This window comes from Terrapene carolina, unplaced genomic scaffold (genome assembly GCF_002925995.2).
Source record: "Terrapene carolina triunguis isolate 2854851 unplaced genomic scaffold, T_m_triunguis-2.0 Scaffold212, whole genome shotgun sequence".
NCBI lineage: Eukaryota > Metazoa > Chordata > Testudines > Emydidae > Terrapene > Terrapene triunguis.
The window spans coordinates 4,365,561-4,437,649 of record NW_020664563.1 but is presented as its reverse complement, the minus strand read 5'-3'; the positions used below and the strand labels follow the sequence as shown (position 1 = coordinate 4,437,649).

Sequence of the window (72,089 nt, the reverse complement as noted above, 5' to 3'; positions counted from 1 at the left end):
GAGTGGTGCACAAAGACAGATGGCCTGAAGGGGGCGCTGTTGCGGGGCTTTTCATTTACCTCACGCCTGGACCCAAGGGGGTGCTCTCAAGGGTGCGGACTCACCACTGCAGAGTCCAAATGCGAAGATGACTTACATTTACATCTATTAAGAACTGGATTTCATGAGAGCATCAAGAACAATGAAAGTGACCTGTATGCAGTTTAGGAAGATACATCATTTATATCAGCCCCATGTGAGATGTCTAGTTCCTCTGTTGAGCTACTCTGCTGTCCGATGCTTGAATGCTACAGTTAGTCACTGAATGTAGTCTGCATTCAAGCTGATAGGGAATTTTTTGACTAACCATGCCAATATGTCAAAATCCCGACTGTTCACATAACAGGTTTGGTTGCAACGAATCTCCCAACTCTAAACAGTTTTGGGGGGAACAAGTTTAGAATTTCTTCAGGATTTGCTTTGGGATTTTCAAAATGAAAAATTCCAATACAAAATCATAGACTCGTAGGAATAGAAGGGACCTTGAGGGGTCATCTAGTCCAGTCCCCTTCACTCATGGTAAACAAAATTACTTTGTTTTAAAAATGTAAGTGAATTAGACTGAAAAGCAAAATTGAAAGTTTCAAAATTATTGAACCAGCTGCCCCACCACACTTCCCCAGACCTGAAGAAAAGCTCTGTGTGGCTTGAAAGCTTTTCTCTTTCACAAACAGAAGTTGATCCAATAAAAGATATTCCCTCCCACACCTTGTCTCCCTAATATCCTGGGACCAACACAGCTATAACAACACTGCATACGTCTCTTTCCTGAAGTCAGTGGATTGGTGGAACTGAGAACACAATCTACCCCTCAAGGTTTTGACATCAATCCTGTATTCCTGCAGCAAGGGTGATATTTGCACAATCACCCAGCCATGGTTTGTCCTTTGGAGGAAAGTACTAGGGACAATGGTGAATACTCTTATGTTGACAGATGTTAATGGCTGTCATTGGGGGTGGTCTTAGACCTCAAGACAATCACAGACCCCATTACAGCCAATGGGTGTCAAACATTCTCTTCCAGGCTCAAGAGAAGGAACAATCTGTTTCATTCACAAAGAGAGATGCTGCATGCAAGTGAAGTTGAACAAGTAGAACTTTATTAAACCCTGTGGACTGCTCTGTCCCTGTGGCTGAGTTGTTTCCAGCCTGACTCCCCTATTCCCCATTTCCTTGGTGTTCCCTCAATAACAGTCCCAGGGAACATGGACCCTCTGGCTTCAATTCTGTTGATCATGATATGCAATCAAGCCCTTTCATGAAATAAAAACAGCTGCAGATAATGGTGATGACCACCCAGGGCAATAGGCTGCCTGGCAGGCCAGAGCTAACCCAGGTAGACTAACAGGGGTTACCCTGGCCTGCAAGTGCAGGGGCTTGGATGTAGTCTGCATTCAAGCTGATAGGGAATTTTTTGACTAACCATGCCAATATGTCAAAATCCCGACTGTTCACAGTCCTTGAGCACAGGGCTCCCTCGAGTGGCAGACCTGGGGATTTCTGAGCACTCCACTGAGTTCTGGGACACAGGACTTTGTGGACAGGCTTTGTAAACAAACAAGATTACACCAAGAACAGATCTAACTCCTATCACTGATTTCCCCTCCTGAGAGAAACAATCCTGCAAGGCCCTGGATACTGGCTAACTGTTTGGGCCAAAGCAGCAACAGTATTATTGGGAATACAGTTTCAGAAGAGGCCAGAACCATGGCCAAATGTAACCTGTATGACTCCAGAGGCCGCAGTGCAGCAACTCCAGACTAACACCAATGCACATGTGAAAACAAAACAATATTCTGTCCCATGACCCAGTTGCCATCAACAGAAATTCTTGACTTACCGTCAGCATTCCTCTGTCAAACAATCATTTGAATGATACTTTGGAGAACAAACATGATGCGGACAGATCAACACAAGATGTGATTTCGATAATAGAACTTGCCTTGATTTTAATAATAAAAATTAAAAGATTTGCTGGGTGCCAACAAGAATTCTTTACAAACCAATCATTTCTGGAAAGGCATCAGATCTGACTTTCAGTCTTCATAGAAAGCAGGACTATTTAGTTAAAACGGACCCTATTATGTGACAACTCGTCAAATTAGAGACAAATTTTCAAGTGCAGCCCTGCTTGAAAAGTGACTCATCATGGGGTTCTGCGCTATTGCTTCTCAGGTATTACCATAGCAAGGTTCCCAGTTTTCAGCTAAAATGGTGGTGTGGTTTTCCTTAGTGCCTGCCTGGCCTCTGAGAGCCAAGCCGGGTTCTTTCTTCTCAGGCATCATCACCAGGGTAAAGATCCTGCAGTCCTCACTAGGCATCTGTGCAACCTAATGGTCTTCTCATTATGTCCCCAGTGGCACGGGTGAAGCCACATTGCTTTGAAGGGGCTAGGGTGAGGATTGTAACTGGGTGATCGTGGGATTGTAACAGATGTAACTGTTTGGAATGTATTAAAATTCTGTGGATGACGTGCAAGAAAGAATAGAACCCAGCTCACTTACTTAGCTCTGCTGGCTCTTCCAGGCTAAACGGTGTAAATGTACTGTAGGCACTAAAGTGAGCTGATGTAACTCCTGTGAACAAAGAATCTACTGAGTCTGAAGGTGCCATTTTTCCATAGTCACTCGTCAAAGCAGAGCCATACTTGAAGCAGGGCCTTCTCTGGGGGGTGCTTTGTAATTCAGATCTGCATTTTGTACCCGAAATGCCAGAAGGGGCTGCAGGGATCCCACAGCAGCTGTCCCAAGCAAACATGACAAACCCACATTTTGACAGGAAGAATCCCATCCCCACGGTATGAAAATGGGCAATGGGAGGAGGGGAGACAGGACCCAGCAATGGATCTGGTGACAGAAACCAGGGCCAGCCCTTTGCTGGACTCCATGCCCCTTTCTGCACACCTGACCCCTCAATGCAGGCAACCTAAATTCTGGCCTCTCCTAACTTTTGCATGCATGACCATGCAGCCTTAATAATGATCTTTTCATGTAGTTGCAATATATATAAGTACACTGCATCATATTAATATGGCATATAAACGTCCGACCCCAGTGGCTGTAATTAAGATCTACACAATACGTTTGTTGCTAAAGAAAAGGTCATGAGAAGATTGCAAGTGGGAACTGGATAGAAAGGGGAGAGCAAAATGAAGTGTCAGGATGATGTCTCCTTGCTACAAGAACAGCGTTCAGAGACCCATTCCTGCATCGGGAAGCCTATTTTGTTAGGTTGTCTGGTTTGAATACTCAAGAGAGGGATATCGTGGCATCTCTTTGTACCTATTCCATTGATGAATTGCTCCAATATAAACACACAATAAAGACTTGCATTCACCAGAATCTCTTCATTGCAGAGAGTCCCAGAGTGCTCTAGATCGTCTATAGCTACAGGACTCACTCCGCCCCTGAAATACAGCCATGGCTGCCTTACGAGGGAGACAGGCCAACATTGCACACTGCATAACAGTGCTGAGAGAGGATTTATGGACAGTGGCAGATCCCTATGCTCCTGAGAAGTCTTTAATCTCCACACACAGGGAATGTGGGATTTGAAGGTTCTCTCTGAATGACATACAGTCAATTTATCCAGCCCCCTTCACCATTGTGTCTCAGCACCTCACACACCTTCAGTAAATTCTCTCTAACCATGTGCCTGAGAGGGAAGGAAGGAATATTCCCATTTTCCAGATTAGGAACAGAAGCACAGAGACTAAAGGTAGCTTGTTCAGAAAGCCTCAGCACTGGCCTAATTCTGCATCTGTTTAAGTCAACAGGCCAGTACGGAGCGCCTTAGAAAATCTGCTGCTGACCAGCCTGAGGCCACATGGGAAGTGGGCGGCACCTGAGCCCAGCTCTCAGCACAGGACCTTAGCCACAAGACCCCTTGACTCATCCCATCTCTGAAGGATAAAGGACTAAGGTCACACGGCCACGTTGGAAGATTCTGGGTTCAAGGCCTAGCTCTGCCACAGACTTCCAGTCTGACTCCAGGCAAATTGCTCAGGGTGAGGTTTGCCAAAGCGCTCAGCATTGGCCTGTTGATTCTGTACCAATGGTCCTGTATGCCACAGACCTCATGCTTAGCCAGTCAGCCATGTCCCTTGATGCTGTGATGCTACAGCATCTAATGCTTAACCTCACTTCTCACTGCCCCACCTACCTAGTCTCCCTCCACCGCCTAATGGGAAAGGAAGCGAGTCTGGTCCTCTGGATCAAATCCCTTCTACATGCCTGGAGGCAGCTTTCATGTCACCTCTGTATCTTCCCTCTAGAATGAACATACCCAGACATGCCCTTCAGAAAGAAAACCCCCAGAAGCTTTTGCACTTTTTCCCTTCCTGCTCTCATTTTGAAAGAGTGTCTATAATCTTTCATCCTCTGCCAGCAACAGGAAGCCCGATTGCCTCTGCAGTCTGGCCAAAGCACACCACAAACTGGCAGAGCAGCTCATTTTTTTAGCAACAGGCACCCTTGATGCAATCTCTCTCCTGACAAGTCAGATCTTTCAAGTAGGCACAGGGAGCTGCAGCCCAGAGCCAAATTTTCCAACTGCCGGGAGTTTTCTGACCAACGCTTCTGGTTCAGTGCTTTATAAAGCTAGGGGTCATCTGCAAAGTTCAGAGCCCAGCTCCCTAAAGTTCTGTTCTCTGCATTTAACTAAACCCACTTCCATTTGTCAGCTGGTGGAAAACAAGTGTATGAGAAAATGTTGCTGCTTCTACCAAGTGAAGCCCCAGCCCAACAAAGCACCTCGGCTGAGATTTTCAAGTAACCTGAGGGAATTTTGCTGCCCCAGGCCCACTGATTTTTCAACAGGCCTCTTTGCGACACCCATTCTTAAGTACTTGCTGAACTTTTCTGGGAGACGACTCATATGCGTAGTCAATGGGACTGTTCATGTGCTGAAAGTTAAGCACGTGCTTAATTGCTTTGCTGAAGCAAGGCCTGAGTCAGTGAGCATATGTATGCATGTGTAACACTGACAGACCCTGGTCATTGATGGGTGGGATTGAACCTGGGACTACTAGAGCTTACTGCATGAGCCTCTCTCTTCCCCCCCAAAGAACACCACACCCAGGAGGTGTGCGGATTACACATGTATGCACCAGTGTGTGTATGCAAAAAGTGGTAAATAAAACACAACAGGACTCGGTGGAAAAGCAATGTTTGTTGTAGTGCTACAGTGTTTTAAGGGAGGGGCAACTGTAATAAGTTACTCTAAAGGAAATGCACTGGTGAATCAATATCTGCCGGCCCAGTAGGAGAAGTGGAGTTCAAGCTGTAATTCCCCTGGAGCGTGGAAACTCATGCTTTAAAACATTCTACATTTTTGGCTTGAGGATCTGGCCTGCGAGAGATGGAGCGCATGGATGATGGACACCACTTTCACACAGGTTTAGAGCTGTGGTTCTTGTAAAGTTTCAAATCAACTCTGTGGGCTAGAACCTCAGCTGCTGCAAAGCCACATTGTTTACACCAGCTGAGGATTTGGCCCTACAGAAACAAAAGCTTCGCTTGCAGAATGTTTGGAAGAAGTTAAAAGAATAAAGAGGGGGAGGAAAACCAGTAGACCAGAAAGAAGTTGGAACATGAACCCATTGTCTTAGAATAAGTCAAGTTTACTACACAAGGGAAAGGCAAGGACCAGACTGTTTTGAAATGAGACGGCGTAACAAGATTGTGGTAGCTAGCAGTTGCACATTGGGTCCCAGTGGATGGAGAAGGTGGCCACTTCTTTCCGTTTAAGATCATAAAGAAAGGAAAACATCTGCTTTGTTTTGCATACTCTCTCTGATGTGTTGCCAAGGCTCAGTGTCATCTATTACCAACTTCTGTTATGCATAGAAATGAGCTCATGCTGCAAAATATGGATTCAGCTATAACATATCAGGGCACGAAGTGATCAACCCTTAGGACCTAACCTCAGCAACAACATGGGCTACCACAAGCACATCAGTGCTGTCCTTTCCTGGCTACACTGGCTTCCCAAAGAACATTGAATCAAGCCCTGGGTCCTTATCTTCCAGGTGCTCAATGGCCTGGGCTCAGGGTATCTAAAAGATGGCCTAAAGCTCCCGGACAAGGACCCTGGTTGACAGCTCTGCTGTTCAGGTACTTTCTACAATAAGGGTAAAGCTTGTCTGTGCAGGAGACAGAGCTTTCTCAGGGGGTGGACTGTGAATGTGGAACAAACTCTCCCAGGGACTAAGGACCAGCACAAACCTTCCTCTCCAAGGGTAAGGTACATGTCTTCAACCTGGCTTCACCCATCTAGAGATAGTGCAGAATATAAGGAAAACCATACCATGGAATCCTACCAAACCATTACATTGCACACATAATTCACCCCGGGGAAGAGGAAGAGAGAAAGAAGAAACCATGTGTGACAGCTCTTAGTCATGGTATTTAGTGCACCACTGGAAGGTGGCGAGTGTGGTACAAGGCTCTGATGGGAATAGAAACCACATTTTTTATACCTTAAAATTCAGCTGTGCTGGATCCAAGGGTTTGGTTCTCCCCATTACAGCCATAGATGGTAGATGCAAAATTCATGTCTAGGTCTGGGTTCAGATTTCAAACACTTCCAAAGGTTGGGGCGGGAGAGTAGAGCCAAAGTTGTCAGTTGAACATATCCGGTAAAACATCTCTTTCACCACCAGAAACAATACCGATCCGTAGGGCTCTGTGTTTGTCACAGAGGTTGCGGAAGTCACGGATTCTGTAACTTCCTATGACCTCAGTGACTTCTGCAGCGGCCAGTGTGGCTGACCCCAAGGCCACCCGAGCAGCTGTCTCCAGAGCCAGCTGCTCAGGCGGCCCTGGGGACAGCCACAGTGGCCACTGATGGAGCAGCCCCGGCCCCAGGGAAAAGCTGCACTGACTGATGCTCTGGCGGCCCCTGGCAGCTGGCCCTGGGGACTGCCCGAGCAGCAGCCGATGCGGCTGACCCTGGGGACCACCTGAGCAGTGGTCCTGGGGGCAGTGGGAGCAGCCGCAGCTCAGTGGCTCCCGGCAGCAATCCCGGGGTGGCCGGAGCAGCCTCTAGCCCCCTGGGGCTTCTCCCCCCAGCCTCTGGTGTCGTGGGCTCCTCCCCTCCGCACCCCCACAGTAGCACTCCTCCCCCTAAGTTTAAATCAGGGGACTTTATGGTATAAGTCATGGACAGGTCACGGGCTGTGATATTTTTTATTGCTTGTGACCTGTCCATGGCTTTTACTAAAAATACCCTGATTCAGTCGTAGCCTTACCGATACGTTAGTACTAGCGCTGGCTCAAGAGAGTGCTCATTACAGTTCTGAGCGGACTCCTGAGTATGTGTATCTGTTGGATGGGATCAGAAGTGCTCAGCAATCCCTAGCCCTGTTCATTTGGAGCCAGGTGATCTAAGGGCTCTGCCCACTGTCTCCATCAAGTTCCAAGTGTCTATAAAGTAAAGACTAGCAACACCTGTGAAGTCCTACAGGGCCCCAAGATTCGCACTTCATACATCCCCTTTCAATGGAGGATCTCAAAGCATTTCCCAGACATTAATCCTCTGTGATGGAATGCACCGCTGTATTCCCACCCTACGCGCTATTATAATGAGCTTTGTACAAAATATGCCTTGGGAGATATCATTTGAAAACTAATAATTCGCCGGTCAATGATGTCATGGTGAAATGTGCGTAGCAATATTGTGTATAAAGTTACGAAATCCCCCCTGGATCCAGAGGGGCCTTGCATGTTGTGACTCCGCCCCCCGCTAAGCCCCAGAAATAGACGAGCAGGTTTAGAGCCTCGTGTTTCCAAAGGGGATCGGACTCCGCCTCCCGTCTGGCTCAACGGAGAGACTCTGCCCGCAGCAGTTGGATTGAGCCCCTGGCGCTAGGGTGACAAAGGGAATGTAGGCGCTGCAGTGGAATTCACAGCCCTGAGTTAGACACCCACCTAGGCTCCCCAGGCATTGCGTGGGGACAGTTAAGCACCTGAGACGGCGACGCTCAGAAGCCAACAAGCAAAGGGAGCCGCCTAAGCTAGCCAGGATTGAAATACAGAGGAAGGGGTGGGGCTTAGGGCCCTGATCCACACTGCTACTTCAGTGCCTGACTCCCACTGAGCTGGGCCCTGGGCAGCTCGCTCCCCATGGGATTCTCAGCCGGGAGCCTCTTCTGCAGTTAGGTGCTGAATCCAGGGCAGCCCTTCCCTGCAAGCACACACCACTGAGAGAGAGAGCCCATCACCCCTTGTAGCCAGTGAGCAGGGCACCCGCCTGCCATGTGGGCCAAGCCCCTCAGCCAATGACTGAGCATTTCTCATCAAATGAAACAGGAGAGAGCCCACCCCAGAATACCCAGCAGCCTAGTGGTCAGGGCACTTCGCTGGAGTGGACAAGACCTAGGTACAAATTCCTGCTCCAAATCAGGCAAAGTGGGGACTCAAACCAGGATCTCCTGTGTCCCATGTGAATGCACAAACCCCTTGGTATCTGGTGTTCTAGAGGGGATGAACCCAGGGCAGCCAGCCCTAAAAGTTCCCAACCTGCTTGCCCTCAGTTGTCTTTTGCATGGATAAGGTGCATTCCTGCTGGATTAGGCCCTGTATCTAGCCTTTAGTGACTGCATCACCCACCCCCATAGACACAGGTGGATCTCCATGTTTCCCAAGGGGTCCTAGCACCAGAGGCAGCATATCTTCCCCTCTCCCCTCCCCCCAGCCCCAGAATCCCACAGTTGGGTTTGGGACCCTGTTTCAAAAGCGGTCTCTGGATTTTGTGACCCCCCATCCCCACCCCACCCCCCAAAAGACAAGAGCATGCTTTGGGGGGCAGCCTTTCAAGAGGGCTCCCCACATTTCACAACCCCACCTCCCACTGAGCCCGGGTTTGTTTGATCAAGGCCACATGTAAACCTTAATCCAGCTCTGAGAAGAGCCGCAGGCAGCAATTCAGCCTGCCTCATGCACACAGCTTGCAAGAAGGGGAAACTTCAGATTATTCCCACACCCCACACTAACAACACATTGTGGTTAGGCCTTGCATTTGCGGTAGAGTTCATTTGCCTGCACAGCACATCAGCGGCTTTGATGTCACATGTGACGTTGGGATGTAACTTGCGTTTTCTGCTCTGTCTGACCCACAGTTGTCGAGTGCTGTGCACTCTGACCGTTCCCCGGAGCAAGGCTGGACCTGTCTGCTGGGCTCAACTGACTGGGGATCAGGTGGCTTTGGAGGGGTTCTGTTAGATTTATCCTCGGTGCTGGATTGACAGCCCTGGGGACTGACCCTTGCACATCCAGAGCACAAGAGCAGCATGGGCTGCAATGGTCAGACCCACATGGACCCCCAGCAATCTCCTCACCCCTGATGCATGAAGGGACAGTGCCTCGGCAGTGTAGAAAGCATTGCCTAGTAGACAGGGTACTGGCTGGGGATTCAAGAAACCTGGGTTCATTTCTTGGCTTAGGCACAGATGCCCTGTGTGATGCTGGAGAAGCTGCTTAAGCTGCCCTTTGCCTCCATTTCCCCATCTGTAAAGTGGGGCTAACATTTCCCTACCACAAGCCTGTGAGGATGAAAAGCCATTCATGAGACTGGGGCACTCAGAGAACACCATGATAAGGGCCATATAAGTAACTGGATAGATAGAGACATCAAACCAATAGTTTAGTGGTCCCTTATCTCCCAAATCATCCATGTGCTGCTCTGAGTGACACCTCTTTCCAGCTGACTCTACCTCCAAAGAGATCCTGCTGTGGGCAAAACAGAGAGCTACTTTTGCTGGTGAGATTGGGCTTGTGGATAATGCACCGGACTGGGACTCAGGAGATGTGGGGGTCAATCCCTGGCTCTGCTACAGATTTCCGGTGACCTTGGGCAAGTCATTTGATCTACCCTGTGCCTCAGTTCCCCATCTGTAAGTGGGAATAATACTACTGCTGTTGTCTTCTATTTATAGCAGATACTCTTTGGGTTGGAGCGGTGTCTCCCTAGGTGGGTGCTGAGAGCCTACCACAATGGGGCCGCACTAGGGAAGAAGCAGGAATGATGCTTCCTATAAGTGGAGAGTGTGGCAAGGCTAAGCTTTTGCTTCCCAAAGTGGCAGTGGGTGGAATGCAGCAGAGAATGTGGATGGGGAATGAGAGCAGAGAAAGGACCTGCTGTCCTTCAGTTCAGTTAGAAAGCAGCATATGAGTGGCAAGGGGTGGCTCCTCTGGTCCTTTTTGGGCTGGAAGATGGCAGATGCAAGGAGAGGTGTCAGAAGTGGGCATGTGAAGGAAGTAAAATCAGTGGGATGGGGGGGGGAGTGCTCCATATGGACTGCGGTGGAGAAGATGTACAGGTAGGGACAGAGACCAAGAAATTGGGAGGAATGCTGAAAAAAATCCTGCTTGAGGATTTCTACTAATGGACACCATGGTGCTTAAATGCTTATAGAATCATAGAACTGGAAGGGACCTCGAACAGTCATCTAGTCCAGTCCCCTGCACTCAAGGCAGGGCTAAGTATTATCTAGACCATCCCTGACAGGTGTTTGTCCTACCTGCTCTTAAAAATCTCCAATGATGGAGATTCCACAACCTCCCTAGGCAATTTATTCCAGTGCTTAACCACCCTGAACGTTAGGAAGTTTTTCCTAATGTCCAACCTAAACTGGCCTTGCTGCAATTTAAGCCCATTGCTTTTTGTCTATCCTCAGAGGTTAAGAAGAACAAATTTTCTCCCTTCTCCTTGTAACAACCTTTTATGTTCTTGAAAACTATTGTCTTGTCCCCTCTCACTCTTCTCTTCTCCAGACTAAACAAACCCAATTTTTTCAATCTTGCCTCTTAGGTCATGTTTTCTAGACCTTTAATCATTTTTGTTGCTCTTCTCTGGACTTTCGCCAATTTGTCCACATCTTTCCTGAAATGTGGCGCCCAGAACTGGACACAATATTCCAGTTGAGGCCTAATCAGTGCGGAGTAGAGCGGAAGAATTACTTCTCATGTCTTGCTTACAATACTCCTGCTACTACATCCCAGAATGATGTTTGCTTTTTTTGCAACAGTGTTACCCTGTTGACTCATATTTAACTTGTGATAACCCCCAGATCTCTTTCTGCAGTACTCCTTCCTAGGCAGTCATTTCCCATTTTGTATGTGTGCAACTGACTGTTCCTTCCTAAATGGAGTACTTTGCATTTGTCCTTATTGAATTTTATCTTATTTACTTCAGACCATTTCTCCAGTTTGTCCAGATCATTTTGAATTTTAATCCTATCTTCCAAAGCACTTGCAACGCCTCCCAGCTTGGTATCGTCTGCAAACTTTATAAGTGTACTCTCTATGCTATTATCTAAATCATTGATGAAGATATTGAACAAAACCGGACCCAGAACCGATCCCTGTGGGACCCCACTCATTATGCCCTTCCAGCGTGACTGTGAGCCACTGATAACTACTCTCTGGGAACGATTTTCCAACCAGTTATGCACCTACCTTATAGTAGCTCCATCTAGGTTGTATTTCCCTAATTTGTTTATGAGCAGGTCATGCAAGACAGTATCAAAAGCCTTATGTCCAGCAGCTCAGGTCTGCATGATGATACGGGTCAAGTCACACAATCTAGTTGTGCCTCAGTTTCCCCCGCTGCAAAATGGGGATAAAACCACGTTGTTCTGTGCTCTGAAAAGGTCAGTTATCAACTGAGATTCTATTAACATGATTAATCACATTACTGAGCTTCTCACCCCACCACTTTCATTATTTCTCTTTGAGCCAGGAGGGCGTCCCTGGTGGAGAGCGAACAGCTCAGGTGTGACCGAGCAATCTCATTTTGAGCTCACTGCCCCTGCAATGCTGGTCTTCCCAAAATAGAACTGCAGTATTTTGTTTCTCTGAAAACCTCATTTCTTCAACCACAGTTTCCTGGAAGAGCACCTCAAATTTCCCAGGCTGAGTGTATGAAAATGCAGTACATTTGACATGACTGCATTCTTCCTGTGCCATTGTTACATGTATTTTATCAGGCAATGAGTGAGTTCAGAGAATTTTATGCTGCTTGACAAAGTTGAGTTGGTCTTACAGCCACGATTCAAACTGTTCACAGATTTTTAAAGCCAGAAGTCATCATTAGATCATCTAGTCTGACCTCCTGGCTAGCACAGGCTAGAGAGTTTTATCCAGTTACCTCTTTATCGAGCCCCATCACTTCTGTTTGACTAACACAGACCTTCATGAAAGGCATGCAGTCTTGATCTGAAGACATAAAGAGATGGAGAAGCCACCACTTCCCTTGGGCGTTTGTGGTAATGGTTAATCATCTTCATTGTTAAAAATGTTACTCCTGCTGGAATTCTGCACCACTGCACAATGCCAAATTTGTGCAGAATTAATGTTCCCCAGCACCAGAACTGGGGGAGCTAGGGGGCCATGGCCCTCCCACTTTTTAACAAGAGAAACATATGCACTGTGGGGAAAATGATCACAGAGGCAACGTGTGGGCAGGGGCATGCAGAGTCATGTGCCCCTCCCCCCCAGATTTCTGCCAGGGTTCACACCAGAACCTTGCCAGCAGCAGCCTTTCGGTGCTGTGTGGGTGGGAAGGGATGGGAGCTGCTTCTAGCTGCAGGGGGGAGGAGGGTGTGTCTTTGCAGAGCTCATCCTTTCCTCCCCCTCCCACAGCTGGAAGCAGCTCCCATCCCTTCTTGCCCACACATCGCTGAAAGGCAGCTAATGCCTCCAAGCTGCTGCTGGCCACTGTCATAACCTAACCACCTCCTGTCCCCTGGCTGCAGCGCAGGAAGGAAGGGGTTAAACCTTAAGGTGGCATTGTGCACCAGGCCAGGAACCTGACTGCTGGGACATCAGCAACCTTGGAGCCTGGCCAGAGGTGGCTTGGCAGGGGAGGGTGCCCCCTGCAGGAGGAGCAGCACCACATGTGGCTGCTGTCTTGTGCACAAAGCCTAGGGGACGGAGCAGCCCTGCGATCCCTGGGGCCAGGACCCAGGCCGAGCAGGGGGGCGGGGGGGGGGGGGCGTGCAAAGAGAGCGCTAAACCCCTGCCTGGGGGCTACTGCAGAGCTTGTGAGTTTGGGCAGGAACAGGCTGGAAATCACACCCTCTTCCACCTCACCCCAGCGATGTTTAGAACTAAAGTTGTCTCATTGTTTTGTTTCTTCATACTATAATTATACCTTAAATAGTATAATGTGGCTACATTTTGTATTTGGGTTATTTAGGTTACAGTTGTACTCTGCGGGATATGTAAGTGGTATTTTCATTCCTCTGCCACTTTGGCCTTGCCCCCCCCCATGCCTCCCACAGTTCTACAAAGGCTCCAGTGCCCTTGTTCCCCGCAGAATTTTATTTTTTCCACACAGAATTTGCAATTTCCATCAAAGTGCTTCCTTTTCCTGGTTTTGCACATTTCAAATGTATTAGATATGTATCCACGTATCACCTTTGCGTGCACATGAGCGCTCCTGCTGTGCAGTGCAACATAAAAACTTCACTTGCATTTTGGGGGGAGGGATAGCTCAGTGGTTTGAGCATTGGCCTGCTAAACCCAAGGTTGTGAGTTCAATCCTTGAGGGGGCCATTTAGGGATCTGGGGCAAAAATCTGCCTGGGGATCGGTCCTGCTTTGAGCAGGGGGTTGGACTAGATGAGGTCCCATCCAACCCTGATATTCTATGATTCTATAGTAACACTTCACGGTTAACTCCACTCTGTGCATGTCTCACCCTAGTGGTGCTGCCCTCCCTCCTATATTCCCTGCCAGCCTGAACCCACTGACACTCCTCAGCACTCCCACCCATGCCTGGTATGGGGGTGTGCATACCATCTCTGGAGACAAGGGGGTGTTGGCTGGCAAACCAGGTACATGACCCAACCCAGACACACACACTCTACCCTGGGCATCTCTTCCCCATGCTAACCACCCGCTATCCTACAAACTACTGCTGACGCACCAACCCGCCTCCTCCTGCTAGAGTGGTATGACCCAAAAACCTTAGAATACACATAGAAGCTTGACTTTGGACAAGGCATGACAGACAGACACAAAACAGCCCTTAAGGACACTAGCACCCTCTTAGGCCAGGTCGTTACAATACTTTTGTATAATGTCTGTTTAAATAAAATATTTATTTCAGAAGATAACAACAAAGATACATCAAGTTCTGTATTAATATGCCTAGTAAGGAATCTATTTGTCAAAAAACATTTCCTGACTCTTTTTTGGTGTCTGTATTGTTACAGACATACTTGCCAACATGTATTTTGAAATAAATTACCAAAATAATTGAAACTGGCTCGGGTGGAGGGTGGTGGAAACCTGGAGTCCTTAAAAGGGAACCTAGGAACTGCCATGCTGGCTCAGATCTAAGGGCCAGTTAGTCCTGTGTCCTGGCACCACTAGCGGCCAGTGCCAGATGCTTCAAAAGTTGTGAGGAATCCTGATGGAGGAAGCTACTGTGAAAAATTGTTGGGTCAAAACCCCTTATGTCCAAAAAAAAAAAAAAAAAAAAAAGTTGTGATGTGTTATTTCTAACCCTATATTTATGGGATCAGTCACCCATCTGCCCACAGGGGTAACATGGACCCTTTCTCCATCCTCTAGGTGGCCTGTAGTCGGCTCCTGTGGCCTGTCTGGTTAGTTGACTTGCTCCACTAGCTACCATAGTTGCTGGATTACTCCTCCTTCCTTTGCAGGTACCAGCTGTCCGCCTGGTAACAGGGGATCTGTGTTCTCTGCAGTCGCTTTGCCCACAGTGACTTTCCTTTGCAAAGCTACAGAGTGGAAGCTTGGCATGAACTGCTGGCCTAGCATCATATCTCAGCTCGCTCCATCAGTGCCAAAGAGCCACTCTACGGCATAAGCATAAAGTGTCCTGCTATGGCTTCCCTCTCTTCTGTCTGGTTGGAGATGCCCAGGGAAGCCAGCTCCACTGGGACACTGGCTACTGAGGAGCCTGACTTTGGCCTGGTCTACACTAGGATTTTTCAGACCTGTCGTCCCTGACCGATGGAAGCTGTAACACAGACAAGACTCAAACAGGGTGTTCTTTACCACTCTGCTGCCCCAACCTGCAAGGACTGTCTTGATATTTGCATCTTGTACTGCACTGAGCATGCTATCGGCTAACAAACAGGCAATACTATAGTAACAAGATTTTAGATAGAGTGATTCCAGGAGATGACTGGACAACGTCTTAATCACTCTACTGAAATCTCCATTTACAATAGAAGTGAGATAAATGCATAGGCTGGAAGGAACCCTTATGGTCATCTAGTCTGACCTCCTGCATAACATGACACGTCCTAATGAAATATTTTGCTGCCCACAGCTCATTTCACTATTCTACTGTTATTAGGATGTGGTTAGAATGATCAAACTGCTCCTAAGGTCTCATGCCATCATTGGTGACCTTTAATCAATAGCTTCTGCACTGCATATAGTGAATTGTATACAGATATCACTGCACTGTCTGTGCCCTTTATCCCTTTGTTGTGAGTTGTTTAGACACAAATATTGAGAAGGTTGTCGTATACAGATTCAGATCTTATGGGCCACATCCCCAGCTAGTGTAAATCAAGGTAATTGCCGTGCCTGCAGTGGAGCTGCCAGGGACCTGTCAGCAACAAAGACTTTTATTACAAGTAATTGTGGCACACAGAGAATGTTCTTGGCATCCACAGGCTCAGTTTGTAGTGCAGATTTTAGTCAGAGTTAGGACATATGAGCTGAAATGCCTCCAGAGCCCAATCTTCATTTAGAACCCCCAGAAATTCACGTTTGTTCCAAGATTTTCACTTCCACCATTTACAAAAAGGGGCAGGATGTGAAGTTCAAAGCCAGGGTCAGATTCCAGAGACTCCACTCCACAAAGCGTGAAGGAATTTAGATCCCCAGAGAGAGGCTCCAACTGGGTTTGGATTCTGAAAGCATTACTCTGAAAGCTTGGGGCTGGGGAGTGGTTGAGTCCAGGGTTCTGGTATCATAAGGCTGGGACCAAGCAGCAAAACTGAGATCCAAATCTGGGTCCAGATTCAGAAGAACCAGAGAAGCCAACCATGAAGATTTGATCCAGGTTTGGATCCCAAACACACGTTAAAGTTGGGAGCAGTGTGGGATCTGATCCAAGGGTTGGGTCCAGGCCCATTTCTAACATAAAAGGCAACAAAAGAGTAGCTCAATTCTCTCAGTACATCCTCTTTCCACCCCACAACTCTGTGCCCCTCCCAACCCCAGCTTAGCCAAGACTCGACAATCCCAAGGATCCTTCTGTGCCCACATCTACCAGGTGGCAGAACAGAGAGCTACCCATCGGGCCATCATTCAGACACAAGTGTTGCCAGCTTTAGTACTAAAGCACCAGTCCTAGCACATTCTACTCTGCTAGGCCATGCCTGCATTACCCATGAATTCCCACCACAGCTACCACCAGTTCAAACTGCACCAAAGGGAGCAGTCGTATTCACAAGCTTCTGGTGGCTTGTGGCATTTTTATCCCCAGGTCAACAGTCTGGACCCCACTCTGCCTCTTCCCATTCTCAAGCAACTTCCCTCCCTGCTGTGCATCAGCTCCCTACAGTGTAGAATTTCCACTGCTAGCTCACAGGCCATTAGTCATTTCAGTGCAGGCGGCTGGAGGGAATATGCAAGGTAGTGGAAAACAGAACTGGGGACTGGTGCTGCTGAGGGGTTTGTTGTGTTTTGGGGCTTTTTTTTTTCCTACCGTGGGCGTCCTGAAGATTAAAACACTGAAAAGGTCAAGAAAGCTGGCACTGTCCAAGCTGGGAAGTGTTAATAGAGGCTTCTTTACTCCTACCTACAGACACCCAGATTTCTCTGGGCTAGAGAGAGCAGCTGCACCATGAGGCCTTGAGGTTTTCTGATGCAGTGCTGTTTTTTCCATAGCCTAACAGAAGGATTTTGCATCTGTTCACTGCACTATATTCTAGGTGGCACATTATATTACTAGTGATGCCGATAGTTAAGGTTACCTGACTATTTCCACTAGAAGACCCTGGTATTGGTTGCTTATAACTTTGCTAAACTTGAACCGCTCTGGCTAAAATGTTCCATGTTTGGATGTCTGCCTCAAGGCTGAATTTTTTTTATTTTTTTTTTGGTGGAGGGGGACAGTTTCAGCTGAAATGGGTCAGCTTAAAAAAATTTCTTAGAACAGTTTTGTTGAGAAGTTCTAACTGCTCTCGTTGGCAGCAGCAAGGAGAGGGGACAGTTTCCTCGGCTTTCCTTCTGAAAACCTAGACACCACCAGCACCCACCCAGAAACCTGGGAAACTATATATAGCACCCTTGCTAGGCAATGCATCCCCACTCACAGTACAGGTTTAAAACAAAGAGAACTTTATAGGGGGTGGAATAGACTTGAGAAATAACGGCAGCAGATAACGATATTAGGTAAGGCTCCTATCTCCCAGGTCATCTTGGCAATCTTCCTTTTGGAGCCAACACTTTCTCACCACTTCCCTCCCCTGCACTCAGCTTGTTGTCCCGGTTCAAGAATTCTGGCAGGCCAGCCTTCAGCCCTTAAGGGAAGTGCTGATAAAGAGAGGAATCAACGGCATACAGGACTCTTAGCAAAGCCTGTGTCATCACAGAGGTACTCCCAGCAGAAAATGGGAGCCAGTCTCTTTCCTTGCTCATGCTTTGTCTACATCCCTTATCCAACAGTGCCAGACCTTGCTCTAGGTCAGGGCGACCCCTCACCCCGGGGGGCATTTGGTGCTGTTCTCTCGCCCTTTCATTTCCCAGCAGGGACATTTCATTGCCCCTAAACTCAAACTGTATTTTAACCAAAATACCTCAGAGTGTCAGATGACAGAATAGGCCAGGCCTCGGTTCAGTTCAGGGCCGGCCCACAACATTTTGGCACCTGAGGCTGGGAGCTCAAATGACGCCCCCATGTCCCCTCGCTTGGGCCAAAACTTTGAAAGGTCTCAATTCTGCCTTCTTTCTGTTCTACTTCTCTCATGGTACTGCTCTGCTACCTACCCCAATAAAGGAGAACTAACAACTTAAAATGCCTTGTTCAAAAATTTTAAGTAACACTTAACTTTCAAACGCCTGAACAGCAAATGTAACTTTTCTTGTCTGCATAGTAAACACTGGCATTTTTATCTGTTTGAATAATCAAAGCGGTGTTTTCCGTGCCTCCTTGGTTGCAAAGATTTGAACTGCTTCCTGCTGAAGGTCCACAGTCTGGACCAGCTCATGCTCTATTGAGATGGTTGCAAGGCCGACCAGCCTCTCCTGTGTCATTGTGGAGCGTAGATGTGTTTTTATTAACTTCAGCTTGGAGAAGCTGCGTTCTCCACTGGCAACGGTCACAGGAAGCATTAGAAGTATGCGCAGAGCAACAAAAGCATTTGGAAAGAGGGTGATCATCTTATTTGTGCACATATATTCCAGAATAGCCTTTGGAGTTGATCCTGCTGAAATGTATCTTGAAAGGGCTTTTAGTTCATCACCTAAACCACTTGCATCGATATCGCGCATGTCATCATGTGTCAGCACTGTCTCTATTGCCCTGAATTGCTGAGGTAGATCTTCTTCAGGTATAGTGAGGAGTTTTGGAATATCATACAACCTTGAGCTGCATGAAACGTTCTTCAGCTGATGGTATTGCACAATCTAGCACCTGGTTAAAGAATTCAACTTTGAATTGTTGTTTGGGGTCTCTTATGGGATTATCCCGTGCCTCGTAATCAAAATGTCTTCTTCTTCAGTGACTCTTGTATTCTTGAATGGGTGGGAAAATAGCTTCAGTGTGAAGTTCCTCTCCCAACTTCTGTGCACTTTTCAGAGCGTTTTGAAATCCCCCATCTGACCGGTAAGACTGTAGGTATGACTTTGCTTTGTCCAGTTGTTCCATTGCTCCAGATATAGCAAGGTCAACATCTTGGAGTCTCTTGCTTACAACATTTATTTCAAACAGTATGTCATGCCACAACACTAAGCCACACAGAAATTTGAAGTTATGTATGTTTCTGGTGATTCCATTTCCCTCTGCCACTGTTCTCCCACGAACAGTTCCTGTCATAGCATTATCCTCCATAATGGCAACTATGGCATCATCTATCTTCCCAATTTGGTGTTTGATAGGCCTTATCACCTCCACTCGACTTTCCCATCATGTGGCACTCAGTTGTTTCAGTGTTAGAGAGGATGTTCCCAGATGTTGCTTCAAAATTTGCCATCGATGAGTTGATGCAGAGAAAAATACATAGATGCTTTGAATTACAAAAAATTCAGCAGCCTCACTAGAAGCTGATGCTGCATCACTGACCACCAAGTTCAATGAATGAGAACTGCATGGGACAAAAAAAGCTCGAGGGTTTAACTCTCGGATCTGTGTCTGCACTCCTCTGTTCTTTCCTCTCATGTTGGCACCATTATCGTAGCCCTGACATCTCATGTCAACTATCGCAATTCCCGTATCTTCCAGCTTTTTAAGAAGCACATTTGTCATACCAGCTCCTGTAGTATCATCAATGTCAATAAATTCTAGAAAATGCTCTCTGACAGTCACCATTGCAGGGACATTTTCACTAGGTTCTGTTGTTGTTACAAAATGCATCATTAAAGTCATTTGTTCTGTATGGCTGATGTGAGGTGTGCAGTCCAGAATAACAGAGTAATATCTTGCTGACTTCAGATCTGCCACAATCTTCTGTTTGACTTTTGTTGCCAGTAACTATATGATCTCATTTTGAATTGTCTTTCCAAGGTAGTGATGTGTGTACATTTCTTGGGTGGTGACTCTTCTTAGATGCTCCTGGAGTACAGCATCAAACTCAGCCATCAGCTCCACAATTTTAAGGAAGTTTCCATTGTTTGGTACATACAGCTGATCTTAAGTGCCACGCAGTGCTAGGTTTTGGGTAGCAAGCATTCTCACAATGGAAATGAGCCTTTTCAGACCATTTTGCCAGTAAAGAGACTCGATGCAATCTTCTCTTGATGCTGATCATCTATGGTGGCCTTTAACCTTAGTCTCATCTGAAGCTCTTTCCACCTATGGAATGCTCTCTGGTGATTTGCTGCCTTCTCATGGCATGCCAGATTTCTAGCCAGATTTTTCCAGTCCTTTGTTCCTGTAGAACCCAAGATGGTGGAACATTAGACTGGAAGAGTTTGCAACAAAAACAGTATGCAGCATTCTGGGTTTTTGAGTACATAAGCCATGGCCTCTCCACTTTGTCACCATTGGGAATTTCACGCCGGTAATGTGTTGGATGGAAACTTCTATTTTCATTGTCTTTGGGGAACATGACATTTTTCACTTGCTGTCGCCCATGCAGTACAAGGAAGTCCCTCAGGCTACTGCTCAAGTAGGTCCACAGTCCTGGATCATCTAGACTTAAGGAACTAAACTCAGCAGCAGCTGTTTCGTGCTCCTCCACCACACTCTTCTCTGGGCTACACTTTTCTTCAGGAATTTGCTTGGTTACATCCATTTGAGATGGAGATATGGATGCTGCAGTAGCTGCCAGGTCACCTGCACTCTGACTAACTGGAAGATCAGGCATCTCCTCACCACTCACATCCTCACTGGGCCCGGAAGGCTCACCGTGAACATTTGTGTCTATGTATTTCAGGAGAGCTCCTTCCTGCTTAGATAGGAAAGCTTCCTTTGCTTGCTTTCTTTTTCTGAATGCTGCCCCAGAGGGGTGTTTTCTTCTTTCACTCATGACTGCTGTTCTATGCCAGCTACAGTGGCTCTCAACACTCAATTGAAGGCGACAAATAAGCAGACTGGTAGCAGGGCCTGAGTGAGGGAAGATATCAGCGTCTTAAGGGCCTAACTGGCTCCTACTACTTCAGTTAACTGCCTGTTCTCCTCAAGTGGATTCAGGGAAGCAGCAGGAAACAGGAAGCTCCCTGAGAAGCTGGTGTTAATCAGTCCAGGCTCCTGGGGATGCTAGAGAGGTACATAAGAGGCTCCTCCTCCTCTCTGTCCCTGCAGCTCCTGCTGCTTTCTGTTATTCCCTCTCACCTTTTCTTCTGCCTGCCTGTTCTGTCTCTTGTGCCCTCCTTCCTCCAGCACAGCACTCCACCATCTCTGTGCATCTAGAGCAGAGAGAATACATATGCAACAGCAGCAGACACAGTTTTCTACACGCTGGGTCCTAGTGGCGCCCCCACCCCCTCACAGTCTGTCACCTGAGGCGGCCGCCTCAGTTCGCCTCATGGTAAGGTCAGCCCTGGTTCAGTTATTTCTGCTTGCTTGCCAACAGATGGCAGCAGGAAGCTCCCTCCCCAAACCCAATGCCGGTCTGGAGTTCTCAAGCAGCTCTGGGCTGTTCTTCACCCTGTTCCCCTGCAGGTGTCAATAGCGAGCTCCCAACCCTGTAGGGCATCAAGCCACAAGGCTTACATAGCCCTGCCACGCTTTGGAGTAGGAAATTTAGCAGGGGTGTCAGGGATCTGCTTTTGCTGCTCCTGTGAAAATACCTTCAAATCTGACCAAGTTATAAACCCTCTGGAAAAAATCCCAGTTCACACATGTTCAGTAGAGACTTGTTAGAGTTTGACAACTAATTTCTCCAGAGATTCCATCTTTTCTGAGCATGCTCCAACCACTCTTACCTACAAGAAATTGAGTGTCTTTGTGTATGTACATTATAATATAGTTTTTAATTACACAGTCATTTTTTCCACAGGATCCCTGCCTCATTCAGTGCTTCATGCACAAGCCACCTCAATTCTGGCATTTCCTAACTTCTCCGAGCTCGATACTGCAATCTTAACATTCTTTTAACATGGATATTTTTGGATGTAATTATTTATATTCCAGATCTCAGCCAAGTGCCAGACACTGTACATATACACAGTGAGAGAGATCCTGTCCCAAAGAGCATGCAATCTATATAGACAAGACTAAGTACTGGGGAACAGGAATAGCACTATCCCCATCTTACAGATGGGAAACTGAGGCCTAGGGAGCTGTGACTTGCCACAGACATGTTGTATGAACATGGACAGAGCCAAAAATTCATCTCAAATCTCCCAAGCCCTAGTCTGTGTCTTGGCCACAGGACCATCCAATTTATGCCAAGTGGGTTTTGGCAACCTTCCATTGATTCAAAAGCAGGAACCAATAGGATCCAGCCAAGCTGTGTAGACTTCCAGACTTGGGATGGAACCCAAGCTCTCCTACCTTGCAGTCATGGCAGGATTCACATATCACAGGTCAATTAAGGTTATAGATCATAACCAGGATGCTGTTAAAAGCTTAAACTTGCTATTGAACGTTTTAGAAGGCTAAAGAATAGACATGAGTGAAGTACAGTCATACAATGGTCTTGAGACAAAAGACCTTGAACATTTGGAGAGGTGGAATAGCCTTTAATAGGAAAAACCCAGGTCAGGAGCTGAGAGCTTTGCTTGTAAGTTTTGACCAGGTGCCCAAGGCCCCTCCTGCCCCAGGCACGGCAGAGGTGACCACCGCAGTGGAAGTGGCCCGATTGCAGTCCCTGAGAGCCCTGGAAGAATGCAAGCATCAGAGACTGACAGCAGAATTGCAGATCATGGAGACTGAGGCAGCCCAGGCCACAGTCAAGACCAGCGAGGAGGCGGAGGAGAGCACACACTAAAGACGCAAGGAACAACTAGCTGCAGTCAGAGCCAAGGGGGAAGTGGAGGAGAGGACGCACCGGAGGCTGGTGGAAGCTCAGACATTGCAGGTCAGACTACTGGCACAGCCAAAGGGGCTTCCCCATGCAGTGAATACACCCCCACCCACATGCACTACACAAGGGAATGGGAGACGGTCTGCCTAGTTTATAAGAGAAACTGACTGTAATAGAAGAGTTCCTGTCCACCTTTGAGAGACTATGTGGGATTAGGGTGACCAGACAGCAAGTGTGAAAAATTGGAATACATTTTTCCGGGGGGGGGGGGCATAGCTGTGTATATAAGACAAAGTCCCTAATCTCAAGATGTCTGGTGTGCTCAGGGAGCCCAGGGTTTAAAACCCCCTCCAAAAAGGAAGACAGGTAGTCTGCCATTGCTGTGGGGCTCCCAGGCACATAAAAGCAAAACTGTCCAAAATTTAAGGTAACCCCACGATCCACACCCCACTGCCACAGGGAATGCCATGACCATTGCCCCAGAGGCAACAGGAGGGCAGGTGGAAATCCTAGCAAGACTGAGCTTTGGGAGGGTAGTGAAGAATTTATGGAGAAAGCCTGAGGTAAATGGCCTAGTGTGCAAGGCTGGAGGGAAAGGGGGGGGGAGGGATAGCTCAGTGGTTTGAGCATTGGCCTGCTAAACCCAGCATTGTGAGCTCAATCCTTGAGAGGACCATTTAGGGAACTGGGGTAAAAATCTGTCTGGGGATTGGTCCTGCTTTGAGCAGGGGGTTGGACTAGATGACCTCCTGAGGTCCCTTCCAACCCTGATATTCTATGAAATAGCATCCAAGTCACTTTGGTTAAGGAAAGTTTGGTGGGGGAGGAAAACAGACATCCTGGTAAAAGAAACATAAGAGCAGCCATATTGGGTCAGACCAAAGGTCCATCTAGCCCAGTAGCCAATGCCAGGTGCTTCAGAGGGAATGAACAGAACAGGAAATCATCAAGTGATCCATCACCCATTCCCAGCTTCTGGCAAACAGAGGCTAGAGACACCATCCCTGCCCATCCTGGCTAATAGCCATTAATGAACCTATCCTCCATGAACTTATCTAGTTCTTTTTTGAACCCTGTTATAGTCTTGGCCTTCACAAGATCCTCTGGCAAGGAGTTCCACAGGTTGACTTGCGTTGTGTGAAAAAATATTTCCTTTTGTTTGTTTTAAACTTGCTGCCTATTAATTTCATTTGGTGACCCCTAGTTCTTGTGTTATGAGGAGTAAATAACACTTCCTCATTTACTTTCTCCACACCAGTCATGATTGTATAGACCTTGATCATATCCTCTCTTAGTTGTCTCTTTTCCATGCTGAAAAGTCCCAGTCTTATTAATCTCTCCTCATACGGCAGCCATTCCATACCCCTAATCATTTTTGTTGCCCTTTTCTGAACCTTTTCCAATTCCAGTATATCTTTTTTGAGACAGGCGACCATATCTGCACACAATATTCAAGATGTGGGCGTACCATGGATTTATATAGAGGCAATATGATATTTTCTGTCTCATTATCTATCCCTTTCTTAATGATTCCCAACATTCTGTTAGCTTTTTTGACTGCCGCTGCACATTGAGTGGATGTTTTCAGAGAACTATCCACAATGACTCCCAAGATCTTTCTTGGGTTGTAACAGCTAATTTAGACCCCATCATTTTGTATGTATAGTTGGGCTTATGTTTTCCAATGTGTATTACTTTGCATTTATCAACACTGAGTTGATAGATATGTTGAGTTTATATATATTAGCTTTGGTCAAATTCCCTCTAACTGTACCTTTGGCCAAGGTTTACCTCAAGTTTGAGTATTTTAAAGGAGATACTATTGTGGGCATTAGGAATCTGCTTCCTGCTGATGTTTTAATAAGCAATTATATTTTAGCCATGTCTAAGCTGATTAATATCATAACTCACAGCCAGAAAGAGCATGGCTCTATCTCATCTGGTTTGTCTGTGGATGTCAGGGAGGGCTTTGTCAGCTGAGAGTAACAGAGTAACAGTGTGTCCCCAGAGGAGGGGTTTGGAGAGTCCATGGCTTTGCCAGAGTCTGCTCTTAAGTACAACTCAAAAGGAGTTTGTTGAGGCTCAACAAGCCGATATTTCCCTGGACAAGGATAGGAATGCAGCTCAGAATAACCCCCTGGCTGGGGAAGGAAAGGGTAGATTTTTTTCCTAGAAGGAGGTTTGTTGTACAGGAAGCCTCCTGTAGGGAAAAAGAGGCGCACTGGTGAGGTGTGCAAGCAGCTGCTCATGCCTGATAAGTATAGGACAGAGCTGCTGCCGGTAGCTCATAGTTGCCTCTTTGCTGGACACTTGGGAGTGGAGAGAACCTGTGGACAGCCTCAGACAGAATTTCTACTGGCCTCACACGTTTGAGACAAATGTAAACTTACAGTAAGAGCTGTATCTTGAAGGGATAGCTTAGTGGTTTGAGCATTGGCCTGCTAAACCCAGAGTTATGAGTTCAATCCTTGAGGGGGACCTGGGGCAAAATCAGTACTTGGTTCTGCTAGTGAAGGCAGGTGGCTAGACTCAATGACCTTTCAGGGTCCCTTCCAGTTCTATGAGGTAGGTATATCTCTGTACGTTGTTATTATTATATTAAGTGTAAGAGGTTAAAGGGACCTGGCAAGGCACCTTTGCAGCCATTGCTCGTCATTAAGGAGGTGTTTGCCAGAGTGTCTGTAGATATTGCAGGGCCCCTACTCAGACTTCCCTGAAATGGAAAGAAATACATACTGGTTGTGGTGGATTCTGCCACCAGATACCCTGAAACAGTGGCTACTGACTTAATCACTATTTTTAGCAGATTAGGTTCTCTCAGGGAAATCTTGTCAGACCGGGATGCAAAATTCATGTCCATAGTTTTCAAAAAGTTATGGGAGTTGGGTGGAGGGAGGCATATGTGACGCACTATACCTCAAAATAGCACCCGGTAACCGCCATATTCAGCACTGTTATATGATTAGGATATTTTGTACAAAGTATGCTTTGTAAGGTATCGTTTGTAAAGTTGTGATTTGCTGAAACTCATTATCCTGTTTCAATGTGGGTATCTTCGTTGTATATGAAGTTATGAGATTTTGCTATACATTTGTTCCTGAACCATTTTGTGAGTCTGGGAATGTGCACAGACTAGCTCCTCATAGATAACAAAAGAGTGACCAACACACAGGCAGGTGTTAAGCGACCATCACCAGCTATTCTCCAGCAGGGGAGTTGTAAACAGAGGTAGTTGCTTGAGCATGTACACTATGGGGGCAGCCTAACCCCATGACACAGCAAAGATTTTTCCAGCACCTGGAGAAAATAGAAATAAGGCCAGTGACATCACTTGGCCTCTCTCTCCTCCCCCATCTTGACACCTGGAAGCAAAATTGTTTAGAAGACTAGGAGAAGTCTCCTTGAACTGTGGGTGAAGGGATGCACCTAACTAGAAAGCTTTCTAGTTAGTACAAACTGTGAACTGAAAATTGCCTGCAACCTCCAGTAGGCTGAGAAAAACTGTGATTCAAATCTTGCTTAGCCTGATAAAGTTTAAGATTTAGAATGAGTGTTTAATTTTTATTTCTTATGTAACCAACTCTGACCTTTATGCCAACCACTTAAAATCAATATTTCTCTAGTTAATACACTTATTGTGATGTTTAATCTAAACCAGTGAGTTTGTCTAAAGTGCTTGGGGGATCTACTCAGATTAGAGATGCTGGGGCATGTCCACTACCCTTTGAAGGAGTAGTGAGCTAATTAATGAGCTTGCATTGATCAAAAAGGTCTTGAGCAGTGTAAGATGCATATTTATGGGGTGCAAGGCTGGGGCTGGGAGAATTTGCTGGTCTCCCCCTCTATACAGTTCATGAGTGGCTTGGGAGAGCCTTCATGCAATTTAGCTGGAGTATGCACTGCATGCTAACGGCTGAGTGAACAAAGCCTGGCGGGGTTTGCTGTTCACAGGCTTAGCAGTGTAGGAGACATCCTGGACAGGAGACTTAAAGGAGGCGCAGGGGTTCCACAAGCCAGGTTGTACCTCAGGGCATGTCACAGAATATAAAGGCCGCCCCCTATCATCCAGAGACTAACTTATCTGGTGGAAAGATTCAATGGGGCATTGAAGTCTATGCTGTGGATATATGTGACCAGATGAGAGAATAACTGGGATGGGTTGCTCCCATGTTCCTTGTGTACTGGAGTGTACCCCAAAAGTCTATGGGGTTTGCCCCCTTTGATCTCCTTTACAGGAGACAGGTGGAGGGGCCCTAGATTTAATTAGCTGCTCTTGGGAGGGTAGTACAGAGGAGACAGGACAGTCCATAGGACAGTGTATCTGTTGTTTTAAAGAGTATTTAAAGGCTATGATGGACTTAGTGCATCAGAACCTTGAAAGGAGTTGGGGTCTCGGAAAGCTTGGTGTGACAGGCATGCTGGAGAAGGATCTTTTGATGTAGGACTTGGCGTTAGAGTTGATTCCAGTGAGGAAGAACACAATGCAAGATTGTTGTGAGGGACCTTTCGAGATGGAGAGAGTGAACGAGGTCACTTATGATGTATGGAAGCTTCATGACAGGGAAGCTGTGCAAACGGTACATGTCAATAGATTGAAAGCTTACCAGGAAAGAGAGACGTGGTGAACGTGATTGGTGCTGCTAATGAGGGAACATTGATTGGTGCTGCTAATGAGGGAACATTTATTTGATTTGGTGAGGGAGGGTAAGGAAGAGACTCCCCTGGAGTGCACTGAGATTTGGGAGAGTTTGACCTGAACCCAAAAGCAGGAGATGTTGACCCCCTTGAAATACCAGAGGCAGGTATTTTCCAGCCCGCTGGGCTTAACTAACAAACCAGAGCATTGCACTGAAACTCCAGAGCTATGCCCTGCTGCTAGCAGAGCATACCGTGCCAAAGAAGAAATGCAAAGACAGATTCAGGAGGAGGTGGAAAGCATGATAGATATGGGGGTGCTTGCGAAAAGCCCCATGGCATCTCCTGTCGTGATGATACCTAAAATGGATAAAACCACGAGATAGATATTAGAAGGGTAAAAACCATCACCCAACCTGACCCCACACCCTGGATAGAGAACCTACAGGATCTGTCAGGGGATGAAAAATTCATAAGTACTCGATATTTGACTTGCAGGATTGGCAAATTCCCTTAGATTTGGATGCCCAGGAAAAGTCAGCTTGCCTAGCTGAATCTGGCCTATATGAGTTTAATGTTATGCCTTTTGGATTAGTTAATGCAGGGGCTACCGGTCAGAGGCTTGTCAGTGAAATGCTGCAGGGTTTACAGACCTACACAGGTGTATTATGATCCAGAGTACATAATTAATACCTGGGGGAGCAAACAGCTGTGAATATCTCTCTATCAGTGTTATAGAGGGCGAACAATTTATGAGTTTACCCTGTATAAGCTTTACACAGAGTAAAGCGGATTTATTTGGGGTTTGGATCCCATTGGGAGCTGGGTATCTGGGTGCTAGAGACGAGCACTTTCTAAGCCGTTTTCAGTTAAGTCTGCAGCTTTTGGGGGCCATGGTTCAGACCTGGGTCCATGTTTGTAGCAGGCTAGCGTGTCTGGCTCAACATGATATAGTACTGAAATCCCAAGCTGCAAAAGACTGGATTTTGAGGGGGCAGCTGGGAGAAACAATTTCTTAGATAGAAAAGGGAACTATTAATGAGTGTACATCCTATTTTGCATTTTGTGATTCTGGTTTGCATTGTAACCATTAGTTTCCACAACTCTCTCATTTCTAGTTAACTATTTTTTCTTAAATAAACTACCTTTTCTTTTACAGTAAGTGCTCACAAGTTCTGCGTGCTATACAAGAGTGATGGCTGAAGGTAAAAATGGTAAACTGAGGTACACTACTCCTTTGGGGATGGAGGATTTGGCATGTCTGTGAGTAGCCAGTGTCTGGGCCTGGATATCGCAGGAGAACGATTCAAAGGGACTCTGGGTCTGGAGTGCACCTATTGCTAACTTGCAAGGCAAAAACTAGTCTGGCATAGCCCAGAGGAGAGCGCTTGAGTAGCTGAAAGGAGGGTGGTGGTGGTGGTGGTAGGGAACGAACACCCAGCCAGCACAGGCAAGTCTCCCTCACGCTGGAACAGGGGGTAACAGGGCAACTCACAGTCCTGGGCTAAGTTCCCTGTAAGCTGCGCGCTGCGCAGCAGCCTATTTAGCGCCGTGCAGGTGCTCAGAGAACCCACCCAGCCCAAATTCAGCCCTGGCCTGGACCTGCCGCAGCCGGGGTGCCTCTTCCCAGGCCCCGCTGTGGCCGGGGCGCCTTCCCCCAACCCAACCACGACTGGGGCACCCCTCCCCTGGCCCCAACCCAGCCCTGCCACAGTCGGGAGAGGGGCACCTAGCCCAGGTGCTTCTTTGGGGAAAAGTTCTCCCTGCTGTAGCCTCGGAGCACCCTCCTGCACCCCAAACCCCCCAGCCCCACCCCAGAGCCTCCACCCCCAGCCAGAGCCCTCACCTCCTGCACCCCAACCCTCTAACCCAGCCCTGAGCCCCTCATCCCCGGTCCCATCCCAGAGCCCTCACACCCCTCCACCCCAACCCTCTGCCCCAGCACTGAGCCCACTCCCACACTCCAACCCCACCCCCGCCATATGAATTTTGTTATGTGGACCAATATGACAGATATGACCAATATGACACATCACCTTCACATAACAAAAATGTGCACATAACAAAATTCATTCTGCACCTGTGTGGGAAAAATTAAAGGAAACACTGGTCCTGGGTACCCCAAAAACCACTTGCATGTTAGTTATCCCACAGATTAAAAAAAACAACTTTTTTTTAAGCAGTGAAGAAAGATCCTTCAAGAAAACAGGAGTTTAATGAGCAGAACCAGCCACAGCCTTTTCAGGGCAGCCTCCCAAAGCAATTTTCTGCTCCTCTTCTCCTGCCAAATTCTTCACCACTATCACCACCTCACTGTGCATGGGCCCAGCTGGAGGGTATGAGGGAGCTGTGTCTATGGATTACCATGACGGGGCGGGGGGGGAGAGGGTGAGATTTGTCTGACTGTTTAAGTGTAACTCTGTATATTACGATAGCTCTGAGAGGGCCTTAATCTGCAGAGACAACCCATTGTGCTAAGCACTGTATGACTACAGAGAGGAGGGGTGGTCCAGTTTTAGGTGCTAGCCTGGGGCTCTAGAGGCCCCACTTCAATTCCCTGCTTCCTGGGTGACTTTGGGCAAATCACCCTGGGCTGGATTTAGAAAGGTACTTTCGCACCTGGTGGGATTTTCAGAAGGGCTTCACTCCCCCTTGATTTCAAAGCTAGTCCATATCCCAAATCCTCAAGAGGTATTTTGATGTCCAGGGCAGTTAGGAGCCCAAGCACATTGTGAATGATAACCCTTCCCTGCCTCCCATGGGTGTTGTGAGAGTAAATACATTAAAGATTGTGAGGTGCCCAGACACTATGATAATGTGAACCATAGAAATACCTACTATATAGATATAGGGAGATCCAGTCCCCACCCGCCCCAAATACCTTTATAAACTAAGATGACGTGCAACATAAGGGAAGAGAGATATTTGCAATTTTTCCCTAATAATTGCAAATATATGATAAGCCAGCTCTCCATACCTACCCCTCAACTGTTATTTGCCAGCTGATTTCCTGCTGGCATCATGGTAGAAGCAGGAAACTTGATGTTTCCCTCTCTCCTCTGGGAGGTAGAGGTGGAACTCAGCTGGGTGCTGCTTTCAGCCGTAGAGGTCCGTTCGCAAGGCAAAGGGCAAGAGACTCAATTAAAAACAAGAAGTTAAGTAGGGATTTGCTTTCACGTTACCCTAAAGGTCAGTTGTGTTCACAAGAGGGTTTTCACAGTTCCCCTGCACAAAGGGCAGGTGAAATGGGGAACACTTTCTGCAATTTCATCTCAGCAGTTTCCACCCCCAAAACATAACATTTTGGCTTCACAATCATGATTTTTCTCCTGTTTTCACAGTGAACTAACTTGGCTTGAAAACCAGCTCACCAAACATGGCCCTATTTTAGCCTGAAATATTCAGGAAAAACAAACCCAGCTTTGACTTGACAACAAAAAGCAGAAACGGTCACATTTTGAGTTCCGTGACACACATTTCATAGTTGAAGGTCAGAAGTGCTCATTACGATCACCTAGTTTTTCTTGACCTTAACACAGGACATAGGATTTAACCCAGGGATTCCTGCAACAAGCCCCATAGCTTCTGGCTGAGCTACAGCACATTTTTTAGGAAGATGTCCAGTCCTGATGTAAAGGCTCCAAATGATGGAACACCCGCTGCATCGCTAGTAAATTGTTCCAGTTAATATTTCAGTACTCCTCAATGAACTGACCAGAGAAAGAACCAGTCTATGCTTCTGCTGCCCTACCATTAACAAGCAGGCCCTGTATTCTAGCTCATTCTCAACATTTTACAATCCAGGTTTTGAAACCAAAACACGATACCTTCACACCCCAGCCCACAGGAATGCAAGAGAAGGGAAGTCCCAGAGCTAATTCCTAGAAGTTATTACAATTTATAACATGTGCTCTGGCGCCAGCTGTTGGCCATTTGTAGCCACTACATGGAGAGCACAGCATGAGAGACCTGGAATCACACCATGATTTCAACAGCTTCCACCCCACCATCAACCTCAGCCTGGACCAATCTACACGGGAGGTCCACTTCCTGGACACCACAGTACAAATAAGCAATGGCCATGTTAACACCACCCTATACCGAAAACCCACCGACCGCTATGCCTACCTTCATGCCTCCAGCTTCCACCCCGGACACACCACACGATCCATCGTCTACAGCCAAGCACTGAGGTACAACCGCATCTGCTCCAACCCCTTAGACAGAGACCAACACCTACAAGATCTTCACCAAGCATTCTCTAAACTACGATACCCACACAAGGAAATAAAGGAACAAATCAACAGAGCCAGACGTATACCCAGAAGCCTCCTGCTACAAGACAGGCCCAAAAAAGAAACCAACAGAACTCCACTGGCCATCACGTACAGCCCTCAGCTTAAACCTCTCCAACGCATCATCAGTGATCTACAACCCATCCTGGACAATGATCCCTCACTTTCACAGACCTTGTGAGGCAGGCCAGTCCTCGCCCACAGACAACCCGCCAACCTTAAGCATATTCTCACCAGCAACCACGCACCGCACCATAACAACTCTAACTCAGGAACCAACCCATGCAACAAACCTCGATGCCAACTCTGCCCACATATCTACACCAGCAGCACTATCACAGGACCTAACCAGATCAGCTACAACATCACCGGCTCATTCACCTGCACGTCCACCAATGTTATATATGCCATCATGTGCCAACAATGCCCCTCTGCTATGTACATTGGCCAAACTGGACAGTCACTACGCAAGAGGATAAATGGACACAAGTCAGATATCAGGAATGGCAATATACAAAAACCTGTAGGAGAACACTTTAACCTCCCTGGCCACACAATAGCAGATGTTAAGGTAGCCATCCTACAGCAAAAAAACTTCAGGACCAGACTCCAAAGAGAAACTGCTGAGCTCCAGTTCATTTGCAAATTTGACACCATCAGATCAGGATTAAACAAAGACTGTGAATGGCTATCCAACTACAGAAGCAGTTTCTCCTCCCTTGGTGTTCACACCTCTACTGCTAGCAGAGCACCTCACCCTCCCTGATTGAACTAACCTCGTTATCTCCACACTGATTTATACCTGCCTCTGGAGATTTCCATTACTTGCATCTGAAGAAGTGAGGTTCTTACCCATGAAAGCTTATGCTCCCAATACTTCTGTTAGTCTTAAAGGTGCCACAGGACCCTCTGTTGCTTTCTGGAAGAAAGAGCCATTTGGGCTTCTTCTTTGTCAAGTTTGACACTGTAAAGAGTGAGGGTGGGACACACAGGGGGCATCTCACTGTCCTGTCCTGAAAGTTATATCATGCTCACACTGACTGTCAGATCTGAAGCAATTTCTGCCAGCTCAGATTGGCAGGAACCTTGGCAATTTTTTGTCTTGCTCTGCGGCATGGGTCACCTGCTGGGTTCCCTGGCCATATCTCACCTAATCAATGCCCTGCCCTTGTAGGGGCCTTGGAGCACCCAGTCTCTCCTGTTTTCTGCCTGCAGCCACAACAGTTTAGTCTCCTGAGGACTAAAGTCTTTGGGCGCAATGTAGGGGTATCTGGGGGAAGTGTAATGAATGGCCCATGATAGACAGAAGATTAGACCAGATGATCTAATGGTCCTGTAAGTGGTGTACTCACCACCCATAGAGCCCTCTTGGGTCAGGGTGTGATGCTCCTCTCCAGTGCCTCCTGCTGGCCATCTGCTTTTTGACAGGTCTTCTGTGGCTCGGCCCTCCAGCCAAGACAAAGTTCAGTCCCCTTCCAGGGGAACAAGCGATCCAACTGCAAGTCCAAGCTAAACATCCAAATGATAATTCTTCCATAGCTCCTTGGGAGTGCTTTTCCTCAGGGGCTGTCAGAAGAACCTAGGCCCACTTGCTATTCTGGGTTCTGACCCAGGAACCATGTACTATGGAGCTAAGTCTGCTTCTTCAGACATGCTGCTCTTTTCCTGGCTGCTTCCTACCTCTAAGCCTCCTTTACTGCTTCCCCACAGCATATGCTTAACACAGCTTCCCTTTGATTCTCAGGCCTCTCCCATCTCTGCTGAACTACTCAGTCTTCCACTCCACTAAAGTGATTTTACTGACCTCAGGGCCTGAGCTGTGGGGCTGGCTGGGCTTGGCTCTCCGCTCCAGGTGGTGCAACCTCCAGGGTTACAGTACTGCTCAGGTTTGGCCCCACCCCCTTGACTGGACCAAATTTGTGTGAGTGGAGTTGTGACCTGGCTTGTGGAGTTGCAGGGCCACTCACTCAAATCCGGCCTACCTGGACTCCCGTTGTCATGACCCTGGGCCAAAACTGAGTGATGCTGGGACCCCAGAGGTTGCAGTGCCTGGAGCCAGGAGTGAGCCCAGCCAGCCTTGTGGGACAAGGAGCCACAGGAGCTGCCATGTGACCCTTTGAAACATTGGGGTCCTAAGCCTCAGGTTGAGAAACCCTGATCCCCCTGCACTGTGGCAGGACTAAGTATACCTAGTCTATCCCTGACAGGTGCTTGTCTATCCATTCAGTCCAATATAAGATTTCCGCTGTTATCACCGCTAGTATTATCCAGTCTGATTTTAAATGTCCCACATAGAGCTTCTACTATTACCCTTGGAGCCTATTCAATCAGCCATACTTTCAGGAGAGGGGATTGTATCAGTGACTCTGAAAAAGACTTATGGGCCATAGTAGGTAACCAAACAAACTTTGTAATCTCATCAGGGCAATCTTTTCATTATACATCTGTCCAGTGTCTAGCACAATGGGATCCAGCTCTATGGAGAGGGTGCCTAGGTACCACCCCGCCCTGCAGATAAATAATAATGATCTCCTAGTTTGATGCTGTGGGAAAAAATTACTAGTCTGATCACCGGCTGTATAAGCAGGGGAATAGGGAGATGATATTCCTTTGAATACAGCACTGATTAGAGCATCATGTCTATGCCCCACCAAGGAAAAATTGGACAGGGTTTAGAAAAGAGCTACAAGGATGATTTGGGGTCTGGAAAACAAGCCTTTCAGCAGAGACTGAAGGAGCTCAATCTGTTATACCAAAGAGGAGGTTAAGAGATGGCTGTATTACCGTCTACAACAAGATATCTGATTTTAGGCATCTTTTTAGTCTAGCAGGCAAAGGCATAACAAAACTCCATGGCTGGAAGCTGAAGTTAGAAAAATTCAAATTGAAACTAAGAAACATTCACCACAAAGGTAGTTAGCCATTAGAAGATATTCTGATGGGATGTGGTATATAAAGGCACTGTTACTTGGAGTTTTTCAAACCGAGATTGGATATCTTTCAAAAAGATACATGTCTCGCTCAACCAGAAGTTATCAGGTTCCTGTACTGTGCGACAGAATAATTCCCTTTTTGGCAGAAATTACTAAGTGACATTCTCTGGCCTGTGTTATGCAAGAGATCAGACTAGATGATCAGAATGGTCTCATCTGCCTTATTTAGTGTTACAAAAAATTAATTACAGATTTACACACTGCAGTTATGGTAATGCTTCATTATACCCCGAGAACCTTAATTCTGCTCTGTGGTAACCACCATGCCTTGATCCCACAAGACTCTGACCTCTGCTATGGAAAGTGACTAAGGACTGTAGGCACAAGGCAAGGCTGCTCATACTTTGTATAATGTTGCATACTCTATTGTGACAGAGTAGGAGATCTGGAGAAGGTTATGACATCTACTACTTTGACCTCTGTTGTTAACTCCTCCTCCGCCCGAGTGATTTGTTTGTAGCGTTGGTGCCAGGATATGAGAGACACAAAGTGGGTGGGGTTATATCTTCTTAGGCCAACTTTGGTTGGTGAAAGAGACAAGCCTTCTAGCTCCACACATCTGAAGAAGTGCTCTGGAGAGCTCAAAACCGTGTCTCTCTCACCAAAGTTGGTCCAATAAAAAGATATTACGTCCCCCACCTTTTCTCTCCCAGTGAGAGTTGATATTCCTGGAGCAACGACAAACAAGGACCCATTAGAAAATTAACCACGTTATTAGACTTTTTGATTGCAAACTCAATTTCAAAACTGAAAGCAAGTCAGACAGGAAGCTCAATTGTGGAGTAGCAACAAAAATTCAGCCTGGAGGGACTTGGAGCGGTGCAAATCAGAGTCCTGCTGCACAAGGGGTCAGTGTGTGGGACACAGAAGTACTCTGTCTTTGCCTGTTCTTCAAGACATCTCTCCGTAAGGGTGTCTGGGTGCGTTGTGTGGGAGGCATTACTTTAAGTGTGTGTTTCCTGCATTACATAAGTTTGTGGTTTGGCTTCTGGTAATGCTAACATTCTTCTTAGGGATACAAAGGGAAAGCCTTCCTGAAGGTTTCATTACTTTCTAATGTTCAAATTCCGGCGATTCAGCAGCAGCCTTAGCAAAGCTTTTGGAAAGTGAATAGTGTAGTTAGCACAGAGATGAGAGCCACTAAACCCGGAGGGACCTTTATCCAGCCTTCACCACTGAGTCACTGTGTGACCTGGGAAAAGTCACTTAACCTCTTTGTGCCCCATTCTCCACCACCAGTAACAGGGGGATAACACTGTGGAAAGTGCTGTTGGGGCTAAGTATGAGCATTCCTCGCTCTCTTCAGCGTTATTCATGGGATTTGAACTAGCAGGACTCTTCAGTCTGTCATACTTGCTTAAAAAGGTGGCTAACATCACTGCTCGTGGCCCCTGTGAAAAGCTGGTGTGCGTTTGACTTTGCGTTAAGACTCCTCACAACCGGAAGGAGAATCGAGCTCAATATCATTTTGTTGAGAAATTTTCTTTTAAGCAGCATGGCTGAATCGTAGTTCACCCTCCCCCCGCATCATGGGCGCCTTGTAGAAGTTCAAATCAAAACTGATAAAAATTCGACTTTGCTGGACAACTGGCTTCCTCTCAGCCCGGGCTTTGGCTCTCTTTGAGCATTACTGCGGATAGGTTAAGGTATGAGTAAGACTCATACTTAAAAAAAAAAAACCCAAGGGAATTTTTTTTTACATGAGATCTCAGTCCCACATATTCCTTTCTTTGCTGGGGAATCTTGACTAGGTGCTCTAAAGTCCTGCATAGTCATGTGATGACTGTTACAGCATTGTGAGTACCAGCTCTCCCTCCCTCCCTCCGTCTTCAGGGAAGGGGTTGCAAAGTGCTAGATTTAGGTATTCTGTCAAGAAAGCAGCAGCATCTGCATCCGTAGGCCCTGCTGGCATGTGGGTTGGTCCCAGTCTCCGTTAGCCATGGGAGGGAGAAGCGGCTCCTTGAATCTTTGCCGGTCTCTGCCATCTAGTAGAAGTGAGACAATTGATCAGGGCAAAGAAATCTGGAAGCAGCAGCTTGAATCCCACTTTTGGCTGCCATTTGATTTAGGATTTTCCTTTCTCTAGTAAATTGCCGACAGTCTTCTTTTAAAGTTAGCGTTACCTGTTACATGTGGCATTTCCCAGCTCCTGCAATGAGACAGGCAGCGTGGGCGTGAACACATGTCCCCAGAACAGCCTAAACTATGGACAAAGAAACAGCCTCTTCCCCCAACCTCCCTGAAGAAGCTGGCTGTGCAATCTATGGGTTGGGATGGAATCTCACTGCTTGCAGGATGGGGATTGGGACAGCACAGAATATCAGGAGATGGGCACAAGGCAGGAGGCAGTGGAGGAAGCCAAATCGTGCTACGGGCAGCTAGTGGCTGTTTCTAAATGGTGGAGAGCAAAGTGGTCTTCCTCAGAATAGCTCCAAGGCACAGGAGCTACCTTCTTCCAAGAGTACCTGCTCTCCAGTGTTAGGCCCCACTTTCCTCCCACAAGTCTCTGGCTTCCCTCTCCACTTATAAATTAAACCTCATGCTTAAAACTTCCCTCTTCGCGTCTTGTACATTCTAACCTTTAAACACACCATGATGCAGATGAATCTATAAAAAGGACTTTGCATTTATTACAGCAACACAGCACCATTCTGATATACTAGAGTCCTGTGTGAAGAGGTGACTGAATGACATTCAGTACAAGAAGTGGTGGGCAAAGAAACAAATTTGACCTTTGGGCCTTCCCTCAGAGGTAGCCAAAAGACCATTGGATTCCAACCAATCAAGTGCCTTTTTGAGCCACATTCTTGAAATTTGGGAAATTCCTTTATTATGGGTTGCTGATGAGAGAAATAACCCCAAATTTGACAACTGTTATGAGTCACAATAAAAGTTACCACTAACAGTTCCCAGACATGATAGTTTGCTTCTTCCAAGGGTGGTCACACTGAGTACATAACTTCCAATTTGGAAAAACTATACTGCTCAAGGTCACCAGTTCCATTTATTGGATAGTAGCCAGGCAATTGCTGATGGTGAATGAATGTGCCAGTGCTGACAGCCAAGTCCACCCAAATGATAGACTACTGTCAGTTAATGGCACTAGCTACTCACCCCAACACCTTCCAAGAGAATGCCCTTGTGGGTGACCCCTGTCACAACCAAACCAAGGAGGGGAGGGGCCACAGGGGGAAGGAGGGCCAGTATGGAGGCAGGGCTATGGGGATGTGCCACAGGTACTGTAATAAAATAATACCACGTAGTTGTACTATAGCGCTTTTCATCAGTAGATTTAAAATCCTGTTACAAAAAGGTGGTCAGTACCATCACCCCCAGTTTACAGATGGCGAAAATGGAGGCATTTCCTTAATCCAGCCCTGTGAGGCAGGTTTCCTTTAACTCCTTTTTCTTCTACATTGAATAGATTACACAGCACTGGAGAATAAAAGGTTCTGCACAGCATATACATGGTGTGCTCTTCATACAAACACACACAAATGCATATTTCATTTCAGCACTAAGGCATTTTATTTAAAAATGTATGACACTTTAGAGGCTGCTTATTTAAATTTCTAGCAAACACACTTAATGTTTTCATTCCATATCAAAGCATTATGACTAGCTAGGAAATCCCCCACCCCCACCCCAAAGCCAGTAGTACTTCGGGTGCCCTGCTGATCTCACTAGTATATATTGTAAGTTTTATAGTTCAGTCTTGGTTTTAAGAATTGCCTTCTAAAACTAGTGGATTTCAAACTGGTGGGGTTTAAGGCTCATTCTGCTACATATACCTGAAGTAAGAAAAAATGGGTGTTGGGAAGGGGGGGAGGGGGGAAATCTGTGTCCTCTCCCAGATTCCACATATGCTCAGACACTGCTGAGCTTTAGGAGGCTGTGGAGCTGCTATTGCAAGGTCCTTGCTACCAGTGACCACGTGCTTTACCAGGTCCCTCATGCTGCTTCTTCCTCCACCACCATCTCCTGGAATTGGCTTCATAACTCACTAGGGTCCTTCTCATCCTGAGCCACTGGATACAAACTGCAGTCTCCACCCTTACTACCCCTCACACCATGGTACGTGGTACACTTCCACGCCCCCTTCCCCTGGGAAGCTTCAGAAAAACAGGAAGTACCAACCAATGGGGAGCCATCTTGCTACATTAGTGATCCTCCAGAACCAGAACCTATTGTTTGTTAAGGGGATTCCCTGGAAGCATAGGCAAACTAATAGGTCAGGGATTGGGTGGGAGGGATCTGAGCCCCTCACCAATTATAGGGAAGGCAGCCAGAGGAGAGACAGAGACTGGCTCTGTGTTTTGAGTACTCTAGTGAAACAAATTTTTTTTTTTATTTTAAATTATAGCTGCCCCAGTACAAGCATATTCTGAGGAGGGGGAAAGGAGTGGGTACAGGGAGCCCTTTAAGGTACATCTACAGGGGAGCTGGAGGTGTAATTTCCAGTTTGAGCAGACATACCTGTGCTAGCTCTGAGTTAGCACGCTAGACACAGAAGTGTAGCCGCCGCAGCATGAGTGGCTAGCCACCCTGAGTACAATCCCACCGGAAATGCTAGGTACATACTTGGGGCGGTGTGACTTCTGTTTTTAGTGCATTGGTGCAGGGATGTTTCCTCTAGCTAGAAATGACACCTTCCAGTTCCAGTGTAGACATCCCCTCAGCCTCCCCTCCTAGCACTGCATTACAGGAAGCTGCCATAGTCCAGTTTTCTGAATAGGTAAAACAGCACTGATTTGGGTATACTGGGCTACAGCCCCAAACACAGTCCAGTCTAGCCACCAGTTTGAAAGATTGGCTCTATACTTCAGTGTGTTTTAAACAGCTTTCCCCTCTCAGCATAGAAATCATAGGCCCTTTCATTTGTGTGTCACAATCTCATAGTCCAGATCCAGAAGTGGAGGTTGCCAGGGTATAAATGGAGGGTCCACGTGGGCACTATACTCATCTTCACTTAGGTGTCTTGACTCCCCAGAACTCCAATCCAGCTCCCAATGAAATCAAGAGAAAGACTCGAACTGAGCTCATGGAGAGCTGGATCAAGCCCTGGGTACTAAGAAACACTGCTTTTCCAACTTCATACATGCTCTGAACATACCTTGGTAAGCTATATACTAGTGTGATTACACCACAGGCACTCTCAGAACACAGCCTTTTCCAATACGAATACCTGCCACAGCAGGGCACTTGCACTTTGGGCCTGCCCCAAAGCCCAGGGAGGTCAATGGGCTTTGGATCTGCCCCTTTGACAAGTGCAACATCCCATACTCCTTCCAACTCTTTCTGTAGTCTGTGCCTCCCCCGCCACCGGACAATGGCAGGATCTGGGTTCTCCCTGGTGACACTGACGGGGCGCAGAGAGGGAGAACGCATGACAACCATTCTGGCAGTGAGGAGCAGACCTCTCCCCTTCACAGGGAAGTCCTAGTTACACCAAAGGAAAGGTACTTTGCCACAGGCATGTTTCTTCACCTGGATTTTAAGCACAGTGGTTCAGGCTGCAACCCGGACAGTCACTGTCGAGCGTGACAAATAGTCATGCACTCTGTCAGGCCCTCTATGGCAGTAGGCTGTTTGCCAGCACAGATACATCACACCTACTAAACAAAACTAAATAGTTAAAACTAAATAGTTCCTTCTCCCCCTGCCACTCACATTTTTCCCTACACAGGACACAGTCTAACTTCCATTCCTTTTCAAATGCAGTTGGAGCAGTGCAGCCCCAAGCAGTCAGAGTAACCCAGAGTTGGGTTGACTCTACGGCTTCACGATAGCAAACAAGATGTACTACCCTTGGGTCACATTTCCATAGGAAAAGGTTACACGTATTACACATTTCTGCCTTGAAATGCTGACACGATGATGCAAGATTCGACACTGTTTTCATAACGGCAAAGCTGAGGAGACCCTGCTGCCGAGTTCACAAAATGACAGCCCGCCTCAACGCCGGCCATCCTCACTTTAGCATAGCAGCAGCCCTTCCTTTGCTGCCAAGCGCTGGCGATGGATTTTGTCTTGCTGCAGCTCCTCGTGGTTTGGATGCCAAAGTTTCATGATGATTCTCTCAATGTTTAGAGCGTAGACGGTGTGTGCTGGAACAACTTCTCTGTGCACCTGCGGGGGCAGGGGTTACACGTTAGAAAACATTGCTAGCCAGATGCTATTACGCTCACGCCCCTCATTTCTAAAATAAGATGCATCTAGTGCATTTATTATAACTATATAATAAGCTGATGAAGGGGTTCTCAGGGGCAACCAAAAGGTTAGGCTTGTTGCTTTGTTTCTAACTTGCCAATATTTACATACACCCAGAAGAGACCACCTGCACTGAAGCCACCCACTCAGGATAAGCATAGGGAAATAGATAGTGCTTGCAACATGCTCGCAAGGGTCAAATTCCAGAGTCCTCCTGCTGAGAATGCTTGGTCTCACCAGCCCCAAGCCATGCAAACCCAGGGACGGACAGCTCGGGCAGCCCAGCTGGTAACAAATACCTGCATGGAACACAGAGAAAAGAGGGATTTATATGGCAACTCAGTGTGCCGTATTTCTGCCAGAATCTCCATCAATCGAATGCAGGGAGGGGGGCTGTGATCATCTGTAACCCCATAGTGCAAAGCGCATAATCCCAAGGTGAGAACCTATGATCTAACGCATAATGTGCTTGCATCTACCTGGCAACATTTACACAACTGGCGGGGCCAATCCATAGTCCCTGCCTAATACTCTGTGCAGCTCCATGTATAGCCACAGATTTAAGAAGAAAACAAGGGAACAGCCTGTTTAAACAAACAGGCAGTGGGGAAGGAGTGAAATCAGGTCAGACTCCAAGTACATAATACAGAGCAGACACAATCAGCTCTGACTAGCAGTCTCTGCTCAGGAAAGCATATCCCCAAGCCATGCTGCAATGGAACGTGAATGGTTACCTGTAATGCCTCAAAAAGGTCATACATGTTCACGGGAGGGAGAGTAGCTGGTAAAGTATTCCCAGAACATGCTAAGAGGAGAGCTGCCTGCTGCTCAGCATCGTCAGGAGCGGGGTGGGAGGCTAGATTCTGACCCGCAGAAGGTGCCACGCAGGTAGGAGGACTGTAAAGAGAGGGACATTAAAGACATTCCAGTCAATAAAGAAGCACTCACTTTGGGAAATATCAGGGCAGTAGCTTAGCTCCTGAACTTTATTCTTCACTCAGAGCTGGCTCAGGCCTTGTCTGGATACCAACGTTGCACTGGTTTCACTAAAAATCAGCTTTTAAAAGGGACTGAGTTAAAATGGCGCAAAGCCGTGTGGCCACACTTAAACTGGTTTACGTTACTTTTAACTTGGTCACTTTATTGCAGACAGGCTGCTGGCATTCTTACATGACTAATCTCCAGCCAGAACAGATCCCAAGGCTGTGTCTCCACTAAGTAAAGAGTTGCACAAACTAAAAACAAATACGTAATGGTTAAACTATGCATCAGTTGCAACTCTTCAAATGGCAAAATCCCACTGCTCCCCAGCAGCCAGAGACAGCATGCTTACTTCTAAGCATAAACAACACACTGTATAGTGCACCGCTGTTTGGATTTCAGAGATTACAAGAGACAAGATGTGTTCTGGAGATTAGCTATTAAAAAGACCATGATATCTCAGGACTGAAAACTTAAAGGAGCCCACTCTGGCCCATGTGTCTGGCAGAGACAAGGCAGGAACAAACAAAGTCTTTATCTGCAAGGTGCTGAAGGTAAAACCTAAAAGTTCACCTGAAGCTCTGGGACTGTGGCTGACCTCTCTGCTCCCAAGCCGGAGCAGTCCTAGTCCTATTTTTGGCCCCCTACCACCCTGAAGTTGAAAGAATGTACATATGCAAAACTCATCACTTGCATGCACAAGTGATGGACAAAAACCAAACCAAACTAAACCAAACAGCCGACCGATCAGAAGCAGAGCAAAACAAAGCAGAGTGGCACAGCAGTTCAATGCCCCAGACAACTGCCTGGCTCACCCACCCCTGGAACTGCCCCTGCTCCCACGGTACACTGGCGCTGTCCACCACGAGGGTTGTGTTTTGCTGTGCAGAGACTGAGCTTTACCGGGGGCCAGCCTGAGACTGCGGAACAAATTTTTACAGAATCTAAGAACTGCCTTGACTCTCACCAGCTTCTGCTCCAAGTGTGGGTGCAATTTTCTGACCTCGCCTTCAGCGAAAAGCACACAGAGCACAGCAGAGAGAAAACAAATATAAATTATTTAAAAGACCTTAACATAATTTTCCCTTGGAGGAGAAAAAAAGGGATTCCCATATGTGACAGATGCTAGTCATGTTACTTTGTGCACTCCTGGAAGGTGCTCAGATAGCACAGTGATGTGGGAGATATAAGATTGGAATGGAATACAAACAAAACACTGGATGCTGAGTCCACCCCAAGGGCCAGCTCTGGTTTCTTACTAATGCTTCCTAAGGAAGGAATAACTGACCAATTAATCAGAATTCCAAGTTTCCGCTTTCTAAACTACTGGACTGCCCCCCCTCCAGGAGGGTAGCACAAACTGATTGAGGATTCTGTGGGTTACCATCCATGGCTTGCACCTCTGACAATTCCAATATCTCTCTCATCACAAGCTGCATGCTCTATTTACTGTAGTAGAGAGAGCCTAGAGCATTAGGCCTGGTGCAAGACCTGAGGCCTGAGCCAGACATTGTGAACCAAAGTCAGGCGATGTACTGAAGTAAATGCCTGTAAGTTCAGTGTCCGGTACATGAACTTGGCACAGGTACTGCTAACATTGCTAAAACACACTGAATATATAAACACGTTCCAGCACCGGCATGTCCCTGCAACTCCTAGCTGGAGGGACTGGGGGCTCTGTGCACTACCCACGCTCACAGGCGCCGCACCCGCAACTGCCATTGGCTGCGATTCCCAGCCAATGGGAGCTGTGGAGTTGGAGCTCGGGGCAGTGCAGGGAGCCCACTGGCCTTCCCTCACCCTAGGAGCTGCAGGAATACGCGGAGCTGGGTAGGGAGCCTGCCAGCCCCGCCAACCCTTCCTCACCCAGCACCAGCGGGGGTCCTGGGCTGCATGCTGTCCGCCTCGCCCCCAGCACCAGCAGGGGTCCTGGGCCCAAGTTTTAGTTTGGGGTATATAGTACAACTCATGGACAGGTCACGGGCCGTGAATTTTTGTTTACTGCCCATGACCTGTCCATGACTTTTAGTAAAAATACCTGTGACTAAAACATAGCCTTAGTTATAGATCATCAAGCCTGTACCCTGGGACCAGTGTATAATTAGTCCAAAAATACAATTCAATATATTATCCAATCCAATTTAAATGTCTCCAGTAATGGGCTTTCCTCCCTTCCCTTGGCAGTTAACGTACAGAAAGGGCTTTGAGATCCCTGGATGAAAGGTACTTCAGATGTGCATAGCATAGCATTCTCCCACAGTATTCTTGCCGCCAAATTAAAGAAGTATGGGCTGGATGAATGGACTGTAAGGTGGATAGAAAGCTGGCTAGATCGTCGGGCTCAACGGGTAGTGATCAATGGCTCCATGTCTAGTTGGCAGCCGGTTTCAAGCGGAGTGCCCCAAGGGTCGGTCCTGGGGCCGGTTTTGTTTAATATCTTTATTAAACAAAATATCTTGCATCCGAAGAAGTGGGCTGTAGCCCACGAAAGCTTATGCTCTAATAAATTTGTTAGTCTCTAAGGTGCCACAAGTACTCCTGTTCTTTTTATCTTTATTAATGATCTGGAGGATGGTGTGGACTGCACTCTCAGCAAGTTTGCAGATGACACTAAACTGGGAGGCGTGGTAGATACACTGGAGGGTAGGGATCAGATACAGAGGGACCTAGACAAATTAGAGGATTGGGCCAAAAGAAACCTGATGAGGTTCAACAAGGATAAGTGCAGAGTCCTGCACTTAGGATGGAAGAATCCTATGCACTGCTACAGACTAGGCACTGAATGTCTAGGTAGCAGTTCTGCAGAAAAGTCCCTAGGGGTCACAGTGGACAAGAAGCTGGATATGAGTCAACAGTGTGCTCTTGTTGCCAAGAAGGCTAATGGCATTTTGGGCTGTATAAGTAGGGGCATTGCCAGCAGATCGAGGGACGTGATCGTTCCTCTTTATGCGACATTGGTGAGGCCTCATCTGGAGTACTGTGTCCAGTTTTGGGCCCCACACTACAAGAAGGATGTGGAAATATTGGAAAGAGTCCAGCGGAGGGCAACAAAAATGATTAGGGGTCTGGAGCACATGACTTATGAGGAGAGGCTGAGGGAACTGGGATTGTTTAGTCTCCAGAAGAGAAGAATGAGGGGGGATTTGATAGCTGCTTTCAACTACCTGAGGTGTGGTTCCAAAGAGGATGGAGCTCGGCTGTTCTCAGTGGTGGCAGATGACAGAACAAGGAGCAATGGTCTCAAGTTGCAGTGCGGGAGGTCTAGGTTGGATATTAGGAAACACTATTTCACTAGGAGGGTGGTGAAGCACTGGAATGCTTTACCTAGGGAGGTGGTGGAATCTCCTTCCTTGGAGGTTTTTAAGGCGCGGCTTGACAAAGCCCTGGCTGGGATGATTTAGTTGGGAATTGGTCCTGCTTTGAGCAGGGGGTTGGACTAGATGACCTCCTGATGTCCCTTCCAACCCTGATATTCTATGATTCTATGATTATCAGGGCTTGAAAAATCCATTTGCCAGTAGGGAGCAGGAAATTTTCTCTGTGGAGAGGGGATAGTGTGAGAAGCATAATCTTCTGCAGAATTTACTCTTTCATGCAAAACAAAACAAACAAAAAAAACACTCCTTATGCTGAGAAGATAACCTTCCAGATATGAATTGTACAGTCTTCCTGAGTCTGCAGACAGATGCAAGATTACTGCTGCTCATAGCCTTCCCAAGAGGCTGCAGCAGGAGACTGAAATCAACATCATTGCTGATAATTTTACTGCTGACCGAAAGAGTTCTGCACAGTAGCCACGAGCCAGTATCTTTGTCAATTCCACACTGTGGCTGTCTGGGAAAGCAACAAAGGTAGACACTGGAGTTATCCACATGGGAGTAGGACCCAAAGAGAGGCTGGGGAAGTGGCAGAGCCAGGAGAGCGGGGATGGGAAAAATAGTGGCCCAACCCCTTCGCTATTCCCAGGTGAAAGCTGCTTCTCCCTTCCAGCAGCCAGAGATAGTTGGAAGGCGGGGAGTAAGAGTCTGTGTGCTTCAAATCAAACACTCGCCTACTAACCAGAGGCTTATATGAAAAACTGAGTCCTCAGACTGGATCTAGAGAGAACACCCAAGCAGGAATTCCAGTATCTTCCTAGCAGGTGAGTACAGTGGTAAGGGGCACAGACTTCTTGCCAGGGCACTTTATGCTAAACCCCAAGTCCTTCCCCTTTGCCCAGTAGGGATAGTCCTCTGGCACATCTGCAGTTTCTGAATATTAAATATTACCACCAAGTTTTCTCCAGGGGTTTTAAAAAATGGATCAGTATGCTCAGTCTCCTACACCAACTACTCATTGACTATGTTTAGAACAAGGTAGCTCCATGAGAGCTCGCTTACCATTCAATTAGATTATTATAGGCAACAACACTGTTCTTCAGGTAAGGCTGTGGGTTAACATTGCTTCCGAAGGCGTATTTGAAATGACCATCTCTCAGGCGATAGGCTTTCCTCCTAGATACTACAGATGCCAGGATATCCTTAAGGTGATTCTGTAATGACAAACCTTACCTTTACCATTTGTGGAGCATGCTCTCAAAACTTTACAATAGTGTCACATAGGCCTGTTTATCCCTTCCACCTAGATACTGCTGCAATCAGTACATCACAAATGCCATTGGTCATATATAGAGACATAGTTTCATAACTATTCATTTTAGTCTATTAACAGGTGGATTCTGTTATATGGATAGCTTCCATTATTAGAGGCACAATCTGGCAATGTTATTTTAAAGGAAGTGCATTTAGTAGAGGATGATACAAATAGCATCCCCCTGCATCACATATCTGGAAAAGGACGTATTTTATAGTTTTGTACTAAATCTGAAAAATCAATCAATCAAGATAGCCCTGGAAAAAAAAAAAAAACAGATCTCCAACCCAAATAAAAATCCTAGTTCCTCAGGAGGGCAACCCAATCAAAACAAAGCCAGCGTGCTGATTTACTTGCTATCACATGTTCATGTGTTTCTCTTCCTGATTTATTTCTGCAAATCAGTAGGGTACCAAACTTCACGGGAGCCTGCCTTCAGACAGCAGGATTGGTGTAAATTTCATTAACCTATTTGTACACAAAGCAGAACAAGCACAGGAAACGGAGCACTGTGTGCATCTGCCTGTGAACTGAAACTTACAGCTCTAATTTGAGCTCTCCTGGTACCAACCTTAAAAATGTCTTTTAAATGTCAGGAAATTCCCACCATTAACTAGCACACTGTGGTAGAGGACAAGAAAGGGTTTCATAATCAGCATCAGACAGTTCATGGGAATATTGCACTTAAAGCTATTCTGAAAGCCACACTGTTTTTATTAAGGGCTGGCCTTACTTCTGAGGTGAAACTGCTGGAGAGGGTGTGAAGGGGTGGAAAGAACAAGCAGAAAGTTGCTCCCGCATCTGGTCCTATTGACGGATCGGGAGATCAGACTGGCCTCTGAGTCCTGAGTCTGCTGTGTAAGCCCCCAGAAGCACAAGCCCTAAGTAGTTGCTTGCAGTGCTTGGACCTGGTCTTGAGAGATGCTAATCGCCATAACTCCCATAGAAGACAATGGGAATTGCATGTAATCAGCACTTCAGGTTTGGGCACTATATGATTTATCTACCTTGCTTGAGCTTCAATAGCAGACAAGTTTTACAACAGCTTGATGTGCCTAAAAAGGGACTGTTCAAAACTAATCCTATTGCCTCTGGATATAAATCTGGAGTATAAACCGCTGCTAGCAATGGAATATACATTTTAAAAATCCATCATAATTAAAGAAATCTTTTAGTTTAAAAGCTGAAGGTCCAACTTTTCAAACTCAGCTTCTAAAATTATGCCTACAATTTTTCACTTTTGCAAATTATATTTTTGTATGCACGAATCCAAGATCCTTTGTGTGTGCCAAGACTCTGATCTGAAGAGCTGCAAGAATAAAACTTTCAGTGCCAGTTTGGGAGGCCCCTTTGAAACACATGGCGTGGATTCTCATAAGTCACCTGTAAATATAGTGAAGCTATTTTCCTCTCACACACTGTAGTGCCCCACCATATACCATATACAAAGCCTTTTGTTAGTAGCATAATCAAAACCACATCATTAGTTTGTCTTTTCTAACCTGCACAGCATAGACAATAGCCGTCACTGCCTCTTCGGTGACATTGTCTAGCCCGTGCTCATATGCAGTGACTATCATCCTTCCTTCTAGCTGGCCCCGCGTGGGAAGCATCATTGTATGGGAACACAGCTTCAAATCATCATCTTCTTGAGGATCCTTTGCCACAAACTGCTGGGCTCCAGACAATGGATTCTGAGGCTGGAATCGGTGCTGTCAGACAAACACACTTTTCATTTAAAAACTACTAATTCCAGCACTGAATACAGCTTTCAGGGGAGATGTGGAATTGAGGTCCTGAATTTACATGGTCATTAAACAAGGCACTTTTCATAAGAGAATAGGGATTTTAAGCATAGCAGTCTAGTTGGGTTCCAACTTCAGTTTTTATATTCTGCCTGTCTTAAATTTACCTGAGACAAGGTGAGTGAGGTAATATCTTTTATGGGACCCACTTTTGTTGGTGAGAGAGAAACTTTCAAGCCATACAGAACTTGAAAGTTTGTCTCTCTCATCAACAGAAGTTGGTCCAATAAAAGATATGACCTTACCCACTTTGTCTCGCTAATATCGTGGAACCGACACGGCTACAACTACACTTCAATTTACCTTACCTTTTCAACTTAACATTGTTGCGTGCTGCTAAACAGCTGGGTGTTCCCCCTCAGAAGCAGCTGTTTTTCAGTCATCCCAAAATATCAGATGTCATCCCAAAATATCAAATGCTTAATTAGTTAATGTTTGTAAAGACATCCTCGGATAGAGGGGGTTATAAAAGCTTTATACAAAACTACAAAGAATAACCATATATCTAACCAACATTTATTTAAAACTGATGGAAAAAATATTACCACTAATGAGTGGGAAGTTGTTCTGCTACTTTTGAGGACTTCAGCTTTCATTTGGTTGCAAAGATATAACCTTCAAAATGTAACTGATTCTGCAAACAGAGAACATATGCCTTTGGAAAGCAGAAGCAAAGTGGAATTAATATGAAATCTGGTAATTTCACAGCTGTTACTGGGACCTTTCTGGGTAGCAATGAAATTGTGTCAATTTCATGCTGGTGAGGAATACTAATAGCAGGGTCAGGCACAGAAGTTATTCATGGGGCAGGGGAAAAAAAGAAAAAAGAAAGGTGGGGAAGGGATAGAGTAGAAGAGACTTCTGTTCCCCTTCCCTCCTTGCAGCAGAGAGGTTGTCCTTTTGAGAGAGCGAGTGGAGCATTAACAGAAATCAACTCTCTCAGCAGTATTTTGGTGTCAACTGAACATCTTAACTCTAATGGGATTATTAACTTCACTACCAAAATTCATCCTGATAAAACCTTAATACAGTACTACACTATCATACATTCCTGAAAAAAAATGCACATCTACAGTATATATACACACATTCACATTTTTTAAACAAACCAAGTTTTAAGTCCATCACCAGACATATGTATTACTCAGTTAATCAGATTCTCATAATTGCTTAGTGCGAAGAGATTACTGAGAATTTTTATAAATGAAGATACTACAGATTATCTGAATATGCATTGCTGTTACAGTCTCAGCCAAAACAGGATGAATAGTAAGAAATATTGTCTGAATCATTGTGGCAATTTCTAAATACAATTCTACTTCCACTGGGTTCACAATTCTTTAAAACCGCTGTTTGTAAAGAGTATTACAGTGCCTGATTATACCAGTGTCAAATTTAGTCTCTGGCGTTTATGGGCCCAATTCTCATTCACACTAATGCCTTTTATACCACTCTGGCAGTGTAAAGCAGCCTCCAAGTGGGCCCACTTTACAGACCCTTTAGAATGCCAGAGTAATGTAAAAGGGGATTAATGTAAATGAGAACCTGGTCCTATGCGTTTCTCCCCGCACCCCACAGGGAAAAGGCTAGGCAGAGAAGAGGCACTCTGAATATTTTCCCTTAAGAACTTGGAGCCCTTTAAGAGTGGTCTGTTTAAAAAAGTGTTGCACCCATCCAGACAGCCCAAAGCAATATGGAGTTGGCTAGCCCAACCAGGCTCACACAGCAAGTCAATTTGAGAAGAAGGGGTAAGCACAATGGTAACTATAATATATGGAACCTTTTGCTTCATGAAGCACTTAGCTTTTTAAAGTCAACAAGAGATCGGGGCAGCATGAAATTATAAATATCTGGACTAAAAGAGATTTGTCTGGTAATTACACTTGAATACTTATTGCTTTAATAATCAGTGGTTCCCAAACTGGGGTTTGGGTTCACGAAATGTTACAGGGGGTTCCCAGGAAAAAAATCCCTAATGCCGGACAGAGCTGTCCCTAGGGATCCTGGGCAGCACGGGGCCAGCAGCCAGAGCCCCTGGACTTCCAAGAGCTAAGCAGATCAAAGCAAGCATATCTATCACACTGAGGAGATTTAAACTTCAAGACTCCTTATAAGAAATGGAAAGGGAGGTGGATATTTTTTGCTGTTCTTAAAATTAAATAGGCAGCTAGTATTGTTTTTAAAATTATTATGAAGAACAAGTTTAAGCTTTGTTGTAACGTGCATTGTTTGTCTGGACTGCTCAAGCCCCGAATGCTTGTGTAGGAGGAACTCTTTGGATTGGCTTCTTAAATACCTTCAAGCGGTTTCACATCTGATACTCCTTGATGAAACATAGGAGCCTTGTCTTATAACATGCTTATTCAAAGTTATACAAGCTACAAAAGTGAGATCATGGAAGAGTGTTGCCGTTTTCATAATGTAATACATAAGAACATAAGAATGGCAATACTGGGTCAGACCAAAGGTCCGTCCAGCACAGTATCCTGTCTACCGACAGTGGCCAATGCCAGGTGCCCCAGAGGGAGTGAACCTAACAGGTAATGATCAAGCGATCTCTCTCCTGCCATCCATCTCCACCCTCTGACAAACAGAGTCTAGGGACACCATTCCTTACCCATCGTGGCTAATAGCCATTAATGGACTTAGCCTCCATGAATTTATCCAGTTCTCTTTTAAACGCTGTTATAGACCTAGCCTTCACAACCTCCTCAGGTAAGGAGTTCCACAAGTTGACTGTGCGCTGCGTGAAGAACTTCCTTTTATTGGTTTTAAACCTGCTGCCTATTAATTTCATTTGGTGACCCCTAGTTCTTGTATTATGGGAATAAGTAAATAACTTTTCCTTATCCACTTTCTCCACATCACTCAATTTTATATACCTCTATCATATCCCCCCTTAGTCTCCTCTTTTCCAAGCTGAAAAGTCCTAGCCTCTTTAATCTCTCCTCATATGGGACCCTCTCCAAACCCCTAATCATTTTAGTTGCCCTTCTAGTGCCAGTATATCTTTTTTGAGATGAGGAGACCACATCTGTACGCAGTATTCAAGCTGTGGGCGTACCATTGATTTATATAAGGGCAATAATATATTCTCCGTCTTATTCTCTATCCCCTTTTTAATGATTCCTAACATCCTGTTTGCTTTTTTGACCGCCTCTGCACACTGCGTGGACATCTTCGGAGAACTATTCACGATGACTCCAAGATCTTTTTCCTGATTTGTTGTAGCTAAATTAGCCCCCATCATATTGTATGTATAGTTGGGGTTACATTTATCCACATTAAATTTCATTTGCCATTTTGTTGCCCAATAACTTAATTTTGTGAGATCTTTTTGAAGTTCTTCACAGTCTGCTTTGGTCTTAACTATCTTGAGCAGAACAACTATCTTGTTCTTATATTATGGGAACAACTAAATAACTTTTCCTTATTCACTTTCTCCACACCACTCATGATTTTATATACCTCAATCATATCCCCCCTTAGTCTCCTCTTTTCCAAGCTGAAAAGTCCTAGCCTCTTTAATCTCTCCTCATATGGGACCTGTTCCAAACCCCTAATCATTTTAGTTGCCCTTTTCTGAACCTTTTCTAATGCCAGTATATCTTTTTTGAGATGAGAGGACCACATCTGTACGCAGTACAGACACATGTTTGTTGACCCCTTCAAAGAACTCTATTAGATTAGTAAGACATGATTTCCCTTTACAGAAACCATGTTGACTTTTGCCCAACAATTTATGTTCTTCTATGTGTCTGACAATTTTATTCTTTACTATTATTTCAACTAATTTGCCAGGTACTGACGTTAGACTTACCGGTCTGTAATTGCCAGGATCACCTCTGGAGCCTTTTTTAAATATTGGCATTACATTAGCTATCTTCCAGTCATTGGGTACAGAAGCTGACTTAAAGGACAGGTTACAAACCGTAGTTAATAGTTCTGCAATTTCACATTTGAGTTCTTTCAGAACTCTTGGGTGAATGCCATCTGGTCCCAGTGACTTGTTACAGTTAAGTTTCTCAATTAATTCCAAAACCTCCTCTAGTGACACTTCAATCTGTGACAATTCCTCAGATTTGTCACCTCCAAAAGCCGGCTCAGGTTTGGGAATCTCCCTAACATCCTCAGCCATGAAGACTGAAGCAAAGAATTCACTTAGTTTCTCCGCAATGACTTTATCGTCTTTAAGTGCTCCTTTTGTATCTCGATCGTCCAGGGCCCCCACTGGTTGTTTAGCAGGCTTTCTGCTTCTGATGTACTTAAAAAACATTTTGTTATTACCTTTTGAGTTTTTTGGCTAGCTGTTCTTCAAACTCCTTTTTGGCTTTTCTTATTGCATTTTTACACTTAATTTGGCAGTGTTTATGCTCCTTTCTATTTACCTCACTAGGATTTGACTTCCACTTTTTAGAAGATGCCTTTTTATCTCTCACTGCTTCTTTTACATGGTTGTTAAGCCACGGTGGCTCTTTTTTAGTTCTTTTACTGTGTTTTTTAATTTGGGATATACATTTAAGTTGAGCCTCTATTATGGTGTCTTTGAAAAGTGTCCATGCAGCTTGCAAGGATTTCACTCTAGTCACTGTACCTTTTAATTTCTCTTTAACTAACCTCCTCATTTTTGCATAGTTCCCCTTTCTGAAATTAAATAACACAGTATTGGGCTGTTGAGGTGCTCTTCCCACCACAGGAATGTTAAATGTTATTATATTATGGTCACTATTTCCAAGCAGTCCTGTTATAGTTACCTCTTGGACCAGATCCTGTGCTCCACTCAGGACTAAATCGAGAGTTGCCTCTCCCCTTGTGGATTCCTGTACCAGCTGCTCCAATAAGCAGTCATTTAAAGTATCGAGAAATTTTGTCTCTGCCTTTCGTTTGATTCTAATAAAAATACTGTAATGATAAATAATAATTAATAATAAATAGTGTGTAATAAGCATGTCATAAAAACAAATTTTATATTTCCAAGGTCACTGCTTTTATCATTTATACTCAGGTAAAGGAGAAAATTGGAAATATTCATTTTTAGGAGAGGGTTCGTGAGACTTGACATTTTAGTGAAAGGGGTTCACAGGTTGTTAAAGTTTGGGAACCACTGCTTTAATACAAACACTTCTGCTGGAATGAGGTAAAGCATCTTAGCCATCCCGGCTAACAAAGGGACCATTTACTGCTCACAAGTTGCCAGCTCTTCATTTCTAGAGTGTTTAGCAGAGCTGAGACCCTTTGCAGAATATAAACTTACATCAAACTTCTGCCGAACTGAAGAAAACTTTTTCTTTCCTTTGGGTTTTCCAGGTTTAGTTGCAGAACCACCCGTCCACGGCAGAGGCCCAGGACCCTCTGAAAATAGGAGAGAAGGAAAAAAAGTGGGGAAGGGAAGGTCACTCCCATTTGTAGCCAATATACTTTAGTTCATACATTTAAAAACAAGACAAAACCCACAAGGTTCTGGCACCTCTGAAGACCACTTCCATCCTTTCCAATTTAAGTGCATGTGCCATTTCTATTTTACACTATTTGGCTTGTTACAATTCTCGACTACTAAAACCATGTATCTGAGCAATAATTCTATTACTTCAGAGGGAAATTATCTGAACTATATTGTGCTTTTCTTGCAACGTGTTTTTAAACTGCAATAGATGCATGAGGCTATCACAAAGGCACAGGTATATAATGGCTAAGACAATATTACAGCTACCTAAAAGGACATGGCAGGCACTGTATTGGTGGATGACTTCTGTAGATAGTTATTAAGCAGTACGTCAAGATACTTGAGAAGCATAGTTAAAGTCAGACCCTGCAGAGTTCCAAGTGACTCCTGAGAGGTGTTAAGCATGCTCATCTCCTGTAGAAGAGCTGAGCTGAGACTGCTCTGACCCTCACAGAATTGGGCCCTAATTGTTCAGGTATGTCCTGTATGTGCTATTATGCAAATTACAAAATCATATAAAGAAAAAAGCTAGATATGTGTTCACTGGGTTTTAGTGATGATAATTACCTTGAAAGTTCTAGAGTCTCCAGACTGTTCAACATATTTCACAGAGCTATCTCACATGACATGAGTCTGACCAAGGAATTAGTGCTTGGAATTTCCCTTTCTAATCCTGTAGCGGCATACAAATGTCTACACCCAGAAAGAGCTTTTCAGTTTAAAAACAATGACCTAAACTTTTGAGGATAACAGTATGTGGGGAAACATCTTACAGAACTCAAATTATATTGGGGGATGGAAAAAATACCAGATATTGCATTGTCTGTTAATGCTTGTTAATGAATCCTTTACATACCTAGGATTTCATATTTTCTTACTTCCCCAGAGAAATAGCTGCCCCAAGGAGTAAGAGCTCCATATATACCCTCAAAAACACATGGATTTCTTGGCACAGTAGTCCCAATACTACTGACACCAAGGAGCTCGTACCAATGGTGTTGACTTGGAAGAATTACTAATAAGAGAATAAAATGTATTTTAAAAACAATTTTCTACACCCAAATCATTTCATATTTCCTCACCCAAAAAGAAATTGTTTTTAGACAAAAGGAAGTCACCAACTAAAGTTAAATATAGAATTCTTAAACCAAGCTGGGGTTGTACACTCACAGACTAGACGTTTCTCTCTATGCAACACAACAGAGCAACCTTAACTCTTCTAGTGGAAGGGGAGGGAAAGAGTAGAGCATTGCAGGGAAGCTACGAAGATAGAACGAAGTTGCTCGGGGCCATAGAGGCAGAGGTTTTGGTAGGCAGGATGATGCGTATCATTCAGGCCCTCTCACTAGCACCCCGTCCCACTTCTCCACACACATGCAGCGCAGCAGACACTACCTCTGTGCTTAAAGTATTTAAATGTGTTATTGTTTAAGCATTAAAAGTAGCACTGGGATGAACTGTGCTGCTAGGCCCTCCTCTAGCAAAGCAGTTAAGCACATGAAGAATCCCATTGTATCTCATGTGTTTAAAGATAAAGCACCTTAAAGAATCTTTGCATATTTCAGATGAGACTTAAAACAAGGTCCGGATCACATGTGGTCCTTAAAGATCCCATGACATTCTTTTTAAGAGTAGGGGTCTCGGTGTCAGCATTCTGGCCATATTCCAACTCTAGGAATTATGGACAGCCTAAATAAATTCCCTCTACATTTTCAGTTCTAAAAAGGTACTCTTCATGTTCAGTTGTGTAGCACTGTTGTGTTCTACTTGACAGTTGCCATACGTCACCCCCAGAAATGCTACATTTCACTAACAGAGCCATCCTTGACTATAGTTTGTAAGTCATTTTGAAATGAGAGGGATTGTTAAGCATAATATAGATACATCTTTTACTGAAGAGATTGTTTGACATTCTGGAGTTTTGTAAGAAAGATTGTCATGTCCTAACACAGCATGTACTATTAGCCTTTCAATATCCAGTGCCTGGCAGGTATTCAATTCCAATTAAGGCAACAACAAAGTTCAATTTGAAGTTTATGGGCAGACTTGCTGAAAGGTAAATTTGCAGCAATGTATTGGTCCAATGCTTGGGGCCAGATACCAATCCCCTTACTCACACTTGAACAGTATCCAATGCCACAAGTGGTGGACAACTTTATGGAGTAAAGTTCTACCCAGGATGGGTGAGGGTATCAAAGTCTGGCTCATTGGGTCTTACTGAAGTCAGTGTAAGTCTTTCCATTGACTTTAATAAGCACTAGATCAGGCCCTTCATAAACAAAGGTCATATTCATCCTTAAAGGGCAGGGGAGTATGAAAGAAGTTGCAGAAGAAATAGACCTAGGAAGCAGACAGAGAGCTAGCAACCGTGTGGAACTGAGGGAAGGATGAGGAAGGACCGAGTGAAACCAATTGCAGCAAGGATGGTTGTTATGCGATATCACACCAGGAGGTCTGGCCAAGCAGCCCAATTGGATAACTCCTCAGGAGTAAGCTACTTGTACTTCCATTGCCACTGCTGGCCAGACCAATATTATAGACTTTATAATCCCACATACCCTTGGCAATGGGAATCCTGTAGAGTTCAGTCAGTATCTCCTATTAAAATGTTCACAGAATCTTGTACATCAGCTCCCACGCCATTATTTTTGGGGGAGGTTTGATCTGATGGATTTTTTCATTCACTCGTAGTACTATCAGGCACCTGCCCTGCCCCTAGTTTGAGCTCTCTGGCTGACTGTGCAGCTCCCACTAATGGACAAAGATTTGGATTGCTTCCTGGGAGGTAAGGGCTGCCCAGCTCTCTCATGATAATCTGTCTAATACGCAGCCAAACCTCTCCTTTATGTTTCCTCTGCAAACATCTGCACCCCCAATGCTGTTCAGGGAAATAACATTGCCCCTCCTTCAGGCTTTCAGTATTCTGCTGTGATCATTTTGTTTTATTAAAGAAAACAAACAAAAATACAGAAAGGTAGATGATTTACCACACATTTCACAGGATAGCCAATAAAATTATGCAGTTACGCAACTATTAGCTTGTCAAAGAGCAGACAATATAAAATTGGACAATATCACACAGACGCTAGGGTGGGGTTAACAATACTGTGACCATTATTTGACTACAGGGAAGTTACTGGAAATGGTGTTTAAAGATATGTCAGAAACCAAGGAAAGCTTTTTGAATTTCAAAGTTATGTTAGGGAGAATTTGGCAGCTCGGGAAAAATCTTTGAAAGGTTTTACACCTGAAGTCCCCCCATTTGTATCTCGTAGCCCAAACAGGGTATTTGGCATTTTTTCTGATTCAGAAGAGCTGGGCTGTTTCAGTCTTGGCTCCACATCTCAGAATATAGAGCATGAATGTACGAGAAGGGTAATGCCAATACTCAATCAATTCCTGCTATTCCCTCCCACACCTTAGAAGGTTAGAGAGAAGCCTCTTGTGAGATATCCCAACCTTTCAACCTGGCTTAAGAGGAAGTATTCCAGATTTAAAATTAAGAAATCCTAACCCTAACTGGGCTTTGGCACTGGTTTTTAATAATGGTTCTAGGGACAAGGGAAAGTCACAGCCTGACTGCAGCACCATATATGCATGATTAATACACTACTCACTCCAATTTCCGCTCAGAAATCAAACTCTAAAAATACCAAGGCTTTCTAATGTAGGATGACAAGAGAGAGTGGTGTGGAATAATTCGGGGGTGGGGTGGGGGGTTTACATGTATGAACATTTTGATTAAGCTTAGAGAAGAAGATATTTGTAAACTACCAGATAAGGCAGATGTTAGTGTAACAAATGGCTCCTTGGCTCCCTAATCTAAAGGCCATCCATAAGTCAAGAATATTTGGAAATTTTGAACAGCTAAGGAGGGCCTTTATGGCTCTTTGTTTTCAAACAATGCAGTTGGTTTATTTGGAAAGTATGTACACTGGCAATGAGAGGCACAATCACTTTTGCCCAGGAGGGCCTGGCCAGGTTGAAGATTTGCCACATTACATACAGTACTATCATATAACGTTTGAGGGGGGAAAAAAAGTCTATCTCCAATCTTGGCCCTGAAGCCTTTTGCATCATTAACTCAAGAATTAGTATGGGTGTTATAGAGCAGTATTGTTTCAGTTATACAGCCAGTTGTCCTATTTGCCCACTCAGTAAAAATAATAGACTGTGAAATTAATGCTCTTTATGATGTAAATAGATCGATTTGCTTTAACACCTCTAATTTTGTTTCTGCATGTTGTTTTATGAGCTATTTTTAAAATGTCAGTTGAATTTAGGAGAAAGATTGAATGTGGTTTTTTGTATTTTGAGAATTTTAAAATTGATATTTGTTTCATTAAGCATCATGGCTAATTGCTAAATCTGAGTTTGCTGGGTGCTGCTGTTTATTTCAGGATGTGCTCATTTCTCTAGGATTTTCTACAGTTTATCAAGGATCTCAGAGCAGTTACTCTTTACCTGCTTAGCATGTAGGCTAGTCATAGTTTGGCTTCTATAGTATTCCTAGGACATTTTCTTTACTTCTCTCACCCTTAGCAGACCACCTGTTTTATTCCTACAAGCCCCCACCCTTGGCTCAATGTTAGCGGGGCAGAGAGGGAAAAGAAGCTGAATATGAAAAACAAGAATTTCATTATTATCACAGATATCCAAGTGCCTGATGATCCTCTTTACTGACCGAATTCTAAATCAGGATCCTGAAGAACCTCCATAGTATTTTCCAGGAGGGCTGAATCTATGTGGCAGTAACATAACCAGTTGGAGATCACTATCTGATTTCCTAATGCTTCCAGACAATTACAGCAACGTTAGCTAAAGGCCTATCCTTTCAACACATCAATCCTGTTTTCTCCACTGTCATTTGGATGTTTAGTTATGGAACTTGGAGCTTCACATTGCCAAGATTATTTTCCCTTGCAGTTACAGACAACTATAGGTCACCTTCTGATTGTGTAAAATCCCCAAGCAAATCTCTGGGTTAAAAAGTGTTCCTTGGGCCAGTGTTCTTGATCATACAGGTTCCCTTCAACAAAAAGTAGGCAAGTAATCCCAACTCTATTCAGCTGAGCACTTATTTAACTTTAAGTACATGCTTAAATTCTGTTGAAGCTGATGGGCCTTAAAGTTAAGGATTTAAGCACCTGCTTAGTGTTTTGCTACTATGAGGGGGAGTCTCTACAACCTAATATTTTGTTTCCAGTTTCCTCTTAATTTTCTTGAGACTCGTGCCCTTAAAAGGTATTCTAACACACAGTATTCTAGCACTTAATCATCAGGTCCATATTAAAGGCTTCAAGTATTAGGGCACTGAAGTAATGAACCCCATCTGTGTGATGGACTCTGTTGTTCACCCACTCATTTTACAGCTACTTCCTCCGGCATGCTCTTGCTTTGTGCTGCACAGACCACATCAGGCTTTGCCATTTTTCTTTATTCTTTCCACAGGTCTGTTATTATACCTATACACTTGGCTTGCATTCTTCTGACCTATAGCCTCGGATGACCAGTCACAAGCCGTACATTATAGTGCTAGGTCAGCATTTGGATGGGAGACAGAATGCAAGTGCTCTTCACTTTGTAGAATAAGCCAGTATTCTAGTCGATTTAGAAGGTAACACGTTGTTCTTTTGTAGAAGGCATAAGACTGAACTGTAAACATTGAGAATCTTTAGAAGCACAAAGTAAGGAAGTCTTGGGAAGGTCAGAAATTAAGAGAGGGGGTAGAGGGAGTGAGTATGGTATATCATGAGGAAAAACAGTAGTGAAGAAAAAGAAAAGAGCCACAGCTGTTCAAAAACACAGCAGTCTTTTTACTGAGCAAGACAGGCTACCAAGAGCACATCATACAGAGCCATAGTTCTTTGCATTAGCTCAGACTTGAAGACAGCAGCAAGGTCAAGATTTCAGTTCTTATCCTCAAAAAAGCCTTTATATAAGTAACCCCAGCTATGCTGAGAGACTGTTCTCACTCTTTTCAATCATGACAGCTGAATTCCACTACAACTGGGAACCTCGAGAGAGAGAGAGAGAGAGAGAGAGAGAGAGAGAGAGAGAGTTTGCTTAGCAGATTGATTTCAAGTGTGGAACACAAGCCTGGAAGCAATCAACAATACCAGACCTCCCTGCTGTCAGATTGAAGCATAAAACCTCTCTCTAACCTGCCTTTTCCAACAATTTAAAAAAATTATTAGTGAATAGGGAGAAGCCAGAAATTCTCTAAAAATAAATGCATTAGAATTGGCAAGGCACTTAGAGAGGATGAGTGCAGTTGTACTGCCTTCATAGACAGATGATATGATTCCATGTGTTGCTACTAAGCCCTTCTGCCACTATTCCCTCAATCAGGTTTTATGCAAACAGATTCATATAATGTTAAGCCTGGATATTTTAAAGTTGAAACAATATCAGCAGATTCAGAGCCAAGGAGGCTCTAGCAACATTAACTGCTCCTTTGAGCACGTGTGTTACCACACACAAATCCATATGATGTAGCTGTCATCTAGTGTAATATTAAGGAACTGCATCTCTTTCCATAACTAGAGGTGCTTAGAAGTAGCGTTATAAGTGACAGCATGTGTTCATTTTACTAATTTCTAGAGCACAACTTGTACTTATTGCACACATTGAAGGGAGCAGTATTAGCACATGAGGCGCTTTAATGGCTACTCCTGTTCAGTTCAAGACTTGCCAACTTCACATTAGCAGGGGTTTTTTGACAACCGATCCACTGCAGACCTAGCCAGCTTCTAGCCTTGTTAACAAAGGCAACAAGCTGAGAAAGAGGACAGAGCTGCTTCACTCCAGGCTTGCACTGCTTTCCATAGGGGCAGCAGAGTACAGTCAAACCCCAGCAAAAGGAAGGTGGTGGCATTTGCGACTTTTCCAACACACATTATACAGCAGCAAGAGCAGAGAGAGAAAAAGAAACATACTAACAGAGATGAAGCTACAAGGATATCGGTTATAGAAAAGAACCCGCCCATACTGTTTATTTCTTTAATTTATTTGTTTTTCAGTATTTTATTTTCTTGGCCAGAAGAGAGACGGACAAATGGTTAGGAGAATCGCTCTGATCACTCTCTTCGGTTTTCAGCTGTCGCTTTATTCCCATTTCTTTCTTTCTCACACATTTCTTCTTTTCACTTCTCCTCCTCTCTTTGGAGGCAAATGGGACATGGTCAACCCATCCCTGTGTGTCAGACTTGGTGGCCCTTAAATCAAAACGCGTTGCCAACCCTGAATAATTAATAAAAAAATGTTATCCAGTCTCAGGTGTAGATGACTATAGCTCCAAGTCTTCGTCAGCCCAAGATTACTGAAAAAGAAATTGGGGCTCTATAGAAGCCAGGATTAGCTAAAAACCAACTAATTGCTTTGCTCATCAAGATGCTCATCAGAGACCCTATAAACTGAATGTACATTTCAGTAGGATTTCCTGGGGGAGAAAACACAAGCATGTGAAAGCAAAAACACAGTTCTTGAAAGTCTTCCTAGGAACAAAAACACTGACGGAGGCAATTTCCACAAGCTAAGTACCCTCAGGGGTCTAACAAGAATCTTCCCTGAAATCAGCAATCTGGAACAGAATGTGAGCAGCTCTACCGTGGTTCTTATTATTAATACAGAGTACTCATGTGATGTTTTGTCTGTCTAGGTACTTACACAGCGCCTGTCACTGTAGTATCTAAGTGCCTCCCAATTTTTTATGGATTTATCCTCACATCACTCCTCTGAGGTGGAGAAGTGTTTTCCCCAGCTGTAAAATGGGGATAAGGGGGTACTGAGAAATGAAGGACCAGATTTTCTAAGTGTACTTGCTCAGCACCAAGCAGCTCCTATTGTTCTCAGACGGAGCTGTCAAGTGCTGTGCAAACCCTTATTAAAAAAAATCTGGCCACTCATTTAGGTGCCTAAACAGGAGCTGAGATCCCCCCTGGACCAGGCCCTGAGCCCTACCTGCCCAATGTTACACATGACAACATCTGTGTCACTCCTAGGAAATGGAACCCAGACCTGCAGAGTCCCACTCCTCTGCCTTGTCCTTTTTGAAAGGATAGTCGGGCTGTGGTTAAGTCTGTCTGGTTTTATTCAGAAGGTTTAGATTATAAAACAAACCAAGTGCAACGTATTTGCTGCAGCCATCCCAATGGAAGAAAAAAAAAAAAAAATATCAAGCGAGAAGCTGCAGAAGTTACATGGAGAACTTTTGGTGTTCAGTTAGCCAGGTTCGATTGTATTATGCAGTCAGCATAAACAATACAGCAGGCTCAGCACAAGACCCTAAGATGCCGGTCCCTGAACTTTCTAGCAGTCTCAAACTCGTATTCTAATTTGCAGTTTGAATCACTTTCACGCAAAGGGTCTTGTGGCTAAGTTTTTGGTCCATCCTTTCAAAATCCATTCTGGTGTCAGCAATACTGAAACTCACTAGACACCACAGAGCAGCATAACACCAGACATAATGTGAGAGCTGCAGGGGCTTAACAGAAGGATATTAAATTTATTGGCAACATTTTAATTAAAACTTTACAACTAGAAGCTTCCCGTCCTCCCCTCTACTCTGAAGACAGGACAGGGCAAAACAAAACAAAACAAAAAAAAACCCTCTCTCTCTCTCCTAGTGCTGCCTCCCTCCATGAGTCAGAGTTTCAATCTTTCTGACGCAAGGCTGTCAACACCATTCTCACATCATGCCAAGCAGATTGCTGGAGAACATGGAGCAAATCCTCCCTTCACTTGGTGCTGCAGGTTGGTGGGGCACAGAGCACACCACCTTACAGAACTCACAGCCAAAGAAGCATGAGACTAGAAATCAAACCTGGGTCTCCTGCATGGCAATGTAGAGTACTAGTCTTTAGCCAAGTGTGTGAAATCCTTATTTTAGAATACAGATGATCATATTTATATTGCAATAGTAACTAAAGGCCCCAGTCAGGATCCCCACTGTGTCATATGGCACCTAGCTCATATAAGAGACAACATACAATTTAAGACTAAATAAGTCAAGCATATAGCTTAAAAACAAAGCCCACCATAAACACTTCCCAGGGTTGTGCTGTATGATCTATTTTTAAAAACTAATAGTTTGTTCTCTTACCTGGTGCAGAAACCAGGATTTGGCATCGAGTGAGAATAGCCAGGAGGAAATCATTGTGAGAATGGACTGCAAAAAGAAAGAGTTCACTCAGACAGACGCCAGGGGAGAAAGTTTTACTTGAAGACAGATTCACATTAGCAACATGGCAGGCAAAGGCCAAAGGCAGCCACTTGAAGCTACCTTATAAAGTGATTTTGTTTACACCTTCCACAGCCATGTTTTCCCATGCATTCCACTGGCTGCATACACCTCCCAATTGATATCCTTTACATAGGTTTTAGTCTCTCTATGAAATTAGGAGCTGCAAAGGAGAAGGTTCTTATCTCAGCAGTGGTAAGATCATGTGGCCCAAGAGAAGAGGCAAGTTCTAGAGGAGCAGTGGGAGTTATGTAGTCACACTTCATGTGGTTGCATTGGTGTGTAGCAAGCAGCAACTAACCCAGAATGTGGTATTTTGAGAAATGTGGGAAGACAGAAAAAGGGACACTCCTAGGGACGGTCTCTTACCGTTATCTTGGGTGAGGAGTCTGCGAGCTTCCAGATCAAACTCTTCTTTACTGATCTTTTGCTTGAACCAAAGTTTCAAGTTTGCCCAGTATCTGTGCATGGGAGAGAAAACATTAAGCACGGTAAACAACATTGCTTTGCCTACTAAATCTATTCCTTTTCTCCCATATCTTAAATGGACAGTCATTTAGTTCAGGTCCAACATTTAACTTTTTGTATACGTTTTAGAAAAATCTAAAAAAAGCAATGTTTTAATACAACTTCAGTGAAAACAGAGGGTTGCATAAGAACGGCCATATTGGGTCAGACCAAAGATCCATCTAGCCCAGTATCCTGTCTTCCGACAGTAGCCAATGCCAGGTGCCCCAGAGGGAATGAACAGAACAGGTAATCATCAAGTGATCCATCCCCTGTCACCCATTCCCAGCTTCTGGCAAACAGAGGCTAGGGACACCATCCCTGACCATCTTGGCTAATAGTCTTGATGGACATATCCTCCAGGAACTTATCTAGTTCTTTTTTGAACCCGGTTATAGACTTGGCCTTCAGTGTCCTCTGGCAAGGAGTTCCACACGTTGACTGAGAGTTGTGTGAAACAAATACTTCTGTTTGTTTTAAACCTGCTGCCTATTAATTTCATTTGGTGACCCCTAGTTCTTATATTATGAGGAGTAAATAACACTTCCTTATTTACTATCTCCACACCAGTCATGATTTTATAGACCTCTATCATATTCCCCCTTAGTTGTCTCTTTTCCAAGCTGAAAAGTCCCAGTCTTATTAATCTCTCCTTATATGGCAGCCGTTCCATACCCCTAATCATTTTTGTTGCCCTTTTCTGAACCTTTTCCAGTTCCAATATATCTTTTTTGAGATGGGGCGACCACATCTGTATGCAGTATTCAAGATGTGGGCATACCATGGATTTCTATAGAGGCAATATGATATTTTCTGTCTTATTATCTATCCCTTTCTTAATGATTCCCAACATTCTGTTAATTTTTTTTGACTGCTGCTGTACACTGAGTGGATGTTTTCAGAGAACTATCCACAATGACTCCAAGATCTCTTTCAGGGTGAAGGAAGATTAAAATATTTCCCTGCAGTGTTGGTAAGCCAAACAGCATTGTGCTAGTGCCTGATAATCAGAAAGTGGGGGATGACAAAACTAGACCAATCAGTTTCCACTTGTTTTAATAATTTCAGTGAAATACATAATTAATTTTTAACTTTATTGTCACAACCTTAGATTATTAAAGGTTAGGCAGGTTGTTTTTGAAGCAGTCCATCTTCTAAATTGCACAGCATCAGCTAGTTACACCCTTGTGTATTCCAACTGTATTTAGACTTGGTCTGCTACAGACCCCCAGGGTCGGATTTGGATAGAGACCTCTAATATTTTTAATTAAATAAATATTACTAGGAATTGTGTGATTATGGGAGACTTTAATTGCCCAGATATAGATTGGGGGACAAATGCTACTTATAATGGTAGGCCCCAGCTATTCCTGGATGGGATAGCTGACAGATTTATTCACCATATAGTTACTAACCTACAAGACGTGATGCCATTTTAGATTTGGTATTGGTAAGTAGCAAGGTCCTCATAAAAGAATTGGTAGTAGAGTACAACCTTTGAGTGAATGTGAGTTTATCCTTCCATTTAGTTAAAACTGAATTATCAAAAATAGATCAGCAGCTAGGGTCCTGGATTTCAAAAAGGGCAAAAACTTAAAAAAATTAAAAGGAATTAGTTAGGGAAGTGGACTGAAGAACTCCAGGATCTGAAAGTGAAGGGGGTTTGCAGTTATGTTAAATCAAAGTTGCAGAAACTATCTGAAGTCTGCATCCCAAGCAATAGGAAAAAAAATTCATAGGGGAGGATTGCAGACCAAACTAGATGAACAAGCATCTCAAACATGTTATTAAAAGATAGCAGAAAGCCTACAAGGAATGGATCAGCAAGGAAAGCTACCTCTTGGAGGTCAGCAAGTGTAAGGGAAAAAGTGAGACCTGACAAAAGCCAAGCAGAGTTAGACCTTGCAAAGGAAATTAAAACCATCAGTAAAAGGTTCTTTAGCCATATAAATAAAAAGAAAACAAGGAAAGAAGAAGTAGGAACGCTAAGCATGGAGTGGAGTGGAGATTAAAGATAATCTCGGCATGGCCTAACACCTAAACCAGTGGTTCTCAACCAGGGGTACGTAGAGGTCTTCCAAAGGGCATATCAACTTACCTAGATATTTGCCTAGTTTTACAAGACTACATTAAAAACACCTGGCATTGGCCATTGTCGGCAGACAGGATACTGGGCTAGATGGACCTTTGGTTTGACCCAATATGGCCGTTCTTATGGGATAAATTTTAATAGTTCAAATTGCACAGTCATGCATTTAGGGACTAAACAATAAGAATGTTTAATATAAGCTGGGGACGTATCAGTTGGATGCAACAGAGAAGGAGAAAGACCTGGATGTATTGGTTGATCAAAGGATGACTATGAGCTGCCAATGTGATGCAGCTGTGAAAAAGGCTAATGCAACCCTAGGATATATCAGGCAAGCTATTTCCAGTAGAGATAGGATAGTGTTATTACCCTTATACAAGGCAGCAGTGAGACCTCACCTGGAGTACTTTGTGCAATTTTTGTCTCCAGTGTTTAAGAAAGATTAATTCAAACTGGAACAGGTACAGAGAAGGGCTACTATTAGAGGAATGGAGAACGTACCTTACGAGAAGAAACTTAACGACCTAAGCTTAAGGACCTGATTGCCCTCTATGATGAGATAACTGGCACTGTGGACATGGGGAAAGCAGTGGACATGTTAGATCTTGACTTTAGCTAAGCTTTTCATACGGTCTTCCATAGTATTCTTGCCAGCAAGTTAAAGAAGTATGGATTGGCTGAATGGACTAAAATGTGGATAGAAAGCTGGCTAGATCATTGGGCTCAATGTCTAGTCAGCAGCCAGTATCAAGCGGAGTGCCCCAGGGGTCAGTCCTGGGGCCGGTTTTGTTCAACATCTTCATTATCAGGATGATGGGATGGATTGTACCCTCAGCAAGTTTGTGGCTGACACTAAGCTAGGGGGAGAGGTAGATACTCTGGACCCTATCCCTATCCTCCAACGTGACGTAGACAAATTGGATGATTGGGCCAAAAGAAATCTGATGAGGTTCAGCCAGAACAAGTGCAGAGTCCTGCACTTAGGACGGAAGAATCCCATGCACTGCTACAGGCTGGGGACCGACTGGCTAAGCGGCAGTTCTGCAGAAAAGGACCTGGGGAATTACATTGGATGAGAAGCTGTATATGAGTCAACTGTGTGCCCTTGTTGCCAAGAAGGAAAATGTCATATTGGGCTGCATTAGTAGAAGCATTGCCAGCAGATTGAGGGAAGTGATTATTCCCCTCTATTCAACACTGGTGAATCCACATCTGGAGTATTGCATCCAGTTTTGAGCCCCCCCACTACAATCTGTCCACATCCTTTCTGGAGAGAGTCCAGCAGAGGGCAACAAAAATGATTAGGGGGCTAGCGCACATGATTTAAGAAGAGAAGCTGAGGGAACTGGGCTTATTTAGTCTGCAGAAGAGAACAGTGAGGGGGGATTTGATAGCAGCCTTCAACTACCAGAAGGGGGGTTCCGAAGAGGATGGAGCTCGGCTGTTCTCAGTGGTGGCAGATGACAGAACAAGCAGCAATGGTCTCAAGTTGCAGTGGGGACGGTCTAGGTTGGATATTAGGAAATACTATTTCAGTAGGAGGGTGGTGAAGCACTGGAATGGGTTACCTAGGGAGGTGGTAGAATCTCCATCCTTAGAGGCTTTTAAGGCCCGGCTTGACAAAGCCCTGGCTGGGATTATTTAGTTGGTGTTGGTCCTGCTTTGAGCAGGGGGTTGGACTAGATGACCTCTTGAGGTCTCTTCCAACCCTAATCTTCTATGATTCCATGGATTGTCTCACAGAAGCAAACAAATCCTGGGGGGGCGGAAGACAGGATTGCTCTCGATAAATTAGGGCTGTAAAGAAATTAAACAATAATAGAATACCATTTATTTAAATATTTTTGATGTTTTCAAATATATTGATTTCAGTTACCACACAGAATACAAAGTGTACAGTGCTCACTTTATTTTTAATACAGATATTTGCGCTGAATAGTATTTTTCAAGTCACCCAATACAAGTACTGTAATGCAACCTCTTTATCATGAAAATTGAACTTACAAATATAGAATTGTTAAAAAAAAATAACTGTATTCAAAAATAAAAATGTAAAACTTTGGAGCCTACAAGTCCACTCAGTCCTACTTCTTACTCAGACAATCGCTCAGACAAACAAGTTTGTTTACATTTGCAGGAAATAATGCTGCCCACTTCTTGTTTACAATGTCACCCAAAAGTGAGAACAGACGTTCGCATGGCACTGTTGTAGCTGGCATTGCAAGAGATTTACGTGCCAGATGTGCTAAAGATTCATATGTCCCTTCATCTTCAACAACTATTCCAGAAAACATGCATCCATGCTGATGACGATCCAAAGCAGTGCAGACTGATGTACGTTCACTTTCATCATCTGAGTCAGATGCCACCAGCAGAAGGTTGATTTTCTTTTTTGATGGTTCGGATGCTGTAGTTTCCTCATCAGAGTGTTGCTCTTAAGACTTCTGAAAGCATGCTCCATACCTCGTCCCTCTCAGATTCTTAAATCTTGGGTCGAGTGCTGTAGCTATCTTTAGAAATCTCACATTGCTACCTTCTTTGTGTTTTGTCAAATCTGCAGTGAAAGCGTTCTTAAAATGAACAACATGTGCTGGGTCATCATCCGAGACTACTATAACATGAAATATATGGCAGAATGCAGGTAAAACATAGAACAGGGGACACTGAACTCCTTGGGGGAGAATTGTGTTACAAATTTAATTAATGCATATGAATGTTTAGCATATCTGGCAGATAAATACCTTGCAATTCCGGCTACAAAAGTGCCATGCGAACGCCTGTTCTCACTTTCAGGTGACATTGTAAATACGAAGCCAGCAGCATTATCTCTCGTAAATGTAAACAAACTTGTTTCTCTTAGCAATTGGCTGAGTAAGAAGTAGGACAGAGTGGACTGTTTTATTTTTGAGTGTATATATAAAAAAATATAAAAATCTGCACTTCCACGATAAAGAGATTGCACTCCAGTACTTGTATGAGGTGAATTGAAAAATACTATTTCTTTCGTTTATCATTTTTACAGTTTAAGTATTTGTAATAAAAATATAAAGTGATCACTGTACAATTGGTATTCTGTGTTGCAACAGAAATCAATATATTTGAAAATGTAGAAAAACATCAAAAATATTTAATAAATTTCAATTGGTATTCTATTGTTTAACATGGTGATTAAAACAGCAATTAATCACAATTAATTTTTGAGTTAAAATCACATGAATTAACTGTAATTAATTGACAGCCCTATTATAAATACATCTGCAGGATAAACACCCAGGGAAGGAGAGGAGTTTAAGTTAAGTGCCAATGTTGGCACAAGATCAAATAGCTATAAGCCAGCCATCAATAAGATGAGGCTAGAAATTTGACAAAGCTTTCTAACAGCCTTCCAAGAGGAGTAGTGGGGACAAAAAAACAACTTGTTTCAAGACTCAGCTTGATAAGTTTATGGAGCGGATGGTGTGATGAGGTTTCCTAAAACTGCATATGGCCCATCCACAACTGCTTTTAGCAAACATCTCCAATGGCCAGAGATGGGCCATTAGATGGGGAGGACTGAGTTGCTACACAGAATTCTTTCTCAGGTGTGTCTGCCTGTTGGGTCTCACCGGTCACCATATTTGGGGTTGGGAAGCAATTTTCCCCCAGTCAGATTGGCAGAGACCTTGGGGTTTTTTCACCTCCCTCTGCAGTGTGGGGTATGGGTCTCCTGTCAGTTTGAACTAGAAAAAATGGTGGATTCTCTAATTTGAAGCCTTTAAATCAAGATTTGAGGACTTCAGTAACTCAGCCAGAGGTTATGGGCCTATTACAAGAGTGAATGGGTGAGGTTGTGTGGCCTATGATGTGATGATCATGATGGTCCCTTCTGGCCTTAAAGTCTATAAATTTAGGTGTAGTTGAGTTAAGAACATACAAATGGCCATACTGGGTCAGGTCAATGGTCCATCTAGCCAAGGATCCCCATCTTCTGATAGTGCCGGTGCCAGATGCTTCGGAGTGAATGAACAGAATAGGGCAATCTATCAAGTAAATCATCCTGTCTTCCAGCCCCAGCTTCTGGCAGTCAGAGGTTTAGGGATACCCAGAGCACGGGATTGCATCTCGGACTATCTTGGCTAATAGCCATTGATGGACCTATCCTCCAGGAATTTCTCTAATTCTTTTTTGAACCCTATTATAATTTTGGCCTTCACAGCATCCCCTGACAATGAGCCTCACCAGTTGACTATGTATTGTGTGAAGTAGTGCTTCCTTATGTTTGTTTTAAACCCACTGCCTATTAATTTCATTGGGTGACCCCTACTTCTTGTGTTATGTCAAGGGGTAAATAAGACTCCCCTATTCACTTTCTCCATACCAATCATACCTCCACCCCCCTTGGAAAAGAGATGAGTAAGCTGAACAATCCCAGTCTTAAATCTCTCCCCATATGGAAGCTGTTCCATACCCCTAATCATTTTTGTTGCTATAAAATGTTTTCCTAGAACTATCCACGAGTCCAAGGTCTCTTTGTTGAGTTTCAGCTATGTTTTTCACTTGCAGGCTTCAAATCTGTCTGAAAAACTTGAACCCACCCCCCCAAACCACATACACACTTTTTTTTTTTTTTTTTTTTTTAAGAAGGAGATTGGCTTCCAAATACCTGTAAGGCTACCCACACTACAGGTTTTCCTTTGTTTTGTCATTAAGAAATAATGTCAAGTTGTTTCAAGATTATGTTATTTGAATCCATTTAAGGGCCAGTTTATACTGACTGGAAAATGGGGTAGAGACTTTTAGAAGCAGGTAGGAAAACTGTTTTCTTCAGAATTATCCATTTTCCCCCTTTGCAAACATTTATACATGCCACCAAACACTTGTACTAATGCTAATCACTCATTAGCACAATGATTTAACAGGTCAGTTCTGGATGTAGTTATGCAGCAGTAAAGCCAGCAGAGGGAGCACAAATACATTAATACAGTGGTTCCCAGACTTCAACAACCTGTGAACCCCTTTCACTAAAATGTCAAGTCTCACAAACCCCCTCCTAAAAAGTGAATATTTCCAGGGATTTTCTCCTTTACCCGAGTATAAATTATAAAAGCAGTGATCTTGGAAATATAAAATTTGTTTTTAATGACATGCTTATTACACACTATTTAGTATTAATCATTACAGTATTTTTATTACATTATGAAAACTGCAACACTCTTCCACCATCTCACTTTTGTAGCTTGTATCACTTTGAATAAGCCTGTTATAAGACAAGGCTCCCATGTTTCATCAAGGAGTATCAGATGTTAAACAGCATGAAGGTATTTAAAAAGCCAATCCAAAGAGTTCCTCCTACACAAGCATTCTGGTCTTGAGCAGTCCAGGCAAACAACACACATTACAACAAAACTTAAACTTGTTCTTCATAATAATTTTAAAATAATACTAGCTGCCTATTTAATTTTAAAAACAGCAAAAAACATCCACCTCCCTTTCCATTCCTTATAAGGAGTCTTGAAGTTTAAATCTCCTCAGTGTGATAGATATGCTTGCTTTGATCTGCTTAGCTCTTGGAAGTACAGGGGCTCCGGGCTGCTGGCCCCGTGCTGCCCAGGGTCCCTAGGGACAGCTCTTTCTGCCATTAGGGAATTTCCCTCCCCCCGCCCGAGAACCCTCTGTAACATTTCACAAACCCCAGTTTGGGAACCACTACATTAATACAAGTATCAGAGGGGTAGCCGTGTTAGTCTGGATCTGTAAAAAGCAACAGAGTCCTGTAGCATCTTTAAAACTAACATGTATTGGACCATAAGCTTTCATGCGTCTGACAAAGTGGGTATTCACCCAAGAAAGCTTATGCTCCAATACATCTGTTAGTCTTAAAGGTGCCACAGGACTCTGTTGCTTTTTACATTAATACAAAGACTCCTATATAGTAACATGCTACTGCTGAATATAACAGTCATACAACTGTAGTCCAAGAATACTAGGAGGTGAGAGTAGCACATGCCATTAGGAAGGCAATTTGTCCCATATTTGGGATCAGAGTTTATATCTTACTTAGGATCTCAATAATACTTAGCTATAGCACCAAGAGCTCTTAACATCTGTGGGCATTCTTTATACACATTCCTTGACAGATACCTCCACTAGTTCCTATATTTCTTTAAAGTTTCTCATTCACTGGAATGGTGGTTCTCTTAAAAGAGAAGGCATTTAAAACTCAGAAGACTTTATCCAACATACAGGTTTTAACCTTCAATGCTGAAACTTGTTGAAAACACTCAGGCAATTTAGAAATCTACAGCCCTGCTGTTTGTAAACCTGTCTGGGTGCCAGAAACTTAGTAATAAATCTGGACCACAGCCAGCAGATTTGACTCCAGCAGGGACAACAAATGGATTTAATAGCAGACGGTACATTTGTTCAGGATAATAAAACATTCCATTAAGAAGGGCATGTAGGTCACATTCGTTGCATCAATGAATGCACGGTTTTTGAAGGCCAGGAAAGGTTTCCACCTTGCTGTCACATCAACTTATTCTTAAGGGCTGTTCAGACATTCCAAGAGAGAGCCAAAACATTTTGTTAGTGGAGGAAGGGGGTGGAAGAAGGGAGTACAG

General features: G+C 44.6%; 1 protein-coding gene across 1 annotated transcript; it reads right to left on the bottom strand.

Moving 5' to 3' along the window:
• Window positions 1–40,516: 40,516 nt before the first annotated feature.
• On the bottom strand, window positions 40,517–63,468 carry LOC113407552 (transcriptional adapter 1). The gene is given in 7 exon segments (XM_029912457.1): window positions 40,517–40,711; window positions 41,527–41,689; window positions 46,153–46,304; window positions 47,908–48,117; window positions 53,465–53,562; window positions 62,757–62,822; window positions 63,264–63,468. Coding segments are annotated over 7 exon segments (1,047 nt in total). The 3' UTR covers window positions 40,517–40,558.
• Window positions 63,469–72,089: the final 8,621 nt, after the last annotated feature.